The sequence below is a fragment of the Myotis yumanensis genome, unplaced genomic scaffold, assembly GCF_028538775.1.
Source record: "Myotis yumanensis isolate MYYU_CA2020_CCGP unplaced genomic scaffold, mMyoYum1.0.hap1 SCAF_5, whole genome shotgun sequence".
Lineage (NCBI taxonomy): Eukaryota > Metazoa > Chordata > Mammalia > Chiroptera > Vespertilionidae > Myotis > Myotis yumanensis.
The window spans coordinates 94820567-94892655 of NW_027223756.1; the positions used below are offsets into that span (position 1 = coordinate 94820567).

The 72089-nt window shown below is 43.3% G+C and overlaps 1 protein-coding gene across 2 annotated transcripts; it reads right to left on the reverse strand.

Annotated features, from left to right (window-relative positions):
- Positions 1-341: 341 nt before the first annotated feature.
- Positions 342-30333, reverse strand: ENTPD4 (ectonucleoside triphosphate diphosphohydrolase 4). 2 transcript variants are annotated; one of them, XM_070416598.1, is made up of 14 exons: positions 30187-30333; positions 26718-26839; positions 24736-24834; positions 22770-22967; positions 22057-22262; positions 18465-18615; positions 17828-17931; positions 9597-9656; positions 9191-9321; positions 7416-7582; positions 5510-5834; positions 3846-3931; positions 2198-2359; positions 342-1013 (listed from the first exon to the last, which is right to left on the reverse strand). In XM_070416598.1, exons 3-14 carry the CDS (start codon positions 24741-24743, stop codon positions 785-787), a joined length of 1827 nt encoding a protein of 608 aa, XP_070272699.1. In that variant the 5' UTR covers positions 24744-24834; positions 26718-26839; positions 30187-30333; the 3' UTR covers positions 342-784. The 2 variants fall into 2 exon arrangements, with proteins under 2 accessions (XP_070272699.1, XP_070272698.1); XM_070416597.1 differs by having other exon boundaries at positions 9167-9321.
- Positions 30334-72089: the final 41756 nt, after the last annotated feature.

The following is a 72089-nucleotide window of genomic DNA, read 5'->3' on the forward strand; positions in this document are numbered from 1 at the left end:
GGGATTTTTCTAAATAAAATAAAATGAAACAGTAAATTTTGAAGTGTGTGTTTCCAAAAGAGCACTGTATTCCTCATTCTCTTTCCTTAGCATTTTCTCACATGCGCGCGCGCGTGCGCGCGCGCGCGTGCACACACACACACACACACACAGCACTCTTAGTAATTATTTCACATTTTTCAGGTCTTTTCACTATAAATTTTAAAAATAGTTATCTCCTGGGAACTAGTTTTCTCAATTTTGGATATTATATTTCTCTATTTTAGATTTTGATTTTTTGAACCTGCAAAGAAAACATAGTGACAGACCTAAACAATAAATAAAAACTAAACATCACCCTCTTTAGGTTAGAGCTTTCAAGATAGAGGGAAAAGCATTTTAATTTCATTCAGTAGGTTCTGGGTTCTGTAAAAGTCTCACTCTTCAGTTCCATCTTCACCATAGAAAACACCTTTGCCATTTCCCTCCACTATCAAAGTGCATCTGTTTAAAATTAAACATACCTTAAAGAAAAACCAAAAATCTCCATAATTTTTGGCAGATGTCCTATGTAGCAAGTATGAAGTGATTTTCCCTTCTCCCTACTCCTCAGTTTAAAGCTGTGTACCAAACAGTGGCAAATGCATCTTCCAGGACAGCAGAGTTTACACACAATGGATTTTGTTTTTGTTTCAAGGACCAAAAAGGGAAGGGAAAAATAAAACAAAGATAAAGAGAAGAAACCCTGAGGCAAAAATGGCTTTTCCTTTAGAAGGTCTTCCTGGGCGCTCACTCCTGTTCCTGTTCACAAGGTTCCCGCAATCTTCTGGGCCGGAAGGCCCTCCTCCAGCCAGAGGGTGGCGGCTGCCCCACTGCGCAGCATCCGCCTGTGAATGCGCCGGAGCCGCAGCAGGTAGAGGAGGATGGAGAGCAGGACCACCAGGAAGCAGCCGGAGAACAGGTAGTGATTGTAGACAAAGGAGAAGCCCCGCCAGTGAGCGTGACTGGCCCGAAAAGCCTCCTGCTGGATATCTCTGCCCACATGGAAACAAAAACCATCAACCATGAGAGGTCACAGCGGACTAATCGGGCAATAATGTGACATAACAGTGCACAGGACATGGGTTAGAGGGGCATAGGTCAGGACACAGCTCTGCAGACAAAAACTAACCTTGAGACTCAGTTTTCTTCCTTCTAAAATGTAAGATAATATGGCCTAATAGAGGGCACTTGCAAGTATTAATGAGATAACATGTGAAAGTGCACTCATCATCCTAATTTGGTTATAACAAAAATCAGAGACATATAGAACTGTGAGGGTTTCACTATACACGGAAGGCAATGTGGAGTCAAACCATGTTTCTGATCAGTAACGCCCACTACTCACAACTTTTGCAGTTAGCCCCGCTACAAGTATTGCTTGCAGATGCTCAAGGAAATGAAGTGGTGGTGGGGGGAGGAGGGGGAAGGGGTCTGAAAAAGGTAAGACCTCATTTATCAGTGAACCAGGGATCTTCTGTGGAGGTCAACTGAGAGCCTGGTCTGTGAACCTGAATGGGGAAAAGCACACATCTTTCTTTACCCAACTCCACCTAATGTAGTGTCCACTGGACATGAATGTAGCCAGCAAACTACTGTAGTAGCAGCAGGACCTGTGACTTTGTTCCTAGTAAAACTCACAGGTCTCTAGTTCACACTGTGGTGCTCTGCAGATGCCTTAAAATACGACACTAGGACACTACACTGAAATTACAGAAGGTACCATTTCTGTTGCCAGACCTTGTAATTTTATGTTAATAAAGAACACAGATTACTATATTACAAACTTACTTTCTATAATATTTTGATAAATATATTTCAATACAATGGTTTCCTCTGTAACCTATATATTAATGTTATGCATTAAAAACATTATTTTGAGAAGGGCTCCAAGGCCATAAATGTTAAGAACCCTAGAACTGACCCTTCTGTGCAGGGGTTAGGGAGCTGACACTTGAGAATAATCAAACCCTGTGCTGCATATGAAGGGATGGGGAGGGGCAAGGGAAGAAGGACTGGGGGTGAGGGCAGAGCAAAGTCAAATTCATTGAGTCTGCAATTCTGCTCACGGTCAGTGCTAACAAGAATGCCCAGACATTCACAAACCACAGGTGCCATGATGCTCTCAAACGAGAGAAGCATCTTGTGTTTGATTCTTGCTCCCAATTCACACCCATACCTTAAGGGTAAAAAGCGGGTCCTGTAGAGGATTGCTCCGAGGGTCCACTGCACCTCCTTGTCATACACCTGCAAGGCTGTCTTTAGGGTTTTATAGTTGACAGGAAAGGAGAAGCCCCTGTGAAACACCTCGAACATCCAGGCAGACTTGAAGCACTGGTACCTGCCAACACCAAGCACACACCGACATGGGACTGACTCACTTGTCAAAATGAACTGTCACGACAGTCTTCCCCTTTGGGACCAACGTGGCTGTGACGACTTCATGAGGCCAGTGCTCTGTGCAGCCACACCAGCCGCTTGCATTTCAAGGTGACTGACGTGGTCTATGCCCCTTATCCCACAACACAAAACAGTTTACCTGGCAAATCAACCAGCTCATGAAACCTGGCTCAGGAGAATTTAGTACATTGCGTGACACAATTTTTCCTCTGGCATTCCAGATCTTATTCAATAAATAAATGCTGAGCAAGTTCCAACTTCTTAGACCTCATTTTCGTTATTATAAAATGAGAAGAGAGGAGGGTCCTTTTCTCTGTTATTCTATGATTCTAACTGTTTATCAGAGGCTTACTTTTTGCAAAGCAGTGGGCTAAGCAAGTTATTAAGACACTAGAGGCCTGGTGCACATTGAAAGGAAACTAATTAGAAGGTGGCAGGCAGGGCGGGACTGGGCGAGATGGGCCAGACACGCCCTGGAGCCAACCTCCCTGGCTCCCTCCCGGGCCAGCCACACCTGGCCGTGGTTCAAAGGGTGTCTATGGAGTGAGCGGGGTCCCTCTGGCAGGTAAGGTCCCTCGGCTGAAACCAGCTTTCAGACATCCCCCGAGGGGTCCCAGAGTGTGAGAGGGCACTCCGCAAAGTTGCTGTCGTACAGGGTGTGGAACGAAAACAAGTGTGCAGTAAACCAAATTTGGGGCCAACAGTACCCAAGTAACAACATAACCCACAGCCAAAGGTGAAATCGCATGGCCCTGTGAGGAATCGGGCTCCCTCCTCTCTGGCTCTGGGGTGCATCACCAGAGAACCGCGGCTGCCAAGTCACCGCAGCTCAGCAGCTCCTGCGTTAAGCGCCTGCCCCTGGTAGTCAGTGAGCGTCATACCTACCAGCCAGTCGGCTGGTCGCTTAGCCTTTTATATATATAGTATAGATAATAACTATAATAAGTAATAATATAATATATAGTATAGATAATAACTATATATCTATATATAGTATAGATAATAACTATAATAAGTAATAAGATAATAAATATACTTAAATAACTTATAATGAAAGGATTTTTTTTAAAGCAAAAAATAACTATCAACAAAGCAGAAAAGGTAAACACCACTGGAGAGGCAGTCTGGCTGAAAGACTCAAAAGGGACAGCGCCCACCCTGACTAATCTGGGCAGGACTTCAACAGCCAAGGATAAAGAGAGGAATCCAGGTGGAAAGTGCAGTAAAAGTGAGCAAAAATACATTTGGAGCGATATATGTTTGGGCATAAGTATCTGTCATCATGTTTGAAAGGAGGCCAAGACAGAAGAGGAGAAACAGTGCTTGACAAAGATAAACAGGTGGCTGGGCCTGGGTGCAGCGAGCTAGGGGCCCTACTGAATATGCTGTTTCTAAAAACACTCTGGGCTTGGCTGTCCATGACTTACTTTAGCCTGTGGAGGTCAGCGTGAGAGGCATACAGTCCTCGGTCAAAGCGTTCTCGTAAGATCGACCACTTTGTTGCACAATAATCCTGAAAGAAATTTTACCCAAAATAAATCATCAGAAAGGGTTTATTAAAAATTTGTTTAACTGAAAAAAGTATTTACCAAATTCTTATTCATAACAAGCATATCCTTCCAATTAGAACAGAAGCCTCACTTATATGTGTGTACCAAGAAGACAAGGCACACAGACATGCAATGAATACTACTCATTAGCAGAGTGCTTGTTCTTGGTCTTAAAATTCTGCCAAAGTTACTATTAAAGAGACAGTCTCTCCCACGAAATTCTGGGAAGACAAAAATGATTACAAAAGACTGAGTCTTTCAGAGAAGGGAAAGAAATGCCACCTTTCCCTGAAGCTATCTGTAATCATATTAATAGCTTACATGTATTGAGCACTGTGTAAGTACCTTTTCTGGATGTAAATCTTAAAATGACTCTTCAACGTGGCTACTATTCTAATCTCTATTTGAAGGATGAAGAAACTGAGGCTCAGAGAAGCTGAGCAACTTGCAACAGGGCACACGGAGAACAGCACTCAGCCTGGAGTGAGAGGGTAAGGACAGGCATCTCAGGCACAGGAACCACCTTGATGAAGATGAAATGGGAAGTAGCACTCGTGAGGGAAACCAACAGCTGTCTGCTGTGATCACAGTATAAAGAGCTAGGTGGGGAGATGACGCTATAGGGTGGGGATGACATGCTAAGGGATCTGAAATGTATCCTGGAAGGAAAAGGAAGTGCTGCAGGTCTTAACAGGGCAGGTGATGGCACGGCGTTTTAACAGGACACTCTGGGAGTGGCTGGAAGATGAATGATGAAGACGAGATGCAAAAAGGCCAACTGGGAGGCTCCCACAATAGGGCAGGTGACAGAACAGTAGGACAGAGGAGGAGGACAACAGTAGGACAGAACGCAGGGAGGGCTCTGAGAAATATCTATGACATCAAGTATCAGGGGTATCCAGCGAGGGATGAACAAGTGACGGGCGAGTCTATAACTCCTGGGTTTTCTGGGAGGGGACTGGATGGTTAGTGATGCCATTAACTGAGACCATAACAGGAACAGAGTGGGCAGAAAATGGTGCATGTATTTGGAGTCGTGACATCTAGCAGACACGGGGTGGGGGTCAGAACTGCAGCCTCTTCTTGCGAGACAGCAGCAAATCATGAGCATGGATGACACCATCCAAGAACTTGAGGGTGAGAAGGCCAAGAGTGCAAGTCTGGGGTCACCAGGGTTTAAGGGGTTGTGAAGGGGGAACCCATGAAAGAGCCTAAGAAAGTGTCAGAAAGGCAGGGAGAACAAGAGAATAGAAGTAGGAAGGCTGCAAGGAATACTGTCAGATGATAATTCCACTATGCACACTAGTGTGAAGGGCTGTAATCTGGGAGCCACTGAGAGCAGACTAGTTCATGGAGTGGGGGCAGAAGTGAGTTTCTTGCTCCTGCTGTGACTATTTCTCTCACCAATTCCCAATGATATCCTCCACCTTTCCTTTCTCTCGACCTGGGCCTGGGCCTCCAATCATAAAGGGAGGACGTGACCTGCCACTGTCTACACCAGTCTCTCAAAGCACATAGAAAATGCTTTCCTTGAAGGTTACCTTTGCAGCTTTAGTAAACGCAACCGCGTTGTAGTCTCCTCCCATTCGTAACACATCTTCAGTGCAATAATAGAATTCAGAAAAGCCATAGAACTCGCTGTTCCGGAAGTGGATGGGGGGCTGGTAGACACCATTGAGGGAAGTCTGTGTCTCGTTCGTTTTGTTCATGAAAGGCTGGAGAGTCTCTCGGCACAGGTCGAAGTCTCCCGTTCCCCGCAGGTACATGGTCTGCCCATTTTGCTGGATTTCATCTTTAATGTCTAGGGGCAAGCAGGGGTCCAGGTATGGAGTGTCAGGAGCTAGACCTGTCTGCTTCCCCAGGAGCCTACAGGACAAAGAGAAACTTTGTCATGAGACCAACAGAAAACTGTGCCCAAAGAAGTGGCTCGGAGCCAGTGCCTCTCAAAATGTGTTTGGTGGAACACAGAGGGTTCTAGGATAATTAGGTGAGGGGAAGACACACACGAGCCCCACTTGGAGATTATGAGACATGCTTCCATATGGCAGACACCTTCAGAGTCCAATGAAACAACCACCTGGTCATGTGACCCAATGCCTTCCGTTCCTTGCACACAGCCTGGAGTCCCCACCCCTGAGTGCTCATGGTTCGTAAGCTCTGCCCACTCCTATGTTCACAGCTCCATTTTTGCCACTAGCACTTGCGATTTTTTATTATATAAAGATGAAATATGACTGAAAAAAAGGTAGCAAGTGAAAATGTATCCTGTGAAAACTAGGTTAGCCCTAACCGGTTTTGCTCAATGGATACAGCGTCGGCCTATGGACTGAAAGGTCCCAGGTTCGATTCTGGTCAAGGGCATGTACCTTGGTTGCGGGCACATCCCCAGTGGGGGGCGTGCAGGAGGCAGCTGGTCGATGTTTCTCTCTCATCAATGTTTCTAACTCTCTATCCCTCTCCCTTCTTCTCTGTAAAAAATCAATAAAATATATATAAAAAAACAACAAAAAACAAAAAAAACTAGGTTAGATGTCTTAGAAAAATATGATAAAGGCAAGTTGCCAGAAAACTGCTGTCAAATTAGGTGTTAGTAAGATTTAAGAATAATTTAGAAAAAGCAATAAAAATCTAGACAGATTTGGTATCAAATTCTTCAAAAATGTCTTTAAGTTCCTGGTATTCTTTAAAGAAAGTTAAAATAATATCGAGCTGAGTGAGGGTAGTGTACACCTGAGAAATGATGGACATTGCCTTAAAACAACACTGATATTTTACTTGACTCCCCATTTCAGATATTTTTATCCATCCAAATGGCTTTTCTGTTCTATGGATTAATTTCAAATAAGTAATTGTTATATAGTTAAACTTTTAAAATAAATTTAAACTGATAGAGTGTTGCTTTTATTTGTTTTACATATTTTCTATACCAGAATTCTTCAGAAACTCGTTTTAAAAAGTTTCACTGATGTGTTTAAAACCACTAACTTTGACTTCTAGAATATTTCTTTCTCTTGCATAACCTCCTTCACTATGGTCTTATCCACTAAATAACTGCACAGGCTGGTTTTCCAGAACATAATTCAATTTAATCACCAGTGACAACTCTATCACACTTCCTGCAGGCTCCAGGACATCTGCCATGGGGCTAGTGTTGAGTTTCCCAAGGGCCTGCAATCTAGAATGCATTACCCAGGCTCAAAACTACTAATATGCTAAGAGTGAAATTCTCCTCCATCAGGGGAGTGGGTCTGAGGGACAGCCAGCCTCCTTTGGAGCCTGGTGGGATGTCAGGCTGAAGGCAGGACCCTGGTATCCTTTCACTTCCTCTCTCACTCAGCTGACAGGCTTCTGCTAATGGAGGTCTCCCTGCTTTGCCTCATATGTTTTCTAGGAGGAGAAACCTGCATTTGAACATGCCTGCTGAGCAATGAAAGGTGCTTGCTTTACCTGTTCTTTTGAAACGTGTTGGCAAATATCTTGTCTTCATATCTCTGTCGAGCAGCATTGCCACCAAACCCAAGAAATGTGGCCACATAGACTCGGTACACATGCTCAGTCTGGTGAACATCACATCCCAGGTTAAATTCAGCCAGCAAGTTCTTAGCTACTTCTTCCTGACGACGTAAAGGTAACAAATGTTAATATTTTAAGCAATACAAAAACAATCACCTTCTTTAAAAAGAAGGACCTAAAAATTCTCATTTAAATGGAGCAAAAATTTCTGCTTCTGTATTTCCTTTTAAGCGTCCCTCCTAATTCAATATGATAATTCTGACTTGAGATTTCAGATGCAATGCCCATTTGTGGAATTATTACAACTTTTTGAAAAAGTAAGTTAGTAACATAGTTCATTTCTGCTAAATCTGTTTAAGGAATCCTATGCTTTGGAAGTAATCCTAAACATTGAAAAGTCTCTGTACACAAATGTCCTTTGCAATTCTGGGAAAGAAAAAGCTGGATGTCATCTAAATGTATGACTCCTAGGAGGGTTTATAATTTATGCTAATCAAGTTCATGGAGGAAGATACTTATGCGCTATTAAAAAAGGGGCACAAAACTGCATAAACAGTAAGATTATAACCATATTTTCAAAAACTATAAATAGGGAAAAAAGAATGAAAAGAAGTAAAGCCACAATTTCTTCATGACTCATCCATAGGACATTTTTAATACTGATTTGTATTTTTCCAAGCTTGCTTTACATATTTTTTAAATTTATTCTGAAGGGAATGACATGACTTTTTACCGAATGTAAGTTTCCAGAAGCATGTCTAGATAGGAAGTAGGAAACACTGATTGTAATACTTGAATTTACAAAGCACTCTTCTAAGGAGTTTAATAAATATATCATTTATTGGGCGAACACCAGATGCCCAGCAATGTGTTAGATATATGCACTATGTCATTTAAACCTGATGATAACTCTATGTTAGAGGCACTTGCATTCATATTCATAGACGGAAACCAACTTAGAGAAGTTAAGTTACTTGCATAAGGTCACACAACTAGTGAGGACAGGATGGCGATGCAGCCTAGGCTTCTTGTCCAGCACCAGTCTTTTTTAACTGACACTACGCTGCGTGAAAGTGGAGGGGACCCAGCTTTGTTATTAATTTACAGCAGAATGGAAACAGGGTGATAAAGACATGTAGCAACTCAGGAATGTATCTGGAAACCCTTCTGCTGCTCTCCCCACAAGGCCACCGGCCCTTGGAAAACTGCAGTGACAGAGAGCACTGAAGGGATGGAGAAAAGACAGTAAACCGAAGTTTAGGAACATAGAAGCAGTGAATACAAACCTCAGTCCTTTCTGGAAAAGTCGAAAGCTATCTGCACCATTAAAAAAGTATTTTCCCTAATTATGTCAAGAAATCTGACGCTATTTTAAGTTTTTCTAATCCCTGATGAGAAAAGAACTGAAAATAATATACAAAATTCAAGCATGTGATTGGCATGCATATCAAAGAAAAACTCCATGTAAGTTCAGAAAACAAACCAGCTGACTTCAATGACCAAACACAAACGGCTTAGGGGAGGTTTGCCTTGGCTTCCTCCCGTCTCCTTTCTCCTGGGTTGAGCAGAGGTACCTCAGCAAGCACAGTAAAGGCGTGTTCAGACTCAGAAAATAAAACAAAAATGGATGGAGACATGTTAAATGAAACCAAATCAAAAAGAAGGAAATTTGTACAGATAATAACCTGCTGTGAGGAGGCAAAGCTTACAGTTTTGGGGACTTCGTATGCTATCTGAGTGGACACGCCTCCCATGTCGAGAATACCGGCAGTTCTTTTCCGGAGAATGGCTTCACTGCTCTCACTTCCAGGAACGTTAACCTCCACGACTGCCTCATCATCTGGAAGCATGAGAAACACCCATGAGAACAGAGCAGATCCAGAGAACTGGGATCTTCACAGAGGCACCTTGTTTTCACGGCATGTTTCAAACATTTCTAGGCAAACCCAGCCTCCTCTCCCCAACTAAAATCAAGCTGTGCGAAACGGCAACTCCTCTCATTCCACCTACACACACTTAACTGTGTCACAAAACTTAGCTCCTTTTTATCCTTTCACTACATAGAAAAAGCCACAATTTCCAGTTACACACATTAGTTGGAAACATGATACTTACCATCTTCAATATGCTCAAATCGTCCGAGGACAAAATTAATGCCGATCCAAGCATACACACCTGTAGACATTGTACAGGGTAAAGATAAGAATAGTTTTTAAATACTTTGTATAACTCTGATCAATGCTGTCTGTGCAAACATCTCATTTATTTTACTCCCCGACAACCTATGAAAACATCATCTGAAATAACACATTTCTACTATGTATTTTATCTTTTCCTAGTGGCTTTATAAGAAATCCCTAGTTTAAAATTTATAGTTTCATATCATTTACATAGGTTGAAAATATAACTCCCTAAAGCAGTGGTTCTCAACCTTCTGGCCCTTTAAATACAGTTCCTCATGTTGTGACCCAACCATAAAATTATTTTCGTTGCTACTTCATAACTGTAATGTTGCTACTGTTATGAATTGTAATGTAAATATCTGATATGCAGTATGGTCTTAGGCGACCCCTGTGAAAGGGACATTCGCCCGCCAAAGGGGTCGCGACCCACAGGTTGAAAACCACTGCCCTAGAGGCTAAGTTTCCTTAGAAATTTATAGGTTGTTTTCTAATACTGGAGTTTTTATTTTTTATGAAGTTAAACCTATCAGTTGCAAGGTTTACAAACAAGTTAACTTTGACTCTTCCGTTTCCTTTATCCCTTACTTTCACTCATTTGCAACACCTGATTCTCTTTTTACAACATTTCCTATATCCAATATCTTTACCCATTTTCATTACCATCTTAAGCTGTTACAGAGATCCCATCTTCCTACCCCTATTCTTCCTCTCCAACCCACTCTATTCTCTGCTACCGAACTGATCTACAGAACAAAGTCCACATTTCACAGCTGGACACTTCAAGACCTGTCCAATATTTTTAATTGAATAAATTGGACATGTAACATTCTGTAAGTATGATGTACAGTGTGTTACTTTGATACATTTATATACTGTAATATATTGCCCTAACAGTGAAACTTATATTACATAATCATAGTATAATTTTATTATCTTCATTATGCAGTTGAATTTAAACCTGGTATTAAGTTGACCTGCGCAATTCAAACCCTCAATGTTAAAGGATCAACTGTACTGTGCATTAGATCTCTATGGCTCATTTACTAAACACCAACAATCTTACCCTCAACCCCCATCCTCTGGTAACAACCATTTTACTCTTTTACAGGTTTGACTTTTTCAGATTCCAAAAATAAGTAATATTATACAGCACTTGTCTTCCCATGTCTGACTTATCTAGCTTGACATAATGTGCTCAAGGTCCATCCATGTTGTTGCAAATGACAGGATATCCTTCTCATGGCAGAATATTTTTTATCCATTGATTGCTGATGGGCATTTGGGTTGTTTCTGTATCTTGGCTATCGTGAACAATGCTGTGATAAACATAACAGTGCATATATCTTGTCAAAGTCCTTTTTCATTTCTTTTGGGAATAAAATATCTAGAAGTGGAATTGCTGGATTGTATGGTAGACCCATTGTTAATTTTTTGAGAAACCTCCATATTGTTTTCCATAGTGATTAGAACAATTTACATTCCCACTAACAATGTACAGTATAAGGGTTTCCTTTTCAACACATCCTCACCAGCACTTGTTCTCTCATCTTGTTGACAGCCATTCCACAGTGGGTGTGAGGTGATATCTCATTGTGGGTTTTTTAAATTTTTATTTTATTTTTTCCATCACCATTTTCATTGTGCTTGTAATTTGCATTTCCCTGATGACTAATAACATTGAGCATCTTTTTATGCTCCTGTTGGCCACTTTGATGTCATCTTTGAAAATGTGTTTCATTCTTCTGACCATTTTTTCAACTGTATTGTGTATTTTTTTGTTGTTGTTAAGTTGTATGAGTTCATTGTATATTCTGGATATTAACCTTTATCTGATATACTGCTTGCAAAAATTTATTTCCATTCTGTGGGTTTTCATTCTAATTGTTTCTTTTGCTGTGAAGAAACTTTTGAGTTTGATGTAGTCCCATTTGTTGATTTTTGCTTTTTATGTTTGTGCTTTTAGTGTCATGTCCAAAAAATCACTGCCATCATGAATATTGATGAGCTTCTTCCCTAAGTTTTCCTCTAGACATTTTGTGGTATTAGGTCTTACATTTAAGTCTTTGATCCATTTTGAGTTAAATTTTGTGAGTGGTGTAGACAGGGGTACAACTTCACTTTTCTGCATGTGTTTCTCCAGTTTTCCCAGCACCACTTGTTAAAGAGACTATCCTCCCTGCACTGGGTGTTATTTCCCTTATTAGCTGACTGTCTAAAGCAGGGATTTACTTTTGGGCTGTTTCCCTGGTTGATGTGTCTATTGTGACTGTACCATATTTTTATTACTATGGCTTTGTAGTAGTTTGAAATACAGAAGTGTAATACCTCCAGCTCTGTTCTTTTATTCTCAGGATTGCTTTGGCTATTCAGGGTCTTTTATAGTTCCATACACATTTAAGAACTGTCCTATTTCTGTGAAGGATGCCTTTGGTATTTTCATGGGGACTATGGTGAATCTGTAGATGGCTTAGGGTAGTACGGACATTTTAAAAATATAAATTATTCTGATCCACGAACAAACACATACTGTCTTTCCATTTTTTTTTTTTTATTTCTTTCAGCAAAGTCTTATAGTTTTCATTGTACAGGTCTTTCACTTTCTTGGTTAAATGTATTCCTGAGTATTTTTGCTTTTGATGCTATTATTTCTTTTTCAGATGCTTCATCATTAAAGGAATACAACTGATTTCCGTGTATTGTGTATCTTGCCACTTTACAGAAAATGTTGACTCAATGATTAGTCAATTTCTTGAATGATTCTCTGGGATTTTCTATATATATCATCAGCAAATAGTGACAATTATACCTTTTCCTTTATAATTTGGATGCTTTTTATTACTTTGTCTTACCTAATTGCTCTGGCTAGGCTTCCAGTACTATCTATATTAATAAAATATGCTAATATGCTACTTAGACCAGACAGCTATATGACCTGGACGACCTTCTGGACGAGGGCAGCTGCCTCAGCTGCAAGGGCTGAGCCCCTTGCACAAATTTCATCCATCGGGCCTCTAGTATTGTATAAGAGTGATAAGAGCGGGCATCCTTACCTTGTTCTTGATCTTAGAGGAAATACATTAATTTTTCCCCATTGACTATAATGCCAGCTATGGGTTTGTCATATATGGCCTTTATTATATTGAGGTATACCCAATCTATTAAGGGTTTTTCATAAACAAATGCTGTAATTTACCAAATGCTTTTCCTGTGTCTACTGAGATAATCATGCTATTTTCATCTTCCATTTTATTAAAGTATTAAGTACTTATTGATTTGCATATGTTGAATCCTTGTTGTCTCGGGAATAAATCCCAGCTGGTCATGGGGCATAATGTGCTCTTGATACTGGTTTGCTAATATTTTGTTGAGAATTTTTGCATCTATATTCATCAGGATATTGGTCTACAGTTTTCTTTTCTTGTATCCTTATCTGGTTTTGTCAAGGTAATGCTTCATAGAGTGAGCTTTGGAGTGTTCTCTTGTCCTTGATATTTTGGGAGGAGTTTGATGAGGGTTGGTGTTAACTCTTTAAATGTTTGGTAGAATTCTCAGCCATTTGACCCTGGGGTTTTCTGTGTTGGGAGTTGATTACTGATTCAATCTCTTTACTCGTTATTGGTTGTTCATATTGTTTATTTCATACTGATTCAGTTTTGGTAGGTTATGTTTCCAGAAGTATATCCATTTCTTCTAGTACATTTGTTGGTATGTAATTGTTCATAATAGTTTCTTTTGATTCTATGCATTTCTGTAGTACCAGTTTTGTAATCTTTTTTATTCTCTGGTGCCTATTTCATTTATTTCTGCTCTGATATTTATTATTTCCTTCATTCTACTAACTTTGGGCTTGATTTTTCTAGTTCCTTGAAGTGTAAAGTTAGGTTGTTTATTTGAGGTCTTTCAAATTTCTTAATATATGTGTTTACTGCTATAAACTTTCCCTTCAGAACTGTTTTTGCTATATCCCAGGATATCTGATATGTTGTATTCCCATTTTTATTTGTTTCAAGACAGTTATTTCCCTTTTGATTTCTTTGATCCATTATTGTTTGGAATGTTGTTTCGTTTCCATCTATTTGTAGATTTTTCTCACTTTCCTCTTGTTGACTTTTAACTTTATACCACTGTGGTCAGAAAAGATAGTTGGTATGGCTTCAATCTTCTTAAAATTTGCTAAAATTCCGATAATCTATTCTAGAGAATGTTCCATGTGCACTTGAGAAGAATATGTAGTCAGTTGTTGTTTGCTTGGATTGTTCTGTAGATGTCTGTTAGGTAAATTGGTTCTAATATGTGGTTCAATTCCAACATTTTCTTGATTTTCTGTCAGAACAGTCTGTGATTGCTGATAGTGTGGTATTGAAGTCCACTGTATTACTGTATTATTACCTATTTTTTCCTTAAGATCTGCTAATATTTGCTTAATATATTTTGGTGCTCAGGCGCTGGGAGCATAAATAGGATGTCCCAAAAAATATATACACACATTTTGAATAACTATAAAGGCAGTGTTTATTAAAATACATTTCATTTTCAAAACTGAGCTATTGGCTGTTGAAGTGTGCATACATTTTTGGCGGACACCCAGTATATTTATGTCATAGCTTCTTTTTTTTTTTTTTAATATATTTTATTGATTTTTTAGAGAGGAGGGGAAAGGGATAGAGAGTTAGAAACATCGATGAGAGAGAGACATCGATCAGCTGCCTCTTGCACGCCCCCTCCTGGGGATGTGCCCGCAACCAAGGTACATGGCCCTTGACAGGAATCGAACCTGGGACCCTTGAGCCCGCAGGGAGATGCTCTATCCGCTGAGCCAAACTGGTTAGGGCTGTCATAGCTTCTTGATGTATTGATCCGTTTATCATTATATAATGACCTTCTTTGTCTCTTCTTACCTTTTGTCTTGAAGTCTATTTTGTCCAATGTAAATATGGCTACACCTGCCTTTTTAAAGTTTCTATTTGCTAGGAACACTGTCTTCCTTTAACTTTGAACCTGTGTGTCTTTAGAGCTGAAGCAAGTCTAAAGTTTCAGCTCTATAGGTAGCATATAGTTGGGTCTTCTTTATTTTTTAATACATCTAATCACTCTGTGCTTTTTGGTTGGTGAGTTCAAACTACTTTCATTTAAGATGATTACTGATTGGTAAGGATTTACTATTGCCATTTTATCTTTTGCCTTCTGGTTATTTTGTCTTCCTGTTATTTCTTTATCCTTCTGTTTCTGTTCACCTTTGTAAGTTAGTAGTTTTCATGGTGATTTGCTCATTCTCCCATTTGTTTGTTGTTGTTTTTGTATCTCTGCTCTAGATTTTTGCTTTGTGGTTACTATAAGGTTTACATAAAACAGCTCATAAATAAAAGTATTTTTGGCTGATAACAAATTTATCTTCATTTGCCTATAAGGGTTCCATCTTTTTACCCTTCCCCTTTTATATTTTTCAAGCCACCAGTTATCTTTTTATGCTGTGATTTTGTTACTAAGTTGTAGTAGTTATTTTTAATGCTTTCCTATAATGGTTATGCTATAATTGTTTGACATACTATTCTAAAAAGTTAGTTTCTAATATTGTCTATCACCTTAATCAGAGTTTTGTGTACTTTTGTCTTTTCATTTCAGCTTGAAGAGCTTTCAATATTTTTCCTAAGGCCGATCTAGTGGCTGGTGAACTCTCTCAGCTTTTGTTTGTCTGGGAAAGCCTTAGTTTCTCCTTCATATCTGAAGGAGAACTTTGCCAGATAGAATAATCTTGACAGGCAATTTTTATCTCTCAGGACTTTGAAATTGTCATCCACTCTTTGTTGGCCTATAGTTTCTGCTGGGAAATCTGCTGATAGCTCAATGGGGGTTCCTTTGTAGGTTACTGTCCCACCCCCCCCCCCCCCCCCCCCGCCCCGGATGTCTTTATAATTCTTTATCATTGATTTCTGACAGTTTCAATATAATGCATCTTGGAGGTCTTTTTGTGTTGAGATAATAAGTGTTTTACTAGATTTGTACATTCAGTTCATTCCCCAGGTTTGGGAAGTTCTCAGTTATTATTTATTTAAATACACTCTGCTCCTTTCTGCCTTTCCTCTGATATACCCATTAATCTTATATTGGCTCTTCTAATGGAATCTATAGTTCTTGTAGGATTTCCTCACTTTTGAAAAATCCTTGGTTCTCTCTCCTCTTCCACCTGAAACATCTTTATATTCCTATCCTTGAGCTCATTTATTCTCTCTTCCATCTGATACGCTTTTCCCTCCAATACTTTATCTCATTTACTGAGTTCTTCAGCTCCAGAATTTCTTTTTTAGAATTTCAGTCTCTTTTGTAAAGTACTCCTGTTCATTAATTTTATTCCTGAGTTCATTTCATTGCCTTTCTGAGTATTCCTGTAGCTTGCTGAATTTCTTCATAACAGCTTTTTTGAATTCTTTATCAATTAGATCACAATAGTCCATGTCTTTGTGTTCAGTTACTAGAAAATTATCATTTTCTTTTTGTGATATTATATTACAGTGATTATGGTGTTTGATGAAAGTGCCTCTGCTGAGCATTTCAAGTAGTGAATACCTTTCTTATCTAGGTAAAGCTTGGTTTATTTTGAGTCTAACAATTCAACAAGTTCCTAAGTAGAGTACTTTCTTTTATTTTCCAGAAGGTGGCACTATAGCACAGGTTTTTGGTTTCTCTTACCAGAGCTCGGTAGGTTGGCTGCATGTTCATTAAAAAAAAAGTTGATGGAAGGGGATTGAGGGATAAGAGTGGCCACTGAGTTAGGGGAAGTGTGTGCTTAGCACTTGATGGTTTGGGTGTGTCCACAGAACAGAGAGGGGTATCCTCGAGTGAGGGGTGTCCCAGCTATCCATGGGTGTTCTCTTTGCCTTTTCCCTTCCCCCAGTCATTGTGATGTCTTCTCAGAGACAGCAGGTTCCTCCAGCTGCAGCACACACAGCCAGATAGACCCTTACTCACCATCTTCATCCTCCACCTCCTCTACCAGAAAGGTTGTCCTGGCCTGCTGCACCCCCTTGCCACTACTCGCCTGGCTCCACAGCCTCCTCTAGGATTCAATCCACCCACTTTCTGGTAGACAGATGAATAGATCTTTCAGGTGCCCTCAGGTGCTATGCAGAGGTGCTGTGTGTGTGTGTGTGTGTGTTTGTGTTGTTTTAAATGTCTAATTATAAATTAAAGGGGAGAGAAAGAAGGAATGATTCACGCTGCCATGATGATGATGTCACCAAGACCTGTCCAACTTTTCCTATTATTAACACCTTCAAAAGGGCCAGAATGCAGTCAAACTAAAATATTTTTGTTCCTCCATCTATAGTGCAGCTTTTTCGACCTGTGTTGACTCAAACAATTTCTTCTGCCTGGAATGTGCCCTCTCAGAGCCCTACCTATGCCATGCTCTGGCATGCTATAACTACCTCATTAGTTCAAATGCCATTTTCTCCATGATGCCCTTAGCTAGAAATAAAAAGTCTTCCTCTTTCAAATTCCCATGATCTTTTTCCCTTACCTTCCTTAAGGTATCTAAAACTGTAACTCATTTAGCAGTTAACTGTGTACCTCTCTTGCTTGTAAACATAACAACGGCAATGTCCATTTTTCACCCAATTCTGTATTCTCTACAGTGTCTTTCATAGAGGAGGCATTTGCTAAAATGATAGATGACTTTAAAATAAATGTTTTTTATTTCCATTTCTAATAAGCTATTAATCAAATAATGTCACTGACTTGTCATTTATTTACAAATAAATCATTTCTTTGAAAACGAACTAATATTTTCTCAGTGTATCAAAGTCAAGAATAATTTTCCCTTCCTAGAGAGAAAATCAATAAAAGGCTTCAATAGCTCAGTAATTATCGTAATTCCAGAAAGCTGTATATCTTAGGCAAGGAGCACAAAACTTTTCTATCAAAAGGAGTTTAAAATTCATTTCCTACATGTGGGAAGATAAATTATTTTTGCAATGGCTTAATGTTTGGATAATAAAGGTCAGCTATGTAAGAAACGAATTTAAACATTTAAAAATTATAATATTTCAAAGCTATGGTTTTCCAAATTTTAAGATATTAGGAGTAACTTAATAAAGTATACACAGTGGGAAATGGAGGATTTAAAGCAAGTTTCCTAAATTTCAAAGTGAAGACCAATATACCAACCTTCCTGTTTCCCTGAAATTACTTCTGCATGAGAGTCAGAAAACAGAAAGTCAAAATGCACAGGGATATCAGTCAGAAGGTCTTCCAAGATGGCTTTTTGCTGGCTGTAAGACAATCCAAAATTGTACATATCAAAACATGACATACTGAATTTTTGTTTTTAAAAAGGATCCCCCCGATCCCCCCTATACACACACTATTGCTCTGGTATATCCTATATAGTTTAAAACCAAAGCAATTCATTGAAAAGATTGTTTATTTTAGGAATGAATTTTCAAGTGGAACAATGAATGAATTTTCACATGTGTATATTATGTGATTCTTAAATATAAAACTACAAATCCTTAAACTAATAATATAGAAAATCAATTTTTTAAATGACAACTTTATAGTTTACTATTACAGTCATAAATAAATATATTAAAAGATAGTGAGTTCTAGCTAGGAAATAGTTCTGGCACTATTCTATATTTCAAAAAAGAAATTTAAATGTCTTCCTTTTGGTGATGATAATGGAAGAGGAGGAAAAGGAAGAGGAAAAGCAACAGGAGGGAAATGAGGAGGAAAATATACCATCATCACCACCACCACCACCACCACCACCACCACCACCACCACAGGCTTGGACTGCTCTCACCTTTCAGGAAGGACCCTCATGCCAGCTGTGCAAAGAATGTAGAGAGGGGTTTCTTTGTGTTTTGCCCGTGGCACATGCTCTGCAGCAAAGTTGAGGAGCGGAGAAATGTAATCACTGGCTTTCTCTGGAGAGGTAGCAAATTCTGAAATGCCTACAGAAAAAGGACACCTCTGTTAACAAGCAGATATTTCAGCTAGTAAGTTATACTTCTTCAATGTGGTTAATTTGAGAGAAATTCAAGCTATACACCATACTTTCCTTGTTTTTTCCTATCCCTCTGGCAACACCTTTCAGTTTCTCTTCCTCAAATGATGGTACCAAACGTTCAGTCCCACATCCTCTTATTCTTACTCATCAAAAATTACAGACCTAACTGAGCATATGTGTCAAACACTTGGAGTTGATTGCACAGGAGCTCATCGCTGCCCTTGGGAAAGAGCCCCCACTTCCCTCACTCTCATGGTTGGCATCACCAACAGATTTCTCCTATCAGATCTCTTCTCCAATCTGCAGGTCAGTGTGTGGTTACTGCCCAATGAACAAGGCTCACCACCCGCTCACAACTCAAATCTGGACTCAACAATAAACCTGCTCTTACTGCCTGTTACCCGCCTCAGTGACCACTATCACTAGCCATCCAGTGGCCCAAGCTGATATCCTAAATAAAATATCTCTCCCTCATCCCAACATGTATTGTGGGTTTCATGCATTGCCTCTCCTTGGTTCCTCTCACATTTTTTCACTTCTCTTCATCTTTTCTGAATACCCCCACCCTCTGCCAGCCTACATATCCTACTGCCCAGTCTTGAAATTCCCCGACATTCCCTATGCAAAAGGGGTCTCTTTCTGGCTTAAAATCCTTTGGGCTCCTCAATGCCCTCCAGATAAAGCTTAACTCTAGAATGGCATCATAACCTGCTCTGCATACTCACCCATCCTGTCTCTTCCCACATTCCTTCCATTTGGCTTCAACTATATTGAATAAAATTTCTACATCATACTCTGGCTTTATGGCCACTGTACCCCCACCAGGAATAGCCTTCTCTTTGCCTCCCTACCCACTTCCCATTTCTTTTCATCTGGCTAACTCCTCCTCATCCAGAGCTACTTCCTCTATGGAAGTCTTCACCAGCAGATCCCTGAAGATGAGCTCTCTTTACAGTCTATGCTTACCTTTACCTCTAGTCGAAGCATTCATTAACTTATCAAAATTACCTACTTATTAACTTGCTTGTCTCATTTCAACTGGAAGTTTCTCAAGGGCACAAACTGTGTCTTGTTCAAATTTATATTCTTAGCACTAACAGTGTCTAGAAAATAGTAGGTGCTCAGCAAATATTTGCTGAATGAATACATAAGTAGTGAATATTCCTGTCACTGAACCTACAATACTAAAGATGAGGGGAATTTTAGAAGTCCAAAAATTCCTTACTTCACAGACTAGGAATTTGTAGACCCAGACAGATAAGTGTTGCTGTAATGCTGTAAATGAGAGACCATGCTTCCAGATACAGAAGAGCTATAAAAAGGTTCTTGATGGTCTACTTCAAGCTATAACAAGTGCTATATAGTTTGTTTTTTAAAATCCTGGTGAATTTTTCAATTGATCAATATTACTTTAATCCTGAAAATGTTTCTAGATTAGGAATACACAAAAATTTCAGGGGTGCAAAATAGAAAAGTAAAAATTAAAAGTCATCCACTAAGACTTAGAGAAAAAATGATCTTTGTTAACAAAAATGTACTCTGATTCAAAATAATGCTTGCAACAAGAACTCAAATTAAGTTCCCTCTCTTTTTTATTTCTTTTTTAAAAAAATATATATTTTATTGATTTTTTTACAGAGAGGAAGGGAGAGGGATAGTTAGAAACATCGATGAGAGAGAAACATCGATCAGCTGCCTCCTGCACACTCCCCACTGGGGATGTGCCCGCAACCAAGGTACATGCCCTTGACAGGAATCGAACCCGGGACCCTTGAGTCCGCAGGCCGATGTTCTATCCACTGAGCCAAACCGGTTAGGGCTAAGTTCCCTCTCTTTATCATGAAAAATGAAGTAGAGATTTTGAATTTTCTGAGCACTATGCTGGTGCCAATGCCTAAACATCAAGGGACAATAACTTGTGCTGAGGGTTGCCTACAGAAGGAAGTGGGGCCTGCATTATTCAATGGAGAATGAGTAGGACTCAAGGGTTCTACAGTATATGTAATTACCATTTTATGAGGACAGATATTCTATTATGTTACAATTGAAGGTCCCTTCCTGGCCAGGTAGCTCAGCTGGTTAGAACCTCGTCCCGGTACACCAAGGTTGCAGGTCCAATCTCTGGTCAGGATACATATAAGAAGCAACCAATGAATGCATAAATACTAGTAAGTGGAACAATAAACCAATGTCTGTCTGTCTGTCTGTCTCTCTCTCTCAAATCAATAAATAAAAAGTTAAAAACAAAGCTGAAGCTCCTTTTCACTTGTTTTTGAAATAGGAGATGATTATGATAATTATTTTTGTCAACATTCAATATATTTTAAAAATAAATTCCTTGGGTTGTTTGGGTTTAATATTTTACGACTAACATAATTGACAAGATGAAATTAAAGTAGTGAATCTCTAGTGTCTTTGGTTCACTGTTTTAAATCAGTGATTATCAACTATCAAGACATAAAATGCCTATTTCAAGGTCCTGACACCTTCCATTCCTAATGTTACTGAAGAAGTGTGCTGCCTGTGCAAATTATATAGATAACAACAACAAAAAAGGTTGAGAATTACTTATGTAAATTATCTAACAGAGAGGGCACATCTCAATTTTTCTATTACTCACTGACTTAGAAATTGTATATCTTTAAAAACCGGACATATTCCTGGCCGGTATCCTCAGTGGTTAGAGCGTTGGCCATGAACTGAAGGGTCTCTCTCGAATTTGATTGCTGGGCAAGGGCATGTACCTGGGTTACAGGTTTGATTCCTGGCCTTGGTTGGGGTGTGTGCAGCAACCAATTGATGTGTCTCTCAGTGTTTCCCCCACTCCCCACTCCCTTCTCTTAAAAAAACCCCCACAAAATAATGGAAAAATTATCCTCGGGTGAGGAATTATAAAAACAAAAACTGGACATAATGAAATCCAGCTCTTCTAAGTTTTATGGTCATCCTTATTAAATAATCTAGATAATTAGAAATACACTGGGGCAGCAATTTTTAAAATGACAAACATATACTAATGTATTATTTTGAGTACATATTTTTATGAGTTATCTGAAATTGCCTTGTCATTAAGGAGCGAGACCAATGGCTACCGAATAGGAAAAAAGAAATCCTTCCACAATTAATGTCAATTAGCAAACATTTGAGTAGACACCATGAATAAGGTAAATGCTGCAGAAGACGTAAGAAAGACATGGTGTTTGGATATTTTATTAAGGTGTTAGTCGCCTTATGCAAGAAGGATAGAAAAAAATGAAGGAAGTGAAAAAAGTAAAACAAGGAGAACAACTGGGTCCTGCTATGAGAGAAAAGAAAAAATGTGAAACATCACAGAGAATGAAAGGACAGAACCTGGATATCAGTCAGATATTTATCACTTACATACCTGGTTTTATTTTCATAACCACTGGCTTTCGGTTTTTATCCCTCATTTGTCTGATATCCAACAGGTCATGAGGATTGCCATTATGCCTGGGCCAGCAATAGACAAATATTCGAGACCCACTGCTACCACAGTCCACCACGATACCATAGTTCACATTGGGGTTATTGGTATCTGTAGCTTCAATGTCAGTAACTCGTGCCAAGTACCTAGTTTAGAACAACAAACATATACTTTTGAGACAGAGAGTATCATTCTAAACCTAAAGGAGCAAGTGCAATAAACAAACACCAAGTCGGTGATTTCTAAGTGCGGTGACACCAATATAACATTTTTACAACTGACAAATGATCAAAGGAAAACAAAACAAGTGACAGTGAAAGAGATAATCTAAATCAGATACACTCATTATTCCTTTAAAGAAGTTCAAACAAGCTCTGAAAAGTAAAATTACTTCCCAACTATCAATATTAACTGAAAAATCAGCTTAAAAGATATCACAGAAGCTTATGTTAAATCCTCTTATGAGGAGGATTTGGTGGTTAATGATTAAACAGTTTCAGACAGTTTAATTTTTCATGCCATGCTGTATTCAGTGCAGCATCTGTTTCCTACAGCTACAGGCTCCTTAAATGCCACCTAATCCCAAAGTCTTGAAGCCATGAAATGAAGGTATGGCATCCCATCTAGAAAATAAATGGTTTGTATTCTCTTACCTTTGAAACTTTTTGTCTCTGGATAGTCGCCCATATTTATTTCGGATTATGACAACAGAAAAGTATAAAAGTGAAACAGCAGCAGCCAGAATACTAATAACAACAATTTGGCGTAAATTGGTATTCAAAATTCGAGGACATCCCACTGGAGAGATGCTAAAATGCCAGGAAGCAGGAAAAAGACAGGAGATGCCAAGTCTGAAATTCCAAAAAAACCAAAACAAAACAGATTTTAAAGCAACCTGCTCCAAAGAGGACTCCCTTCACCTAAACTGATCCAAAACAAGACATTCAGTTTGAGCTGCCCTGACTTCCCTGCTGATAGGCATCTGTATACCAGCACCTTCCATATTACTACTTTGCTACATAACTCATTACAGTCATGTGCTGCATAAAGATTTTCCAGTCAATGACAGACTGCATATATGACAGTGGTCCCATAAGATGATTAATGGAGCTGAAAGATTCCCATCACCTAATGACGACATAGTGCAATAACACATTACTCATGTTTGTGGTGATGCTGGTGTAAACAAACCTACTGTGCTGCCAATCGTATAAAAGTGAAGCACATACATTTGTGCACAGTACATAATACTTGATAATGATAAGAAATGACTGTTACTGGTTTATGTATTTACATACTATATTTTTTATCGTTACTTTAGAGAGTACTTCCTACTTATAAAAAAGGTTTGCTGTAAAACAGTATCTCATGTTATGCAGACAGCAGCCTCATATATCTCCTGCTTATCGCATCTCTTGAATGCATCATCTTATCTTGTGCTTGATTTAATCTTGTGTTGTTTTGTACAGTGACATACAGGCTTGTAGTCTAGGAGCAACAGGATAGGTATATAGTAGGACATACCATGTAGGCTTGTGTAAGTGCACTCTGTGATTGCACAATGATGAAATTGCCTAACGATGCATTTCTCAGATAGTATCCTTGTCACTAAGCGGTTAATGACTGTATTATAAAATTATATGAATGAGAATTAATATGGATGGTTATGACACTTGTGTTTTCCCCCCTTTCTTGAGAGAATTATGCAGATTATCTGTACCCTGCTTTGTTCCAAAAAACTAGAGACAGCTTACAAGAATAAGTTCAATAACATAAATAAATCTAAAACGCAATCAGGTTTAAGGATGATGAAACCAAAAGACAATTTAGTACATAGGAATGCATGTAATAAGGTAGGTCTTAAACAGTGGCTGAGCATCCTCATGGCCAATAATGTTGCCAATTAGATTACAAAAATATAAATATCTTAAAAGGAGTAAGATTTTCCTAACACTGAATTCCAAGGCAAATCTCTTCCTGAAGATTAAGAGAGAAAATGATATCTTTAAAAACATCCCCATAACAAAGTCAATAAATGAGCTATGTATGTCCTGTGTTTTTGGAAATATTCCTGAAACATTTTTGCAAATAAACACTTCTCAGTTTATGTCAGGAATGAAAGGCTTCATTAGGCTTAAAAAAAAAACTTTCTAACTTTAGGATAAATTTTATTGTTTTCCAATTAATTTCTACACTCTCCCCTCTAAAGAGTGCTTCATGGACTCACAGAAGAGTAAGGTATCCTACTAACCCAATGGAAATTTCCATTTGTAATTTCTAGCCTGCATGAAGGTTCTTGGGCCAGTGCATGGAGTTTATCATCCCCTCCGAGGCTCAGAGACAGTTATCCTGTGCTTAATACAACCCGTTGCAGATTCCAGCATAACATGCCCTTTATGATAAACTACATTAACTCCTGCAGAATCCACCTGGCATTATCACTTTCTTTCTGTGACAGGTGCCCATGGGGCCCTGAAAGAACAACGGTATAAAACAGAAGTGCAGCACAACTTTGAATACTTTTCACTTAGGATTTATATCCTCCTCCCCCTCAAAATCTGTTTCTGTGGCACCATAAATCTCGGGCTTCCACTGCAGTGATTAGGCACCATCACTCACCTGCCCATGCTGACAGGTTAGAGGTCAGATAATGTTCTGGGAGTTAGTCTTCAACCACTATTACAGCAACAACGAGGTCCTCCCAGAATGAGAACCCTCCTGTTTCAGGAAGTAAGAAAAATCACCAAGATAGCATAATCCAAGAAACATCAATGTTCATTCTCAACTGTATGTTTAAATCCCACCACACATAATCTGGTACATGATCTGTGCACTGAAGCTGTTAAGAAGGGTTTATTCTGAGCGTGTAGCTTCTGCATTAGCACTAATCTAGTTCCTGTCTATCTTTCTAGTCTTATCCCCTGACAGATAGACGGATATGTACCCTATGCTCCAGCCATCTTAAACACAAGCTGCAAGTCACTGAAATGTCCTGCATTCCTCTGCATTTGTAGAATGACGTTTTGGGGCCCAATGTAATCCTAGTGACACAAGTCAAGCATGATTCCTCTGTGAGGACTTCCCCAATCCTCATATCCCCAGAGTATTTGCTCATCACAGCAGTGGGCTGCAGTATTAGACTTGTGGCTGGCTGACTTTCTCATCTCAGGGCAAGCCCCTTGGCAGTGACAGCCACTTATTCTTCTGTTTCTCCAGTGACCAGTGCCTATCACACAAGTGAAGAACAACCATTGCTTGTGTCACGGATGGCTGGGAATGGGAGATGCAAAGATGAGTCAGACATGGATCCAGTCCTTAAATTTCTAATGCAGGAGAGGGACCCCTTCCCCCCCCACCCCCCGCACCCCCCATACACAGTGTTAGTAAGGCCTACCTGACAAAGTTAAAAATCACTTTAATTAGTTCAGGTTTTAATAGGTGTCCACATTGTACCATAGACCCAAAACTTAGGACAAACAATATTAATGGTTTAAAATTTTACACAAAAAAAGGAAAAATATGTCAATTACCTAGGTGTTTAAATGAATTTTACTGTTTTTGTAAAATAGCTACCTTTTAGCATTTGACTATAGTGAAATTACTACAATATACCTTTATTAGAATTCCAGTGGCTCAAAGATCTCAATATTTTAAACATCCATTAAAATGTAATATTACATAATCTTGGAATGGGTAAGGCTTTTCTACAATATCAATGTCTTAAACCATGAATGAAAGAAAATATATCTACACATGAGTTTAAGACTTCTGTATGTTTAAAAATAAAAAATCCATTCCCAAACACATAAGGCTTGGGAAAATTACTTATACCATACATGACAAAAGGTAAACATCCCTTACATATAAAAAGTTCATAACATAAATACATAAGAGAAATACAGGAACAAGTGAACAAGGATAATTGGAAATTAATGAACTAAGAAATACAAATGGTTGATAAAAATAACTTCATTAGTATTTAGATAAATATAAATAAATAAAAACCAAAACTTTACCACTATCAGATTGACAGAAATTAACATCTAAGGATACTTTATAACAAAGGGGAGCGAGAAACGTCATGAATGCTGCTGGGGAGGACTAAGAAGGTACTAACCTTCTGAGGGCATACTGGTTAACAGATATGGCAATTTTTAGTATGCTTACCCTCTGCACAACCCATCACACATCCAGAAATTCATACTTAGAAAACAACAGGGTAAAACTATGTACCCATCATAGTATTGTGCATAATAGCAAAACATTGTTTCTAAACTAATGTGTATTACAGGGGGTGGGTTAAGTTAAACATGGTCCATTTATGAAACAGAATACAATGTGGCTATTAAAGGTGATCGTGCAGATCCATATTTATTGTCATGGAAAAGATGTCCATGATATTTCAGTGAAAAAAACACACCATGCATAAGAGAGGGCAAAATGGAAGGAGAAAAACCAAAATGTTAACAGTGGTTAGTTAATTCTGAGTAGTGAGAAATGGATCATCTTTATTTTTTTCCTTAGGCTTAACTATAGTTTTAAAAGGGCACATATTAATTTTATCATTAAAAAAACACAACAGAACTATTTAAACAAGCTACCTTTGACTGATATCTTCCGTTTCCAGCATCAAATCCTCTTCTTGGTAGATCAAGAAAGCCTAGCTTAAAAACTCTTCATGACACAGGAATTCTGATCTAAACATTTTTTTGTGATAGTTGAACTAAAGAAAAAAAAAAAAAAAAATGCTTTAGTTAACAGCCTAAAGTCAAGGTCCTTGGGGGAAGGAAGGCCTTGAATGATTCAATGATGCGTACCATAAAGGGCACTCGGGAATAACAAACCTGACTCGAGTTTCAAGGAGTTTGCAGACTGGTTACAGAGATAATACTAGCACCCAGGAAATAATTAAGAGTACAACAGAAGGCAAAGTTAAATTATTCAGACTAACAGAGTTCAGAGAAGACCACAAGGAAGGCTGGTAAACAGGAACCACTTCCTGAGTCAGAGGCCAACTTTGGATGGGGGAGAATAAAGAATACATTTTTAGAATGATCATAGCAAATTTAGTAAATGTTATTTAATCTAGTGTTTGTCTTAGGACTTATTTTCGAGATGTGAGGATTTTTAAAAAAAGGATAAATAGGTATTTTTCTATGTTACAAAACTTGTGTTTAAAGACAAAAAGAAAATAGGACAGCTTATAAGTTGCTGATGTAATTACTATTATTTAGGACAAAAGTATGGCTGAATATTACCTAGCAATCAACAATATGGTAAGCTGATCTTAACATGTAAACTCCCATTGTTTTTGCAGCTAAGAATCTTGGCACCAAAGTTTAGGGAGGCAAAGTCTTACTAATTCTCTATGTAATAAAAGCCTAATATACTAAGTGTCTGGTCAACCAGTTGGCCATTGAATCAATCAAAACGTAATATGCTAATGATATGCTAAGGCCCCTCAACCACAAGGTATGATGTGCACTGACCACCAGAGGGCAGTCGACTGGTTGACCAGTCGCTATGATGCGCACTGACCACCAGGGGGGCAGATGCTCTGACCAGTAGGTTAGCTTGCTGCTGGGGTCCGGCTGATCGGGACTGAGTGAGACGGGCCGGACACGCCCTGGAGCCCTCTTATGGTCCCTCCCCGACTGGCCAACCTCCTGTGTTCCTCTCCAGGCCCGATCATGCATCGGTGGGGTCCCTCGGCCTGGCCTGCGCCCTCTCACAATCAGGGACCCCTCGGGTGATGCTGGAGAGCCGGTTTCGGCCCAATCCCACAGGCTAGGCAGAGGGACCCCACTGGTGCACGAATTTGTGCACCAGTCCTCTAGTATTACATAAAAATGCCTAAATTATATTAGACCTATCATCAGAGAAACCCATCTCTCTCACTGAAAAAAAAACAAAAAAACCACAACAAAACAACAGTGAAAACCATATACATCAATTGTAAAGTGAAATGGTTCCTGTGGTGAAAAATGAAAATGACAGGAAGGGTGCTTAAAAAGGAATAATGTGAATATTAGAGGTTACAAGGAAGAATTTTTGTGAGAGTGAAAGGAAGGTGAAGTGAAGGATACTCAGTTGTGGGGAAAATACATCAAAACAACTTGATTCATTCTTTGTTTTAAGAAGAATGCATGGAGTTGCATTAGCATCTACATTTTCTTTAGCATTGATTTTTAAATTTAAAATTTTGTCCCCATGTTAAGAGATCTTTTTCTGGTCACACTTTTTTTCTGAATCACCTCCGTTGTTTCCCAAATCTGCAAGTCTGACTTTCCTAAGTTTCAGTTCCACATCCTGAGCTCACCGATGGCTGTTATCATAAACTCATTTAGTCTGAGTCTGTGGTCACAATCTTTTGACACAAATTAATAGCACCTTCCAAGTTCTTCAAGTCTAAGAGAGGCATCACCACTGACCAGGGGTATCACCTGGTTCTTAACTTTGATTCTCACTTATCTGTGTGCTATCAATTCTTCCTCAAAAAATCCACACATCAAACATGACCACAGAACACATCACAGGCCTCTAGGCAGGTCGCTCACCTTCTACCTGCACCCTGAGCGCCCCCTTCAGAAATAGCTCTCTGTAAAACACTACCTTCAAAACATAATCAGCTCAAGAACTTTCGGGAGCCCATGGGGTCAACAGCAACTTTCCACCAACGGATCCCATCTTATTTCAACAACCTGTTCTTCCTCGGCCACAGATAACATCTTTCTGCCCTAGTGAGGTGGGTCTCTCTCATTCTTGCCCTGGCCTTTTAATGTCACTTCCTCCTACTACAACCTGCTGTCAACACCATACTTCCTTCAAGGCACAGGTCAATATTTTTCTTTGCAAAGATTTAATCTGTTGCACTTTCTCTTGTTTTCCCACATTCTGAAACTTTGTTCATTTTTTTAAAAACATGCTGGAATAAATATATAGGAAATACACATATAATGTAATATAAATAAATATATAACTCCCCAGATGAACTTTCTTTTTGTTTCTTCTTTCTAGACTGTACACAAGGATTGAGACCATGCATTCCTATTAAGGCTAGAAAACGGTACACCATACATTCAGTAAGCAACAAACACAGGTGGTAAATTAATGTTAAGGTAAACACAGACATAACCGAACTACTTAGACAAATTAGTATTTCGTTTTTTAACTCTGCTCATGTGTCAAGCAATTAACAAACGTGATACAAAGACAAGATGACATCAAATATAACACAAAGAATAGGAGTCTTTTCCGTCTCTTCCAGGCTGGAGAATTAGGTGTTATCATTACACGAGGAAGGGCACAGTCAAAACTGCAAAGTGAAATTAAACTAGGGACTTGCGTCACTAACTTAGAATTCTTTAATAAGCTCCGGTTTATCTTTTAGCGCGGAAGGTGCTGAAGGGTAAAGCATGTTTTTCCTTTCCTGATAGTGATAAAGGTTCTCTGAAAACGCTCCGCACCAGTGTGCATCTAACCGGGTTCTGGAGAATAAGAGAACTGTTCCTTTAAAAGGTGTCCACGCATCACTTAGGTCTGAGAAGCAGTGCTCTCATCAAGACTTTATCGCGCAATTAGTTCCATCTTTTTCCAAGGGGAGAGCTAAAGCATGAAATTTAATAAGAGCAAAAACGATACTGAACGTGACTGTAAATGTAATGACAAGGCGCCAGGCGAGAACCCCTGGGTCTTCGGCGCAGCGTCCCTTCTCCCGGGCCGGGTCCCCCCGCAGTGGGCCCGGATCCGCCCCCGCTACGTGGAAGAGGGAAGACCCAGCGCGGTCACCGGAGCCGCGCGACAGCGCGACGGCCAGGCTTCTCCTCCAGGGGCCGGGGGTCAGCACCTGCCGCCCTGGGTCACGGGCACTGACGGCCCGGGCGCCCGGATGTGGCCGGGCGGCGGGGGCGGCTTGGACCCAGAGAAGACCGACCGCAGGAGCCGGGAGGCCCGCGGGCAGAGGGGTCGTCCGGGGTCCAGGGCCCTCGTCGCCCCGCCGAACCGCACGGTCCAACTGTCTCGGCCCCGGCCGGCCGCCCTCCCACCGTCCGCGCCGCGAAGGCCGCTCACCCGTGCTGCAGCGCCTGACTCGGCGGCCGGGACTCCCAGGGGCGGGGAGCCGTGAGCGAAGCGCATCACGGCCACCACCGAGAGGCGGCAGCGGGCACGCGCTCCCGGCTTCCCGGGAGCCACACCGCCGGCCGGCCTCGCCCGCGGTGCGTCACGCCGCGCCGGGAGCGCGCGCGCCGGGGGGCGGGGTCTGCGCCGGGCGGACTGGCGTCACGTGCAGAGCTGTCTTGCGTCAGCGTGAGGGCGTGGCTCTGCGCAGTGAGTGCCGGAAGTGAGAGTGGTGTCCCGGAAGTGGCCGGCACCTTGGCTTCGTTACCACCAGTCGAAGTGTGTCTGGTTGTCAGGGAGATACGTGGTGCTTGTGACACTGCAGGTTATCTTTCCGTTGTGCTTCTAAGGATTATGGGAAATCACACTTGAAACCCTAGCAAAAACTAAGCATTTCTGCTCAACTCTTGACATTTTTACAACTTTACCAGTAGCTATCCCTATTTTACAGATGGGGAAACTAAGATGCAAACTCATTCAGTGAATTTCTTAATGTCCACGTCATTAGTCAGAGTTAGGATTTCATTCTTGCCAAAAGTTGCTCATATAATCGCTTATTCCGGGGGAGACAGACAGCCCCAACACACGCAAAGGAGGACAGCACCGGCTCCTGAGGTTGACCCATGACCTGACACTTAGCTCAAGGCCCCTCTTGACAAAACCTGCCTGGAAGTCACAGAGCTGGAAGAGATCGTGGCTTCTAACCTCCCCGTCTTTTGTTACAGGTGAATGAACTGCTTTCCAGAAAAAGGAGGTGACTAGACAGCCTAGCCACCTACATTTTTTTTTTTTAAATAAGAGTCCTAGAAACATCTACTCCATTACTTTCGTCAAGTCAAACAAGCTTGGACAGAACCAGTAGTTACACATTTTAAGCATCAGATTGGGTCGTCATCTTGTGTTAATGTTTCATCCCTGGATATAGATACTCTTCATGGAAGAAGACCAGCAGTGACCAGGAACCTTGTGCTTTAGAACCAAATACTGTCTTTTTTACCATCGCTCCTCATTACAATCATAAAACCACAGAATGTTCCAGCCAAAGGAGCCGCAGGAACTGTCTAGTCCAAACAATCTCCTTTTACTGTTAAGGAACTTGCTCAGGATCCCCTGGAGGCAAAGGGGGAAGCAGAACCAGTGGTTCTGACTCTTACTTCAGGGTCCTTCTATGGCAATCTGTTACTATTTTAAAAAAAAAAAAAAGACCTGTTTGGATAACTTACACATTAGAAACCTCTGTGACATGTGCCTAAGGCTCTGAGAAGCTGAAGTAATTGGCCACTGACACGATCCCTCAAAATTACGTGCCCTTTAAAGTCCTTACCATTTGAGATACTGGTTTAGATTATGACCGTCTCTATTAAGGAGGCCTCCACAAAAATGCCAGACTAATACTATTGCACCATCCCTATTTCCTGATAATTCATATGTAATAATTGTTTACTAAGAGCTAGGAAAGAAAGAATAAAAAAGTATGAAAACATGTTGCATGGTGAATTAGTTTTCTAGGTCTGCTGTAACAAACTACCCCAAAATGGGTATCTAGATGACAGAAATGTATTCTTTCACAGTTCTGGATGCTAGAAGTCTGAAGTCAAGGTGTTGGCAGGGCCATGCTTTCTTGGAAGGCTCTAGGGGAGGATGTTTAGATTCTGGTAGTTGGTGGCAATCGTTGGTGTTCCTCAGTGTGTAGATGCATCACTCCAGTCTCTGCCTCTCTTGTCACATGGTGTTCACCTGTGTGTGTCTATGTCCAAATTTCCCTCTTCTTACAAGGACACCAGTCATGTTGAATTTAGGGCTCACTCTAAACCAGTATAATCTCTTCTTAATGTAATTGCATCTACAAAGACCCTATTTCTAAATAAGGTCACATTTACAGGTTCTGGGTGGACATGAACTTTGGGGGTGGGGCGGGGGGACGACACTGTTCAACCCAGTATGTGAGAGGACCATCTCAGTCTGGGTCATCAAGGAAGGCTATGTTGAGGAGGTCATATTTGAGGTCACACCTTCAAGATGAATAGAAATTAACTAGAAGAAGGATGTATCTTGGGCCTATATGGAGTATTGCTTCAGGCAGTGGAAGCAGCAGAGGCTCAGAAGGAATAGAACTGTCAGAGTGATCCACCAATTTATTCTCACTTATTAACAAGAGAGACAAAAATTAAGCTAATAAGAGATACCACTTAGTACTTTATGCCAGGCACAATTCTAAGAGCATCAGAAAACATTTCAAATAGAATGATAATGAAATACATAAAAGTTCATGAAATGATAGAATGCAGCTACAGCAGTACTTACCAAGAAATTTATAGATTTATAGTGTATTTTAGTAAAGAAAAAAGTTTGAAATCAATTATCTAAGTTTCCATCTTAATAAGTTAGGATGAGAAAAGCAAATTAAACCTAAAGTGAGTAGAAGAAAGGAAAATAATTTTAAAAAGTAAGACAAAATTAACAAGCCACAAGCTAGTTCTTGGAAAATATTAATAAAATAGATAAACTCCTAATGAGATTGATCAGGAAAAAACACACATAAATAACAAATATAAAGAATAAAAGAGAGAAAAGGAAAAAAAATGGCGGAGGCTTAGACGGACGTGTTGGTCCTTCGTCCCGGAGCAGATAGGGGCGAGCAGCTGAAACGGGTAACAACCAGCCCGATCAAGCTGGGGAGGTTCAGCTGAGAGACAGTCTGCAGCCAGGAAAGACAGAGAACTCCTGAAAAATGCGGATGGTTAGAGATTGAGGCTGAAACTTCCCCCTGGGCGCCAGCGCAGCGGCGAGACCGCGCCATCTTGGGAGGCGGTTATCGGCATCCAGAGATCGGCTACTAACCCAGCGGCTACTAACCCGGAGGCGGCGACTTGCGGGCGGCGCGACTGCGGGAGCCCAGAGGAGGCCTGCGCCCCTCCACGGAGGGGCGGACACTCCTGGGCGGCCAGCAGAGGCACAGCGACCACGCCATCTTGGGAAACAGAGCTGCTTGAGACTAGGATCCTGGCCTCAGCACCACCCAGTCTGATCTCAGACGCATACCAGGACCCTGCAGCCACTGGGGACAGAGACCTGTGACCACAGCTACAGACCTGCAGACACGGAAAGTTCGGAGATCCCTGCTGCAGATCCGTGAGTAGCGGAGCCCATCCCCCCTTCCCCCAGGATCGCGGGCAGTGCCAGAGTAACTAACTGATAGACCTACCCCTTGCCGGGGCCTCAGCGCTGCAGAAACTTTGGCCTGAAAGTGCGCGAGCACCTTAGAACTGATCCTATGCGCACTTCGGGCTTCAGAGCCCTGGGCTGGGAGCAAAAACGCGCACAGCACCAGGAACTAATCCTGTGCGCACTGCTGGCATCAGAGCCCTGGGCTGGGAGCAAAAACGCGCACAGCACCAGGAACTAATCCTGCGTGCACTGCTGGCATCAGAGCCCTGGGCTGGGAGCAAAAACGCGCACAGCACCAGGAACTAATCCTGCGCGCACTGCTGGCATCAGAGCCCTGGGCTGGGAGCAAAAACGCGCACAGCACCAGGAACTAATCCTGCGCGCACTGCTGGCATCAGAGCCCTGGGCTGGGAGCAATCGCGCGAACGGGAGTTTGTCCGCCTAGCACAGGCCCAGAAACCCCGTTTCTCAGGGCAGGAGGCAGCACCAAGCACCAGTGACTTGACTGTGTTTCTTATCACCTGCGCCTGAGATCCTGATTTCCTGTGCATTCATACTAAGAGCCAGTGAATCCAATTCCTGGTGCAAGGGCACACAGGGACCCTGATTCTCAAGGTGAGGTTGCGCGAAGCAACAGAGACTCTGATACTGAACTCTTGGGGAACTCTGACTCCTGGCGCAAGCTAGGGGGCTCTGCTCTGGTGCTAAACACGCGTCAGGGGGGCCTCTATTTCAGCACAGTGCAGGCAGGGTCCCTAATTCTAAGGGCACACGCGAGGCCACATTGAGTGTTGGCAACACTGACACAGAGCGAGCCTGGTTCCCACCAACCAACAACAACCACACATCTTAGTGTCAGAGCTCTTCAGTGACACTAGGGTGATGGGAGGCTCCCACTGCGCACGGCCCAGGCCCACGCAACTCAACCTTTGAACCATCAGGAGATAATCAGAATGAAGAGACGACACAATACCCAGAGGAAAGACAATGAAGAATCACCAAGAAAGGAAATTAATGAAGCTGAAGCGTGCAACATGACAGAAAAAGAATTCAGAATGATGGTTGTACAATTCATTCACCGGATGGATGAGAAAATCAACAACCTATGCAAGAATCAGGAAGAAATGAAAAGTGATATAGCTACAATCAAAAACACCATGGAAAGTTTCAACAGCAGACTAGAAGAAGCAGAAGACCGAATTAGTGAGTTAGAAGATAAGGCAGAGAAACAAGCTCAATCTGAACAGCAACTGGAGAAAAGAATTAAAAAACAGGAGGAGAGCCTAAGGGAGCTTCAGGACAACATGAAACGAAGTAACATACGCATAATAGGGCTGCAAGAAGGACAAGAAGAGCAGCAAGGATTAGAAAATCTATTTGAAGAAATAATGACAGAAAACTTCCCAGATATGGGGAAGAAAAAAGTTACACAAATACAGAGAGTCCCAGGCAAGATGAACCCCAAAAGACCGACACCAAGACACGTCATAATAACGATGGCAAATGTACAAGACAAAGAGAGAATCTTAAAGGCTGCAAGAGAGAAACAGAGAGTTACCTACAAAGGGTCCCCCATCAGATTATCAAACGATTTCTCAACAGAAACACATCAGGCCAGAAAAGAATGGACGGAAATCTACAAAGTGATGCAAAGCAAAGGACTGAATCCAAGAATACTCTATCCAGCAAGGCTATCATTCAAAATTGAAGGGGAAATAAGAAGCTTCACAGACAAAAAAAGGCTAAGGGAGTTCATCACCACCAAGCCAGCAATGCAAGAAATGCTAAAGGGACTGGTGTAAAAAGAAGAAATAAAAAGCCCAGAAAGAAAGCAGCCACAAAAAAATAGAAATGGCTACAAACAAGTACCTTTCAATAATAACTTTAAATGTAAATGGACTAAATGGTCCAATCAAAAGATATCGAGTGGCTGAATGGATAAAAAAACATGACCCATACATTTGCTGTCTACAAGAGACCCACCTCATTAGAAGGGACTCACACAGACTGAAAGTGAAGGGATGGAAAAATATCTTTCAGGCAAATGGAAATGAAAAAAAAGCTGGGGTAGCAATACTTATATCCGACAAAATAGACCTCAAAGTGAAGGCCATAACCAGAGATAAGGAAGGCCACTTCATAATACTAAAGGGATCAATACAACAAGAGGATATAACCCTGATAAACATATATGCACCCAATGCAGGAGCACCCACATACATAAGAAAACTCCTGGAAGGTATCAGGGGAGAGATCGACAACAATACAATCATAGTAGGGGACTTTAATACACCACTAACATCACTGGATAAATCCGCTAGACAAAAACTCAGCAAAGAAACAGCAATCCTAAATGACTCACTAGATCAGATGGACTTAATTGACATCTTCAGAACACTTCACCCCACAGCTGCGGAATATACATTCCTCTCAGGTGCTCATGGGACATATTCAAAAATAGACCACATATTGGGTCACAAGCAAAGTCTCCACAAATTCAAGAAGATTGAAATCATAAAAAGCATCTTCTCAGACCACGATGGCATAATGTTAGAAATAAACCACAATAAAAACAACCCAAAATACTCAAACACTTGGAAGCTGAATAGCATGTTATTAAATATTGATTGGGTTACCGATGACATCAAAGAAGAAATTAAAAACATCCTGGACACTAATGACAATGAAAACACAACAATCCAAAACCTCTGGGACACAATGAAAGCAGTCCTGAGAGGGAAGTTTATAGCTCTACAGGCCTACCTCAAAAAACAAGAAAAAATGGTAGTTAATCATCTAACTCTACAACTCAAAGAATTAGAAAGAGAGCAACAAGAAAAGCCCAGAGTGAGCAGAAGGAAGGAGATAATAAAGATTAGAGCAGAAATCAATGAAATAGAGACCAAAAAAACAATACAGAAAATCAATGAAACCAAGAGCTGGTTCTTTGAAAGGATAAACAAGATTGACAAACCCCTAGCCAGGCTCACCAAGAAGCAAAGAGAGAGGTCCCAAATAAACCAAATCAGAAATGATAGAGGCGAAATAACAACAGACCCCAAAGAAATACAAATGATTGTTAAACAATACTACGGACAACTCTACTCCAACAAACTAGACAACCTGGAGGAAATGGACAAATTCCTAGAAAAATACAACATTCCAAAACTCAATCAGGAAGAATCTAAAAATCTCAATAGGCCAATAACGATGGAAGAAATTGAAGCAGTCATCAAAAAGCTTCCAGCAAACAAAAGCCCAGGACCAGACGGCTTCTCAGGGGAGTTTTACCAAACTTTTAAGGAAGAACTGAAACCTATCCTCCTCAGATTACTACAAAAAGTCCAAGAGGATGGAACACTTCCAAACACATTTTATGAAGCTAGCATCACCCTAATACCAAAACCAGGTAAAGACAACACAATGAAAGAGAATTACAGGCCAATATCCCTCATGAACATAGATGCCAAAATCCTCAACAAAATCTTAGCAAATCGGATCCAGCAGTACATCAGAAGGATCATACACCATGACCAAGTAGGATTTATCCCAGGGATGCAAGGATGGTACAACATCCGTAAATCAATAAACGTGATACATCACATAAACAAATTGAAAGAAAAAAACCACATGGTCATATCAATTGATGCAGAAAAAGCATTTGACAAAATCCAACACCCATTTTTGATAAAAACTCTCAGCAAGGTGGGAATAGAAGGATCATACCTCAACATAATAAAAGCCATATATGACAGGCCCACAGCCAACATCATACTCAATGGACAAAAACTAACACCATTTCCCCTAAGAACAGGAACAAGACAGGGATGTCCACTCTCTCCACTCCTGTTCAACATAGTCCTGGAAGTATTAGCCATTGCAATTAGACAAGAAGAAGAAATAAAAGGCATCCAAATTGGAAAAGAGGAAGTAAAACTGTCCTTATTTGCAGATGACATGATATTATACATACAGAACCCTAGAGACTCCATCAAAAAACTACTAGACTTAATACATGAATTTGGCAATGTAGCAGGATACAAAATTAACCCCAAGAAATCCGAGGCATTTCTATATACCAATAGTGAACTTTCAGAAAGAGAGATTATAAAAACAATCCCATTTACCATCGCACCCCAAAAATTAAGATACCTAGGAATAAACTTAACTAAAGAGGTAAAAGACCTCTACTCAGAAAACTATAGGACGTTGAAAAAAGAGATAGAGGAAGACATAAACAGATGGAAGAACATACCATGTTCTTGGATTGGTAGAATCAACATCATTAAAATGTCCATATTACCCAAAGCAATCTATACATTCAACGCACTTCCCATTAAAATACCAATGGCCTTCTTTAAGGATCTAGAACGAACTCTCCAAAAATTCATCTGGAATAAAAAAAGACCCCGAATAGCTGCAGCGATCCTGAGAAAAAACAAAGTAGGTGGGATCTCAATGCCAGATATCAAGCTGTATTACAAAGCCACTGTTCTCAAAACTGCCTGGTACTGGCACAAGAACAGACATATAGATCAGTGGAATAGAATAGAGAGTCCAGAAATTAGCCCGAACCAATATGCTCAATTAATTTTTGACAAAGGAGGCATGAACATACAATGGAGCCAAGATAGTCTCTTCAATAAATGGTGTTGGGAAAATTGGACAGATATATGCAAGAAAATGAAACTAGACCACCAACTTACACCATACACAAGAATAAACTCAAAATGGATAAAGGACTTAAATGTACGACAGGAAACCATAAAAATTCTAGAAGAATACAAAGGCAGCAAAATCTCAGACATATGCCAAAACAATTTCTTCACTGATACAGCTCCTAGGGCAGTTGAAACTAAAGAGAAACTGAACAAATGGGACTGCATCAAAATAAAAAGCTTCTGCACAGCAAAAGAAACCATCAACAAAACAACCAGAAAACCCACCTCGTGGGAAAACATATTTGCCAACGTCATATCTGATAAGGGCTTAATCTCCAAAATTTATAGGGAACTCATACAACTTAACAAAAAGAAGATAAACAATCCAATCAAAAAATGGGCAAAGGATCTAAATAGACACCTTTCAAAAGAGGACATTCAGAAAGCCAAGAGACATATGAAAACATGCTCAAAGTCACTAATCATCCGAGAGATGCAAATCAAAACAACAATGAGGTACCATCTCACACCTGTCAGAATGGCCATCATCAACAAATCAACAAACGACAAGTGCTGGAGAGGATGTGGAGAAAAAGGAACACTTGTGCACTGCTGGTGGGAATGCAGACTGGTGCAGCCACTATGGAAGGCAGTATGGAGGTTCCTCAAAAAATTGGAAATGGAACTCCCATTTGACCCTGTGATCCCACTTCTAGGAATATATCCCAAGAAACCAGAAACACCAATCAGAAAGGATATATGCACCCCGATGTTCATAGCAGCACAATTCACCATAGCTAAGATCTGGAAACAGCCTAAGTGCCCATCAGTAGATGAATGGATTAGAAAGCTGTGGTACATCTACACGATGGAATACTATGCTGCTGTAAAAAAGAAGGAATTCTTACCATTTGCAACAGCATGGATGGAACTGGAGAGCATTATGCTAAGTGAAATAAGCCAGTCAATGAAGGAAAAATACCACATGATCTCACTCATTCATGGATAATAAAGACCATTACAAACTTTTGAACAATAATAGATACAGAGGCAGAGCTGCCTCAAACTGATTGTCAAACTGCAGTGGGAAGGCCAGGGAGGGTTGGGGGGGAGGAGGGAGGGGATTAAGAGATCAACCGAAGGACTTGTATGCATCCATATAACCATAACTAATGGACATAAGACACTGGGGGGTAAGGGAGGGCAGGGGTCTGTCAAGGGCGGGGGGGAAAAAAGGACACTTAAGTAATACACTTTGTAATACTTTTAGCGAAAAAAAAAAAAAAAAAAAGAATAAAAGAGAAACATCATTACAGATCCTACAAAATTGAACAAATAAGAAAGCATTATGAACAACTTTAAGCTGATAATTTCAATAATGTAGATATAAAATGGAAAAATTATTTGAAAAACATAATATCTCAAAGTTGACATGATAAGAAATAGAAAACCTGAGTAGACCTGTGTTTTCAAAGGTCCCCTGCCACCAAATTCCAGGCACAGATGGTTTCACTAGTAAATGTTATCAATTACATAAAAAGGAAATCATCCCTATCTTACAGAAATTATTTCAGAAAAATAGAGAAAAGGACACTTTCTAGCTCATAATGTAAGGTCAGAATAATCCTGACACCAAGAAATAAAAAAGAAAGAAAATTATAAGTCAATAGCCTTTAGAAACACAGATGCAAAAATTCTAACAAAATATTGGCAAATAAAATCCAGTAATATCTACAAAATGTAAGATAACTTATCCAAGTGGGATTTTTGCAAGGAATACAAGATTGGATCAACACTGTAAAATCAATCTTTGTCATTTATTACATAAACAGAATAAAGGAAACAATTCATATAATTCATATGACCTCAATCAATGCAGAAAAAAAAGTTTCACAAAATTCAACATTCATGATTTAAACAAAGAAGCTCTAATCAACTATAAAGGGAATGATCTTCCTCAGTTTGAGAGGGTTTCTATAAAAGAACAAGTTGAAAGTACCTTGTTACATGTCTGTTATTTTTAAAGCATTAAATAAAAGTTTGAAAAAGAATGTGACAACTAAACTGCAGAAGACATCTAGCAACCACAAGGCAACAATAATGCAGATAAGAAGCCAATACTAAATATGATGAAATGGGAAGATAGAGTTTCATATAGCATCATCTACTATGGCATCATCGAACCACTGAACTAATACCAATTACTAGATCTACCTCTTGACTTTTTTTTTTATAAGAGGCAAATAAAGCTCTTGTTTAAATTACTTTTGGCTGGGTATTCCATTACTTGATATTAGGTCTTTAAAAATATTTGTTGACTGGTTGAAAACAAGAAGGGACACCAAGAGGTCCTATTTCCCAGCTGTCTCTAGTTAATTTAGATTTCATTTACATTTTATAGATGAGACAACTGAGGTCTGAGAGGCAAAGTGACTTGCTCAAGCTCCTAAAACTGGAACAGAGACAGGGTGATGGAATGTGAAGAGTACCACACTGGGAGGTAGAAACTTGAATTCTGGTCCCTGCTACACTACCAACTGACTGTGTAAGCTTAGAAAAGTTAGGGTACCTCCTTGGTCCTCACCATCTATATATAATTTTTGAAAGGAAACGAGGAGCCCCCCCAAACAAAACAAAACAAAACAAAAAACAAACACAATGTGCTTTTCTGTGGTTGTGTCTTTTATTATGATTAAAGTGTAACATTTGGCCCTGGCTTGTTTGGTTCAGTGGTTAGAACATCGGCCTGAGGACTGAAGGGTTGCAGGTTCGATTGCCAGTCAAGGGCACATACCTGGGTTGCAGGTTCCCCAGCCCTTTTAGGGGCACATTCAGGAGGCAACTAATTGATGTGTCTCTCTCACGTTGATGTATCTCTCTCTCTCTCTCTCTCTCTCTCTCTCCCTCTTCCCTCCTTTCCGCTCTCTCTAAAAATCAATGGAAAAAGTATCCTTAGGTGAGGATTAAAAAAATAAATTAAAATGTAACATTTGCTTCTGAAAGAAAAGAAGGGGAGTGGGGAGGTGGCTAGGTTGGCCTTTAAGGTCCTTTTGATGTCTAAAATCATGATTTCTAAGAGACAAGAGAGAAGATTAGGAACAGCTCTTCCCATTCCACCTTCATTCTTTCCCTCTTTTCCTCCCCCCTTCCTCTTCCTTCTTCTTCTCCTTAGAAAATCAAATATAAAATAAAGGAGCCTTTTCTTTTCTTTTCTCTTCTTTTCTTTTCTTTTCTTTTCTTTTCTTTTCTTTTCTTTTCTTTTTTAATTGAACTCCAGGTTCCTTAAAACTGTGCATGTGGGAACCTTGATGAATAGATTAGGGCAGGTAAACAACCATGAGTATTTAAAATCCAAACAGGATTTTTTAATAGCCTCATCTGAGAAAATGTATATTGATTTTGAGAGAGAGAGAGATGGATAAGAAGAAGAAGAGGAAGAAGGAGGAGGAGGAGGAGGAGGAGGAGGAGGAGGAGGAGGAGGAGAGAGGAAATGAGAGGAGAGGAGAGGAGAGGAGAGGAGAAGGAAAAAGAAAGAGAGAGAGAAACATTGATGTGAAAGAGAAACATCAATTGGTTGCCTGCCATACACACACCAACCAGGTGTACAGGACAAAGCTCCAACCAACTGAGCCACCTGGCCAAGGCCAAACAGGACTTCTTTTTAATTATCTTTCAAAAAACCCCTCCAATCTGGCAATTGCTTGAAATTTTGCTCGCTTTGCTCTCCAAATGTGTGTGTGTGTGTGTTTTTTAAAGTATATTTTTACTAGAGGCCCAGTGCACAAAATTCGTGCACTGGAGGGGGGGGGGTCCCTCAGCCTGGCCTGTGCCCTCTCTCAGTTCAAGACCCCTCAAGGGATGTCCACCTGCCAGCTTAGGCCCAATCCCCATAGGGCCTAAGCTGGCAGGGGGACATTCCTCTCGCAGGCTGGGACCCCTCGCTCCTTACCGCCCACCTGCTCAAGGCTCCCGCCACCACTGCGGCACTTGCCAGCTGTGAGCCCAGCTTCTGGCTGAGTGGTGCTACCCCTGTGGGAGCGCACTGACCACCAGGGGGCAGCTCCTGTGTTGAGCATCTGTTCCCTGATGGTCAGTGCCCATCATAGTGACTGGTCGTTCTGATCATTCTGCCTTAATGGTCACTTAGGTTTCTATTATATAGATTGATTTCAGAGAGGGAGATAGAAACATCAAGGATGAAAGAGAATCATCAATTGGCTGTCTCCTGCATGCCCCTCACTGAGGATTGAGCCTGCAACCAGGGCATGTGCCCTGACTAGGAATTAAACCATGATGTCCTGTTCCATAGGTTGATACTCAACTATTAAACCTCACCGGCTAAACTGCTCTCCAATGTTTAACCCACCATTCTAGGGAGCCTAATTTGGCTACACTGTCTCTCCTGGCAATGTGTGAGTGTTGGGGAGGGGGGGTAACTTTGAGGTACTAGATGTTATCTAGTTGATTGAAAATTAGAAGGGACATTAGTTGTCACAAAAACAAAGGAATCAAGTAACCCTTGGAAATGATGAGTCCTTTTTTTTTTTTTTTTTTTTTATAATTTTTATTTCTTAAAGTATTACAAAGAGTATTACATATGTCTCCTTTTTTCCCCCCCTTGACATTCCCCCGGCCCCTACCCCCGGCCCCCCCCCCCGCCCCGTGTCTTGTGTCCATTGGTTAATCTTATATGCATGCATATAAGTCCTTCAGTTGGTCTCTTAATCCCCCCCCCCAACCCTCCCTAGGCTTCCCACTGTAGTTTAACATTCTGTTCAATGTTACTCTGCTTCTGTATCTACCCCTGTTCATCAGTCCATACTGGTCCCCTTTATTTGTCCCAACCTCAGTGGAGTAGTCTCAACCTCACCAGGGCCGTCTGAGCCTCACCAGGGCCGTTTCAACCTCACCGGGGCCGTTTCGACCTCACCGGGGTCGTCCCTACCACACGGGGGCTGTTTCAACCTGACCGGGGTTGTCCCTACCACACCGGGGCCGTTTCAACCTGACCGAGTTGTCCCTACCACACCGGGGCCGTTACGACCTGACCAGGCTCGTCCCTACCTCACGGGGGCCATTTCAACCTCACCGGGGTCGTCCCTACCACACGGGGGCCGTTTCGACCTGACTGGGGTCGTCCCTACCTCACGGGGGCCGTTTCAACCTCACCGGGGTCATCCCTACCTCACCGGGGCCGTTTCAACCTCACCGGGGTTGTCCCTACCACACCGGGGCCGTTTTGACCTGACCAGGGTCGTCCCTACCTCACGGGGGCCGTTTCAACCTCACCGGGGTTGTCCCTACAACACCGGGGCTGTTTCAACCTGACCGGGGTTGTCCCTACCACACCGGGGCCATTTCGACCTGACCAGGGTCGTCCCTACCTAACGGGGGCTGTTTCAACCTCACTGGGGTCGTTGCTACCACACCGGGGCCGTTTCAACCTCACCGGGGTCGTCCCTACCTCACGGGGGCCGTTTCAACCTCACCGGGGTTGTCCCTACCACACCGGGGCCGTTTCGACCTGACTGGGGTCGTCCCTACCTCACGGGAGCCGTTTCAACCTCACCGGGGTCGTCCCTACCTCACGGGGGCCGTTTCAACCTCACCGGGGTTGTCCCTACCACACCGGGGCCGTTTCGACCTGACTGGGGTCGTCCCTACCTCACTGGGGCTGTTTCAACCTCACCGGGGTCGTCCCTACCACATCGGGGCCGTTTCGACCTGACCAGGGTCGTCCCTACCTCACGGTGGCCGTTTCAACCTCACGGGGGTCGTCCCTACCACACCGGGGCCGTTTCGACCTGACTGGGGTCGTCCCTACCTCACGGGGGCCGTTTCAACCTCACCGGGGTCGTCCCTACCACACCGGGGCCGTTTCGACCTGACCAGGGTCGTCCCTACCTCACGGGGGCTGTTTCAACCTCACTGGGGTCGTCCCTACCACACCGGGGCTGTTTCAACCTGACCGGGGTTGTCCCTACCACACCGGGGCCGTTTCGACCTGACCGGGGTCGTCCCTACCTCACGGGGGCCGTTTCAACCTCACCGGGGTCGTCCCTACCTCACGGGGGCCGTTTCAACCTCACCGGGGTTGTCCCTACCACATCGGGGCCGTTTCGACCTGACCAGGGTCGTCCCTACCTCACGGGGGCCGTTTCAACCTCACGGGGGTCGTCCCTACCACACCGGGGCCGTTTCGACCTGACTGGGGTCGTCCCTACCTCACGGGGGCCGTCTCAACCTCACCGGGGTCGTCCCTACCACACCGGGGCCGTTTCGACCTGACCGGGGTCGTCCCTACCTCACGGGGGCCGTTTCAACCTCACCGGGGTTGTCCCTACCACACCGGGGCCGTTTCGACCTGACTGGGGTTGTCCCTACCTCACGGGGGCCGTTTCAACCTCACCGGGGTCGTCCCTACCTCACGGGGGCCGTTTCAACCTGACCGGGGTTGTCCCTACCACACCGGGGCCGTTTCGACCTGACTGGGGTCGTCCCTACCTCACGGGGGCTGTTTCAACCTCACCGGGGTCGTCCCTACCACACCGGGGCCGTTTCGACCTGACCGGGGTTGTCCCTACCACACCGGGGCCGTTTCGACCTGACCGGGGTTGTCCCTACCACACCGGGGCCGTTTCGACCTGACCGGGGTCGTCCCTACCACACCGGGACCGTTTCAACCTCACCGGGGCCATCCCGACCTCACCGGGGAAACAGGAAGTTTGGCCCTCTGTCCCCTGCTGGCGGCTCCCCACTAGACAAAATCTCCAGGCGTTCCTGGTGGTTGAACATCCAGCACTCCTGCCCTCCACCAAGTGCACAGACTGCCTGTCTGCTGTCCCCCAGCGCCTCACCAGAGACTGGGACCAGTGGGCATGTTTGTGCGCTTGCTGGTACAGCAGTTCCACAGTGCCGGCCGAGTCAGGCCCAGCCCTGGCCGGCCCCAGACCCGACTCTGCCCTCCGATTGCGTCCCTCCCAGATGCAAGGAGCTGAAATCTGCAGCCTGCTGGGATGGGCTCTGTACTTGGTGCCTCTGCACATCCTACTCAGTCTCAATGCGCTTCTTTCTATGCGAGGAGTTGAAATCTGCAGTTTGTTGGGTTGGGCTCTGTACTTGGTGTCACATCCTACTCAGTCTCAATGTTCTTTCTCTCCTTCCAGTTGTAGAGCTTCCACTGGGCCAACTTTCCCATGGTTCTGTATGATAGGTGTTTGTCTGATATTTGGTAGTTTCGATGTTGTTGTGTGAGGTAGCACGCACAGGTCTCTTCCTTATGCCGCCATCCTGGTTCTCCTGGGTCTGCTTCTTGAGTGTGTCTCTCATGGCTGCGAGCAGTTGAAGTCTGCAATTTGTTGGGATAGGCTGCAAAAGCGCAGGTGGGTCTTTTTGTGCACCTGGCACAGCTTGGATGGGGATGTAAATTGATTAGGGCTGAGACTCAGGGAGTAGCCATGGTGGAGCAAATAGCACTGGCTGAGTCTCCGCGGCCCCTTGACTCTCTGCCAGGGCTTTGTGTCCCCCAGTGCCGGCGAGCAGCTGTGCAACAGAGTCTCCCTCGCTTTCTGATGGCTGCAAGGCCGTGCTGCCTCTCCCCGTAGGGTCTGGTGCTTCATGATCCCGCCTGAACCAGCTCAGTGGATTTGAAAGTTTGCAGAAGCAAAGGCGTTTCTACTTGTGAGTCTGGCACAGCCCAGATGGGAATGTAAATTGCGTAGGGCGGGGTCACAGGGAGTCGCAGGGGCGGAGACTCAGCGGCCCCTTGCCTATCCAGGACTCCAGGACTTTGCGTCCCCCAGTGCCGGCGAGCAGCCGAGCGCCAGAGCCTCCCTCGCTTTCTGACTCCTGGAAGGCCGTGCCGTCTCTCGCCTTGGGGCCTGGGGCCTCAGAGACCCGCCCGAACCAGCTCAGTGGATTTGAGAGTTTGTAAAAGCACAGTCATTCCCTCTTGTGCCTCTGGCACAGCCCTGAGGGTAGGGCGGGGTCACAGGGAGTCGCCAGCGTGGAGGAAATAGCGATGGCTGCGTCTCTGCGCCCCTCGCCTCCCTGGGACACCAGGACTTCTTGTCCCTCGGTGCCGGCGAGCAGCCGCATGTCAGAGCTTCCCTCGCTCTCCGACCACTGCAAGGCCATGGCCGCCTCTCCCTGTGGGATCTGGGGCCTCAGAGACCCGCCCCGAGCAAGCCCAGAGGATTCGAGGGTTCGTAAAAAACCGAGAATCCATTTGCAGCCTGCGTGGCGTGTGACTGCGTACCTCTGGTTTTGGTGCCTCCGTAGCTCCCACTCAGTCTCACTGCGCTTCTTTCTTTTCCTCCAGTTGTAGATCTCCCACTGGGCCAACTTCCCCATGGTTCTGAGTGGCGGTTGTTTACTTCATAGTTGATAGTTTCAATGATGCTGTGAGAGAGCAGCACACACAGGTCCGCTCCCTACGCCGCCATCTTGGTTCTCCGGAAATGATGAGTCCTATTATTCTCCCCTAGTCCTGTTTGATTTCCAAATGCATTCATGCACAGACTAGTTTTTGAGCGACTTAGCTAGTAATCATATATATTTAAACAGCTTTTATCTTCAAAGAGATCATATTTTTTTACAGACATGATGTCAGTTGTGAGCTCAGCATTCCTAAGGCAGGGAATGGGCCAAGATAATTCTTATTTTATGGTCTTTTGTTATGGAGAGCAAGCACTTAAGATGCAGAAAGAGCAAGTGACTTGTTCAAAGCAGCATCAGAATTCAGGTGGTTTTTTCACCTTTTTCTCATCATAGCAGTGCGACCAACTATACCCTAAGGGGCTCATATGGGATATGGATCATTAATCACATGTAGGGAGAGAAATGGACATACCCTTCTGATTTTGGTAACACTACCTTAAAGTTCCAAAAGAATATGCTCATCTCACACTCAGTCCATTTGGATCATAAAGCATGACCCTGGCCTGGTTAAGCAGAGAAATTTCACCCCCTGGCCACTGAGATTGGCACATGAATCATGCTGTTCTGATCAGATGTAAGTCACATTTTTCAATAGCAGCTTCAACTTCACAAAAGATATTTTGTTTTTTATTTCATTTCTTAAGTCATTCAGACTTGGACAGGAAGTAGTGGGCTACTTATTGGACCCCTTGAATCTCAACACTTCTGTGTTCCTTCCTTACCTCATCTAGCATAACATTCTCCTTCTCAGCCTCCTTCATTAGTTTCTCATCACCTCTAGGTTAGAGTTGAAATTCCTGGCAAATCAGCTGGATATCAGTGGGGTGATTAGATGTCATTGACAGGTTGGCCTCACACCCACCTCCAAGGCCATGACCGAGACCCCTCCAGCTTCCTAATCTCCTGTCCTAACACTTCCCCATATATTCCTTGTGTTCTAACATGCACCACTCCTTGCTTGCTCCCAAATCGTTCCTTATTTTTATGCCTCTGTGTCTTTACACGTTTCCTATGACTTAAATAATTTCCTCTTTCTTAACTGCCTATAAAAAAACAAGTCCTACTAGTCTTTCAATTTGCCCTTCTGCAGCTGTGTTATCCTCAAGTTGTCCTTAACCTCCCCAGACGAAAGAGTCTCTCTCCTTTATCGCTCACCACCATTGTTTGCTTTAACTACTGTTGGTCTTTGCTGCTGTCTTATTCTAAGTGTTTTGCTTGCCTGGAGCAAATATGAGTTCAACAAACACATTTTGTGTGCCCATGACCTGTTCCTCCCAGGCCCTGCAGAACTAAGGAGACTCTAGCTCCCCTGCCTTCCCCTTTTGCCACAATGCTTTTGCCCTATCTCCAAATTCATTCCTGTTTGAACTCATGCTGTGTTTTCTAGAATAGGTGCTTGCCAGAAGCCGGTCCATCCTTGCTGCTTGACACAGTTGCTGCAGGAAAGAAACATCTGCACAGCGTATGTTTCAAGGGACCTGGCATATATAGCATATTGTTCTTAATATGTTTGCTCTCCTTAGCGCCATGTGTTTTAAGCAAGGTCACCTCTCCGAGAAAGGTTGTTTCCCCAGGTGGGGATTTTTCCCTGAGGTTCGGGAGGGGATACAACCCCTTAACTAAGTGCCAGGCGGGTAGTTAATCACTTTAACTACAAACAATCACCCTTAAGCTACATAATCTTTACTCCCTGGAATGGAGATAAGAAACGCCCTAACCTTTGCAATAGAAATTGACAGGATTAAAATCGACTGGTATAAATACAGATGTAACAAGACAATAAACATCAGATCCTCATCAGATCCTCATCAGATCCTAACCAGAGCTTGGCTGGAGTTCCTAACCAGAACTTTGGCTGGAGATCCTGGCTAGAGGTCCTGACTAGGCTGCTGATCAACTGAAGGCTGTCTTCATGTCATTCCTTCTTCGCCGACTCCGTCCACACCTTTGGGGACCCCTGGACCTGCTGGGGCTGCACCCCAGCAGGTGCTCAATGTCTGCTTGAACTGAATTGAAATGTGATCTTGTTCAGGTAGGGCTAACAGGCCTACTTGAATCTTCAGATCTGTCTGAATCTTTGGATTTCATATTTTCTTATCCAACTCATTACTCTTCTTAGCTTTGACTAATACTTAGTTGCATACATGTCTTTCTCCCATTACCTCTCCCATAGGACTGTAATCTCTTTGAAGACAGGGACTGTGCCTTCTACTTCCTATCTTCCGCAGTGCTTAGTACCGTGCTGGTCCATAGGAGGTGCTCAAAACATGTTTGCTAAGTGATTATAGAGTGAACACATGAATGAATGAATATTATTTTCCTTCTTGATCAGAGGAGACATTTTATGAAGATAGAGCTTGGCAAGGGAGGTCACTTCTGTACTTACCACCCTTCAAAGGCACAGAAGAGAGGGCACAGAATGAGAGAGAAAGCAAAGATGATCCAGAGATAAGCTCTCTCTCTCCTCAAAGTGTTCTGATCTTCTTGCCTCATGTGCCTAGAGGGAAATTTCTTAGAGTTTGGGGGTTTTGATGATGTTTCCACTTAGATGATGCAGACTGAATCCTACTTTTACATTTTCTTGCCATTTCAGTTGGAATTGGGGACAAGGAGTCAAATGTGAATTTCCAATCCAGCATCCTTCTCTGTGATGCCTTCTGTGACCTCCACTTAAAATTGTAAGCTGTTGCTTTGACCCCACACTCTTTGTGCCCATTCCTGCTTTATTTTTTCTCTGTAGCACATACCACTTTAATTTACTGTTCATTTCCCTATATCAATAAGGAAACAGAAATCATATAGGTTATTTGAACAGGAAAAATTTAATATCAAGAATTGTGAATTTACTATAAAAAGTTATTATTAAAAAATTAAGTATAAAGAATCCTGTATAATAAAACCCTAATATGCAAATCGACCAAACAGCAGAATGACTGGTCACTATGACATACACTGATCACAGGAGGGCAGACGCTCAACAAAGGAGCTGCCCCCCTGGTGGTCAGTGTGCTCCCACAGGGGAAGTGCCGCTCAGCCAGAAGCCAGGCACACAGCTGGTGAGTACAGTGGTGGTGGCAGGACCCTTTCCTGCCTCTGCTGCAGGCGGGCAGTAAGGAGCGAGGGGTCCAGGACTGTGAGAGCTCTGGACTGTGAGAGGGGTGTCTGACTGCCAGCTTAGGCCTGATGGGGTTAGGGCCTAAGCCGGCAGGCAGACATTCCCTGAGGAGTCCCGGACTGTGAGAGGGCACCTGCCAGGCTGAGGGCCTCTCCCCCTCCGAGTACACAAATTTCATGCACCGGGCATCTAGTTTAATATAAACTGGGAGGTGGTTCACTAGTAAGAGAGGTAAAACATACAAACAAAAAAGAGGTTTCACAAAGGTGTCCAGAAGAAGTGGGTGCAGAAAAGCAGCTACTACCTCTGTTACAGAAGAGCAAAGAAATACCAAGCACACTTCCTAGAGAAAAAGAGGGACCCTGTTTATTAACACTAGTGGACTCCGGGAATAATTTCCAAATCAGAGTGAAGTAACACAAGAGGCTTCACTTTTTATAACCTTCTGGGGTCATTGTCTTGCAGATATGGTTCCACCCCCTTTCTGGGCTTACAGGAAGGCCCCCAGGTGTTGGTGATCTGTCCTGGGGCCAGCGATAACGACCTCCCCCCCTCCCTAGGGCAGTGCATTGTTCAGTTTTTATGGCCTGACACGCCTTGCAAGACCAGTTTCCTCCTCACCTTTAGTCTGGGGGAGATTGAACAGGAAAGAACTGAGGACATGAGAAACATCCCCCAACTGTAGAGGGCCCCTGGGAAGGCACATGGGCATTTATTTAATAATTGTCAGCTGAATCCAAGACGACAGGCAGAGCCACGTCCTGGATACACATCTTACCAAAAAGGCAGAAGTGTTCTCAGCTTGACTTGCATCTTTGCCCAGGTGCCTGGGAGTGGGTTTTATCATGTAAAGCCAGCCAAGCAGGAATGAATAGGACTTGGCCCGCCCAGAACTGACATGGCTTCCTGGTATTGGGGATATAAAATAAACACACGGTTTTGGTGCTGGGTCCCTGTCCCTGTCTCTGTCTCTCCATCAGAAGAGGGCAGCGGTCCCACCTGGTCCCAGCTTTTTTCTTCCATCTTTGTGTTCTGTCTCACTCTTTCATATTCTGAATCCCCAGCCGCCCCTGCTCAAAGAACCAGGCCACTGTCTTTCCGCACTGGACGCAGAATAGAGAGACCCCGCCATACCCAACCCCTTCTGTCCCTATCCCAGGCTGAGGTTCAGAGTTCCCCCAGGAGGGTATGGCTTCTTAGAACCAGCTACAGAGTATGCAGATTCAGCAAAAAATGAAAAGGAAAGGTTCCTTGCTAGGAAATTACTAAGAATTTCGAAAGTGTGAGAGCAGAACATGAAACCAGTTGCAAGGCTAAGGGCCAGGCCCGGTGCGATGACACATAGCTCCGCGCAGCTCTGTGGCTGCATCAGGAATGCACAGCCTGCTGCCGGCAGACATCTGCTGGAGGGCACAGGCCGGCCTTGGTCTGTGGAAGCTCTGCTGTGGCCCCGGAGTGTGGCCTGGGAGTGCAGGAATGGCCGGTGGAGTGCAGAGAGCGTGGCTTAAGGACAGGGCCAGAGCCTTGAGAGTTTACTGTGTTATCAAAACCACAGCTTTACACACTATCCCAGTTTGTTGTTACAAAGATATGTTCTTCAAGTTAGAATGATGAAACGTTTTATTTACTCGTGTGTTATCTGGATTCGTAATCTTAAACGTCTCTAAACATATTCACATGCTCCCTCCTCCCCTTCCCCCCCCCCCCCTTACACACACACACACACACACACACACACACACACACACGCCCTGGGCCCTACAAATGTTTGCGAGCAATCCTGGAAGGGAGAAAACATAACAGGAGAAACAGCCTCCTGGGAAAGGTGGCATAAGATTGGATTGAGGAAGCAAAGAGAACAATTCGTGTGAGGAGGAGAAAAGACTCTTTTTTTTAAAAAAAATTGTGGTAAAACCCACACAGCATAAAAATTACCATCTAATCATTTTTGAGAGAACAGTTCAGTAGTGTTAAGTATCTTCGCATTGTTTTGCAACGAATTTCCAGAACTTTTTCATCTTGCAAAACTAAAACTCTGTCCCCATTAAACAACTCCCCATTCCTTCCTCTCCCGCCCACTGGCAACCACCCTCCTACTTTCAGTCCCCATGAATTTGACTGCTGTATGCACCTCATATACATGGAGTCACACAGCACTTACCTTTTGTGACTGAGTACTTCACCGAGCATAATGTCCTCAAGGTCCATCCATGTGTGGACGAAAGGGGCCACGTGCTGACCTGACAGGCTCAGGGAAGGCCTGCGTGGCAGCCTAGCAGACTCAGAGACCTAAAGTAACCACAAAGGATGGTCTGAAATTAAACTTTAACTAAAAGCAGTTATGGTGGGCAGTTACGTCCTAAGCCGATATCTTCACTGACAAGGTCCACTTTACCGTAACTGAGCCTATCTGTCTTTTTGCATCTAAGATAACATATCCTTGAAATGTCTGGGTAACTTGTGACTTCCCTTTTTATGGAGCCCCTGGGGCACAGCCAGGTCTGCTGGGCCCAGGACAGATGCTGCAGATTCCTTCATCATCATGTTAATTGTTCCTGCACCCACCTAAGTATGTGTTCATCATTTTACTTTTTATCCAATCCCACTTTGCTTTATCCCTCCTCCTTAATCTATCACCAATGAATTTTATGTAACCCACCTATGTTCCTCCTTTGATTGAAATGTATAAATACAGATGTAACCCCGCCATTCTCCGGAGCACTATCTCAATTCGTTGAGGTTCTGCTTCCCGGCATATGTCGACAGTTTGGCTCAAATAAACTCACAAAAATTCTTTACAGGTTTCAATGGTTTTTTTACGTTAACACATGTTTAGCAGGTATCAGCGTTTCCTTCCTTTGGGAGGCTGAAGGACATTCCAGTGTCTGGGGGGACCACATTCTGTGTGCCCATTCATTTGTTGACTTTCCCTATTAGCACATTTTTGCTATTGTGAATAATGCCACAATGAACATGAGTGTACAAATACCTCTTTTGAGACCCTGCTTTCAGTTCTTTTGGATAAATACCCAGAAGTGGGATTGCTGAATCAGAGTAATTTCATTTTTAATTTTTTTGATAAATCTTCATACTGTTTTTCATAGTGACTGCACCATTTTTCATTTCCACCAATAGTGCACAAGGGTCCCCTCACATGTTCTCCACATCTTCACCAACACTTGTCATTTTCTGTGTGTTTTTTAATAGTAGCCATCTTGATGGCTGTGAGATAGTATTTCAGAGAGGAAGGAAGAGGGAGAGAGAGAGATAAAAAAATCAGCGATGAGAGAGAATCATTGATCGGCTGCCTCCTACATGCCTCCTACTGGGGATCAAGCCCACAACCAAGGCATGTGCCCTGACCAGGAATCGAACCGTGCCTTCCTGGTCCCTAGGTGGATGCTCAACCACTGAGCCACACCGACTGGGCTCATTGTGCTTTTGAAGACTCCTCTTCCTGTGAGATAGGAGGGAAGGAGAGAAATATGAGGGAAGAAGCAGGGCTATTTTGAAGTGAATAAGAAGGACAGTGAAGTAGCTCATAGCTGATCTCAGTGGTTGTGCAGGCCTCCAGATGTCCTTCATACCTGCACCATCATAGAAGTGTCCTGGGACTATAAGCTGATGTCCAGGTGCTGTGCCTGCTTAGAATTCATCACAGTTGGCCGAGAGCCCAGCACAGCTCCCAGAGCTGCAGTCTTCAGAAGGCACTTTAGAAACTGACCAGCCCTGACTTCCCTTGCTCACACAGGCAACCCGAGCCAGGCCCAGTGTGTGTGGCTGGCCCGACACAGACAGCAGCATAAAACGATGAGTCACGTAGCATCTGCTTTCACAGTTAACCTCTCAGCAGCGGAGGAGACAGGTAGAGACAGGTGCTGCTGTCCCTCAGGGCCATGCCTGGTGCAGTGAAAGTTTCCCAAACACACAGAGGTGTCAGGTCAGGCTCCAATGTGGCTTCCCAGAGCTGGCCCTACCTGGGAAGGACCTGTGTGTACAGCTGGATTCCTGCTCCCCTGCTGGGACCAGGCTGGCCTCCTGACCTGCCAAGAAGTTGTTTGTTGTGTTTCTAAACAGGATATTCAGACCCTGCGTTCTCAGCAAGGAGCCTGCTCCCACTCCTGCTCTGCTTCGGGACTTTCGTCCGGAGGTTTATGTTTCTTTCTGCCTATCCATTAATCTAAAGATTATTAACTGAAAAGGTAGTTTAAGAAGATTAAGTAGAGCCTGATCGGCATGGCTCAGTGGTTGATCATCAACCTATGAACCAGGAGGTCACGGTTCGATTCCTGGTCAGGGAACATATCCAGGTTGCGGGCTTGATCCCCAGTGCAGGATGTGCAAGAAGCAAATGATCAATGATCCTCTCTCATCATTGATATTTTCATTTCTCTCTCCCTTCCTCTCTGAAATCAATAAAAAAATACATTTAAAAAGGTTAAATAGAATATTTACCATGCCCTAGCATAACACCTGCTTCATATTTTGCTACATCTCCTTCCACATGTACACATCATTTGATGTTTTCAATCACTATGTACCTCAGTTTACAAGGGTGGAGAGTATATGTACTTTGGCTCCCCTTAATTACTTGGCACTTGTACAATTCCTGATACATTGCATGTGGTCAACAAAGGATTATTGAATAAATACTATTTTATAATATGCTGTTTCCATTTTGCATAATAAGAATATGTTTCCATATTATGAATAATTGTAATTTCTAATGCTTCTGTATTGGCACAGAGTCATAATTTATTAAAGATTTCTTAATATGCCAAAGCCGGTTTGGCTCAGTGGATAGAGCGTCGGCCTGCGGACTGAGGGGTCCCGGGTTCGATTCCGGTCAAGGGCATGTACCTGGGTTGCGGGCACGTCCCCAGTAGGGGATGTGCAGGAGGCAGCTGATCGATGTTTCTCTCTCATCGATGTTTCTAACTCTCTATCTCTCTCCCTTCCTCTCTGTGAAAAAATCAATAAAATATATTTAAAAAAAAAAAAAAAAAGATTTCTTAATATTGGAATTCTGACTGTTTCCTTTGTTGTTGCTTTTACTATCCTATCTAATAAAAGACAAAAAGTGTAATTGACCATAACTTCGCTACGCTTCCCATTGGCTAATCAGCAAGATATGAAAATTAACCGCCAACAAAGATGGCGGCTGGCAGCCATGCAGCTGAAGCGAGCAGGAGGCTTGCTTGCTCCAGTGATGGAGGAAGCCAAGGTTCCCCGCCTGCCGCGGCCCAGCTCTGAGCTCCGAAAGCAACAAAGTTTCAATTATAGAAGCTAAACAAACCCCAGATACCTGCTTTCAGCCGGCTGTGGCCACAGAGCTGGAGCAAGCAAGAGCCAGCTCTCAGCTCCAGTGACAGCAACAAAGTTTCAATTATAGAAGATAAATAAATCCCAGAATAAAAAAAAAGAAAAAAAGGAGAGGCTGGGAGCTTCAGTCGCCGGCCAGCCTGAAAACAGCCCTCAGCCCCTCACCCAGACTGGCCAGGCACCCCAGTGGGGACCCCCACCCTAAAGGGAGTGTGACCAGCCTGAAAACAGCCATCAGCCCCTCACCCAGGCTGGCCAGGCACCTCAGTGGGGACCCCCACCCTGAAGGGGGTGTGACCAGCTGCAAACAGCCATTAACCCCTCACCCAGGCTGGCCAGGCACCCCAAATGGGACCCCCACCCTGATCTGGGACACCCTTCAGGGCAAACTAGCCCACCCCCACCAGTGCACCAGGCCTCTATCCTATATAGTAAAAGGGTAATATGAAAACTGGCCCTAACAGCAGAAAGACTGGGAATGACTGGTCACTATGACACACACTGACCACCAGGGGGCAGATGCTCAATGCAGGAGTTGCCCCCTGGTGGTCAGTGCACTCCCACATTGGGGAGCTCTGCAAACAAACCCCAGATACCTGCTTTCAGCCGGCCGTGGCCAGAGAGCTGGAGCAAGCAAGAGCCAGCTCTCAGCACAAATTTTTGTGCACCAGGCCTCTAGTAATAGATAATCTTACAAACATTTCTACCCACATTTTATTTATCGTCTTTGGAATTAGTTTCAAATTTTAAAAAAATCCCAAGAATGGAATTGCTGTGCTTGGAGTTTGGACAACTTTATGATGCAGTGAGTATCTCTTTAGGAGCCAGTATTCCCTGGTAGAGAAGATCCCTGTGTGCCCTCTCTACAGTACACACCCATAATCTATTACTAGGTGTGTCCCAGCCAGTGATGAGAGGCACTGAAGCTGTGTCCAGGAGCCCCTAATTCAGAATTCTTAGAGGGGTCTGAAGACATTCACTAGAGGCCCACTAGGTGGGACAGAGTAGATCTTTTGGCTTCTGAGTAATAAAATAGATTATTAACGGAAACAATGCCTTCCCAGGTCCTCAAACAACATCCAAAGAACATGGCCCCTATCAGAGCAGAGTCTCTGAGGGGCAGCATGGCTCCCGTAGTTCTCCCTTTGATGCTGAATGTGACTTTGACATCTCAAAACCTACTGCCTGTATTCGCTGTTATTTCTCCTCTAACAAGTTACCATGACTTTAGTGGCTTAAAACATTGCAGATGACCTTACAGTTCTGCAGAAGTCGGATGTGGGTACCACTGGGCTAACACCAGGGTGTCACAGGGCTGCATTCTTTCTGGAGACTCCAGGGGAGAATCTGCTTCCTTGCCTTGTCCTGCTTCCAGAGGCGGCCCACATTCCTTGTTCACACATGACCCCCTTTCCCCACCTTCAAGCCAGCAACGTCACAGAACCATTAGCAATGACAACATCACATCTCTCTTTGACCCTTCTCTCGTTCTCGTTATCATTCTCTCTCTTTCTCTCCACAGCCTGGAAAGGTTCTCTGCTTGTAAAGGGCTAATGTGATTAGGTTGGGCCTGCCTGGATAATCCAAGATAATCTCCCCATCTCAGAGTCATTAAACTTGATCACATCTATAAAGTCTCTTTGGCCACAGGAGGAAATGTATTCACAGGTCCTGGGGATTAAGATGTGGACATTTTTGGAGGGAGGGATTATTCTGCCCACCATGAGCACTAAAATGGAGATATGGTTTAAATTCAAAATATAGGCATTCACAAAACATACAACATTGTTTACTTGTATACTGAACGACTAAATTGGGTGACTCAAGGGTAAAAGGAAGTATGAGCTCAGAGAACTCTTCATCACCCAGTCGCATTCGGAGAACATCCTCTGGGATGCCATGTAGATCCTCCATTGCCTCTGACACCAAGGCCAAGCCCGTGCCTCTGGACCACTGAAAGCACCGTCTCCCTGCTTTTCCAGGTGCAGGCTCTGCATCACTGCCTGCCCTGCTGGAAGGTGGGGCTGGGGCTGAGGTGTGACACGCCAGGCAAAGAGAGGGTGCAGGAGAAAAGGAGGGAGGCCCTGAGGGTGGCCTCGCACCTCGAGAGGCTGCTGAGGATGCCCCAGTTTCCTAGGTTCTGTTTACAAGGGCCCCTTTGGTAAGAACAGCATTTTCTTTCTTGGTGGTCCTTCACCTTCCCAGGCTGCTGGATTTTTGCTACCTGAATCTTAGTTTTAGGAAAAGTTCTCCCTGCAGAAGCTCTCTGATGAATGATCCTGACAACAGGTGGTGTGTGTGTGTGTGTGTGTGTGTGTGTGTGTGTGTGTGTATGTGACACCAATGGAAATAGAAAGGAGAATATAGAGGGCATTTAAATTTCTTTATGGAAAGTCTGGAAGGTGAAGGTGTGGGCTGAGAGAGGTCACTCAGTTCAGGGATACGGATCTTGGGCAACATGGGCAACAAATACTTTTTTGGGGGGAGGATGCTATGATGGGTTCTGGGCCTGGGATTCAGGACCCACCTATTACAGCTGACTCTGAATCTTAGCTCTTCACATATCATGAAGGCTTGTTGGCACCCTTTACAACCCTACAAGAAGGCTTCAGACTCGCCACTAGGTGGCAGCATAGCTGTGGCTCTCCGTCGCAGTGCAACAAGTGCCAGGCACTTGGTGGTTTGAGGTTTGAGACACCTCTATGGAGCTGGGCTTACCACATACCCCCACAGAGTCACTCACAGAGTTTCACCTGTTAAGACACAGCCACTCCTATCCTTGGTTTTGCTGAATTCAAAGATAGCAGCTCCCAGACTAAACTAGGCATTTTTTGATCTGTTTGCTGGGTCCAATAATAGTTAAAAAAATAATCCTTTTGTTCCTGGGGTTCTGGAAAGAAAAAGTGTATTTTCCACAGTGAAAAATGAATTTTTTTGTGATTGTATTTTATTTTTTTACTAGTGGCCTGGTACATGGATTTGTGCACATTGAAAGGAAATGAATTAGAAGAAAGATTTGTGCAGTAATTATGTTACTGCAAAAAATTACATGTCAAAATAGTATATCTATAATAATAAAAGTATAATATGCTAATTAGACTGGACAGCCAAACGACCTTCCAGATGTCATTCCGGACGAAGCCACGGCAGCAGGGGCCGAGGCAGAGGTGGTTAGGGGTGATCAGGCAGGCAGGCAGAGGTGGTTAGGGGTGATGAGGCAGGAAGGCGAGCAGTTAGGGGTGATCAGGCAGGCAGGCGAGTGGTTAGGGGCAATCAGGCAGGCAGGCAAGTGAGTGGTTAGGAGCCAGCGGTCCCGGATTGCAAGATGGTGCAAGCCTGGCTGAGGGAACACTCTTCCCCCGACTCGTGCATGAATTCATGCACCAAGCCTTTAGTTTTTTATAGGCAACATGGAGCCAGAATGACTCGGGTTTGAGTTTTGCCTCTCATTTTCTGGGCAAACCTTTCTGGGCCTTCGTTTCCTTCTGAAATAAATCTAATCATCTTTGTCTGATGGGGTTGGTGAGGAGTAAACTGTGATAATGATGCACCATGTCTAGCATGGTGCCTGGCCCTTAGAAGGCACTTTCTGTCTCACATCTTCCCCAGGTGGAGCGGGGCTGGTCCTACTCACCCCTATACCCTGTCAGCATCATAGTGCCTGACGTGTAGATGTTTGGAACAAATGAACAAACTAGCTCATGAATAGAGCTTATTCACCTTGATTCAAGTGACTAATCTCCTATTATTGAACTTCCAAGTTGTGTGGCGGATTCAGAAAATTATATTATAAAACTCCTGCCTGCAGTTCCTAAAATCTGATTGGAGGAGACAATCAGAATCAAAGCATAATTAACACTGAACGCAGAAGCTCAGAAATGAACGTGACTAAAAAAGTATGGAACAGACTGTTTATAATGAAGTTTATAGGCCCTTCAACAGGGCTCAGTTTCTCAAAATCTGACAAAGACGGGGTTAGCCTACATCTGCACTGTTTGCTGACAGTAGGCTAGTGTCAGATCCTGGGCCTTTGGAGGGGGAAGAAGGGACATTGTGTCCAAAGGCAGATTGGGGTGGGAACCCAGTGGGCATCAGAAAAGCATCAGGCTCCTAGGAATGGGATGGAGGTGTCTGGGGGCAGAAAAAGGGGAGGGGGAGGATATTGAAGGCAACATTTAGCCATCACACCATTTGGCGGATGATTACTTCCTCTTTCTGAGTGTGAATAAAGTCATAGAATTTCAATCTGGAAGCTACCTTAAAAATGTTCTGGCTTGCTCTCACAACCTGTCCATACTATCGCTGACTAGTGGCATTCAGATCACGGCTTAAACAGCCTTGGGGACAGGGAACCCAGCCTGGAAGAGAGCCCACTTCTTCAGTAGGCAGTCCTAATTGCCATTCTTAGTTCAACCCTCTCCTCTAGCTTCTACACATGGGTGCTGATTCTGCGCTGGAGCCCCATAGACTATGTTTCCTCCCTCTTCCAGGGGTCAGATCTACAAATTGCCAAGAGTGGCTATCACATACCCGATATTCTGTGTGAGAATCTGTGAAGTTTGGCACCAAGATCTCCTGAGCTTTGGCCCCAAACCTTGTGAGACTTCAGGTTGAGTTAGTGAGAGGTCCTTTTGCAGGTGGCTGCCCCCGCTACCCCATGACACAGCGCTAGATGGCGCTGTGGCCAAGGGCCCGTGCTGGTGCGCTAGGTCCTCAGGACTAATACAAAGATTGCCCACTTCCCCTAGGAAGTTATCAGTGCCAACCCCATGGCTCCTCATACCAGTTTTCCTCAGTGACCACCGGACGTCTAAAGCCCAGCCTGTGCAGTAATGCGCCATCACCCTGACCGTCATCCCCGTCCTGCTCTGTATGTAACTGATGAGAACATAGGACCTCTGCCTGTCCAGTACCCTGACTTCCTCCTCTTTTTTAAAAAAAATATATTTTTATTGATTTCAGAAAGGAAGGGAGAGGGAGATAGAGATAGAAACATCACTGATGAAAGAGAACCACTGATCGGCTGCCTCCTGCACGACCCCTACTGGGGATCGAGCCCACCACCCAGGCATGTGCCCTGACTGGGAATCAAACCGTGCCCTCCTGGTTCACAGGTGGACGTCCGCTCAAGCACTCAGCCACACCGCAGGGCACATGTGCCTCTGAAGACTCCTCTTCCTTTGAGATAGGAGGGAAGGAGGGGAGTATCGGGGAAGAAGCAGAGCTATTTTGAAGTGAATACTAGGAAGAAGGACAGTGAAGTAGCTCAGGCTGTCTTCCTCCTCAGCATCGCAATTTTCCTGTGAAGAGCAATTCCCTTACTTGCCAACATGTGGCTCTGGTGGGTTCTGCCCACCAGGCCTGCCACATAGAGATGCCCCCATACTAACCACAGTGGAGGGTTCAGGTTGGGTTTCACGGGTGTGATGAGGGAAGAGGCAGGTGCTAAAGACCATGTCCACCTGAAGCCCGTGCCCACCTGGAGCTGTGGGCACCTGTGTGTGCTGTGTGGGGAGAGGCTGTCTGAGAACGTAGCCAACACAGGAGGGCACAGCAGAGAGACTGAAAGACAGCACCCTAGACATGGTTTGTGTCCCTGATGCATCCTGGACTGAAGCCAGGAGCTCCACTGGATTTCCAGGTATCTGAGCAATTAAATTTTCTTTTCTTTCTTTCTTTTTTTAAAAATGTGTTTTTATTTATTTTAGAGAGAGAGGGGAAAGGAAGGGAGGGAGGGAGGAAGTGAGAGATAAAGAGAAAGAGTGAGAGAGAGAGAGAGAGAGAGAGAGAGAAACATCTATTGGCTGCCTCCTACACACCCCTTATTGGGGGTTGAGCCCACAACACAGGCATGTGCCCTGACCAGAAATCCAACAAGGGACCTCGTGGTTCATGGGACAACACTCAACCAACTGAGCCACATCAGCCAGGGCAAATTCTCTTTTCTTTTGCTTCCTCTATTTTGAATTGGATCTCTGACATTTGAAACGGAAAAGTCCTCAAATAAGTTCTAACCTGACTCACCCTCGCACCCCTGCGGGGACATTTCACTGGGCCCTCTTGGAACCCATGTAGAGGGACCAGCCCATTCTCCTGTATTCTCACCTCTTCCCAGAATGAGCCTCCTACATAGTTAAGTGAAATCTGGCGCTCCCTTCAGGACATTGGTTCCCCGGCGGGGCTCTCGGAACACAGTCCATCTTCCCCCCTCAGATCTTTTCCCATCACCTTCGGGTACCGCTGGGCCATGAAGTGGGTAGGAGCTCTCCTTGCTCTCTATTGCCATTTAAAAACCACTCTCTTCCTTCTACTTCAAACTCTCCAGCTTCTTTCAAGCTTGGTCTCCAGCTACCCTCACCACTGTACCTTACAACCTGCTGGTCATCGCCACACACTCACTGAGGACTTTCTCTCTGGTCCTCTCCCAGCCACCATTCTCAGCAAGTTCAACACATGATTCTTCCAACGCAGGTCTCCATCACCGCAGCCATCCTAGACCTTCTTATCACTATGGTGTTAGCACAACACATCTGAAATCCCACATTCCCTCTTTCTGTCATCTTTTATCCTTACTCTAGCACCCCCAGGGCAAAACTTTTGACCTTGAGACTGCCAATTCATGTGATCCTCCTATGATCCAACTTTAGAGTCACTCCCCTGAAATACCCTACATTCCTCTGTCAGTCTTTTCTATCATTGTACTTACCACACCATCATTTTATACTGTTGACATATTTATCCTCGGAACTTAGAGGTGGATACAGAAGTTCCTGAAGTTCCAGCTTGTACTTATTCTTCGCCTCTCTGTCTCTGTTCCCAACTGCTGGCCCTGCTGACCTACAGTGACCCCAGACCCACCCCTGACACTTGAGTGTGAACTACAGAAGCGGTAGCTATGCAGAACTGACACCCATCCATGGACTCCTACACTAGCCCTTTGTGCTGCTCCTGCAGCAGCTGGAGATGGCTAGCGTCCAGAATGCCTGCAAATGCCCACTCATTCCCCAGTGCCAGGGCTGGCTAGTGGCTTTTCTCTGATCTGTTAGCTCCAAATTTGGACTTTTACTTCTCCAGCCCCTCCCACGATTGTGTAAGGCCTAGGTACTATATTAAGCTTCTTATTCCACAATGCTTAGCGCAATCCCAGTGACCCACTTTCTTTGAGCTTGCCCCAGAGAGGACTAATATTGCTGGAGAAAAAAGCACAACCTCCTCACTGGTTACACTGTAATGCATGACACACACATCATCTGATTTGGTCTGTCCAGAATCCTTCTCCTCTTCATGTAATAACATCACACTTTTGCTGGATGAAGTATCCATTCCCCACTGAACTGTCTTGGTGAGACTTTCAATCCAATTGTTCTTTGCTTCAATCTGGCCAATCAGACGCTCTCTCCTTGGAATTTTTGAACATGGAGGAATGGGACTCATTCATGCCAAAGGTTGCATTCTAGAACTGCCACCCATGAGCGCCTGCTTGAGCTCCCTGGTGCTACGCTGGTCTCTGGTTCTCTGCTCCTTCAGTTTTTCCTGGGACCATGTAAACTCTCTCTATTCTTCCAACAGATCTGTTGCTCACTTAGGCAGAGCCAATGTCTGAGGCTTGCACAAACCTCAAATGGGCGCTCGACTCTGCCCAACAATCCTGCTCCGTTGCCCTAGTCAATATGGACTCTCGCCTTCCAAGGCTGTTACTTGTATCTTTCCTCTCTCCTCAAACCTGCATGCCGCCCCACCCAACTCAGCGTCAACTTCAGTAAGAATATGGAAGCACTTGACATCTTCCTATCAACAAGTCTACAAACCTACTGGCAGCTGAACTCATATCTTCTTTTTTTTCCAGTAACAGTGCTTTCTCTGTCTCCCTGCTCCAACCCTGCCGCTGCCACCCCCTTGCTCTGCATCCCATCTCCATGTGCTGTCTCAAAGATTATGCATCTGCATTTAATTCCCCTCTCTCCTGATCATCTATGGCCTCCAGTAGCTACCATCCTATTCTTTGCTCCCCATTCACAGCAAACACTTCTGGAACTGGTTGTTTCTACTTCCCATCCTCTCTTCAACCCACTCCCACCAGGCTCCTACTCCCAATACTCCAACTAAAGTTGCTCTTATGTGGTGGTCACAAATGACTTCCATTTTGCCAAAGTCTGTGGTTACTTCTCTGTTCTCAGCACCCAACACAATCAACCTCTCCCTCATTTTCTAAGTTTCTTGTCTGTTTCTGTGACCCCAAACTCTGATTGTCTTCTGCCTCATTAATTGCTCTAGACCAGTGGTTCTCAACCTTCCTAATGCCTCGACCCTTTAATATAGTTCCTCGTGTTGTGGTGACCCTCAACCATAAAATTATTTTCATTGCTACTTCATAACTATAATTTTGCTACTGTTATGATCGTAATGTAGATATCTGATATGCAGGATGTATTTAGGCGACCCCTGTGAAAGGGTCGTTCGACCCCCAAAGGGGTCGCGACCCACAGGTTGAGAACCGCTGCTCTAGACTCTAGAGTCCAGAGATTATAGCCAACTCTCCACCATTTCCCTCCTTTATTTCTTTCATACTATAAATATTGTGCTTACTTTTTTCATGTATTAGGTCATTTTCAGTCTCTTCCTATAACTCACACTAGAATGTGAAGTTTTTTGGGATAGGAATCTAGTTTTTATTGTCTACACTGATCAACTGGCACATAGTAGGTGTTCAATAAATGTCTTTTGAAAGATAAACATGACATTTTCTCCTGGTCTTTTTTTTTTTAAAGATATTTTTATTGATTTCAGAGAGGAAGGGAGAGGGAGAGAGAGATAGAAACATCAATGATGAGAGAGAATCATTGATCGGCTGCCTCCTGCACGCCCCACACTGGAGATCGAGTCTGCAATCCAGGCATGTGTGCCGACTGGAAATAGAACCATGACCTCTTGGTTCATAGGTCGATGCTCAACCACTGAGACACACCTGCCAGGCTCCCCTGGCCTTTTGTCACCCAGGTTACCTTCCTGTTGGTATACTCAAGTTGGTCAGTATCCCTCTAAAAATATGGCCCTGTATGGAGGCCCAGATGAGCATAATTACTTTGGACCCTGACAGAGAGTCTCTGCTTGTCCTAATTCTAATTGGACTCCTCCCTATTCTCTTCTCAACTAGGCCCTGATTTTTTGGCTTCCGTGTTCATCTCTGCTTAGTCTACTTTTAGGCGGAATTCTGTTGGATCAGTTTAGGAAAAATCCCTCACTCTATATTTCTTATCCCTTAATATCTTACCACCCTGGCCCACCTTCAGCAAAACTGCTTTGGGATAGTTTAGCAGGAATCCCCGTTACCCCAGATGCTTCCTCTTAGTAATTTTTCAACCACTGACCCTGCTCCTTGATTATAAATTTCCATGTGTCCTTTTTGTGTTCAGAGTTGGGTCCCTTTCCTCTCCCTACAACAACACCCCATTATAGTAGTCTCCCTTGAATAAAGTCTGCTTCATCTGTAACAGGTATCATGAATAAAGTCTGTAACAGGTACCATGAAAACATTTAAAAAAATATATATTTTATGGAGTTTACAGAGAGGAAGGGAGAGGGAGATAAAAACATCGATGAGAGAGAAACAATCACCAGCTGCTTCCTGCACGCCCCCTACTGGGTATCAAGCCCACAACCAAGGTTCATGCCCTTGACCAGAATCGAACCTGGGACCCTTTAGTTCATGGGCCAATGCTCTATCTACTGAGCCAAACTGGTTAGGGCTACCATGAAAATTTTTAACACTAAAGTTCTATTAATACAGCCTAAATTCTCTGCAGCTTTTTGGAAGCCACATTCAAGGCTGTCTTGCTGAAGTACATGTCGATGGTGCCCCCTGGGGCTGTGAAACTTGGTGGCTCCCTATGTTACATTGTTCACCAGCACTGAGTGGAGGGGAGTTAACTGTATTTTCAAACATTTTTTAGTAAAATTCGCTATTAAGTCAGTTGTCCTCCTTTCTGTGTATAGTTTCTTTTCTTCCCTTTAATTGTTGTTGTTGTTGTTAGAAAGGAAATTTTCATAATGCTTCCCAATAGGAAGAGTTTTGGTCCGTCCTGTAGGTCTATTGAATTTGGAACATTGCTTTTGCCATTCAGTGTATTAGTTACATGCTACCTGAAATTTTTGTAATCCTGCCTTATCCATCTTCATGAAAATGAAGGACAGGACGGAGGCAGGGACGGAGAGTTGTGACACCAACAGAGACCTTCCCTCAAGCTGATAATGAATGAGAGATCGATCCTCTTTAGGCTTCCCTTAGCATATTATTGTCTTGTGCACTGCTAGCTCTCAAATACTCAAAGAACAAGGGTGTTTCAGAATTAAAAACAACCAAATTGAGCCACTTGTGGAAGGAGCCCTGGACCCGACACACCAGGTTTCAGTTCTTACCTTTGACCCTTCCTAGATCTATGACCTTGTACTCGCCACTCACATCCTCTGTAGAATGAGCATATACACGACTGGGAATCTGGCTGCAGGGTGCTGGAGGAGTGAATCTCTTGAGGTTCATGAGAGCTAGAGCTCTATAATTCTGTGACCCCCCCAAGATAGGGTCCCCCTCATGCATGTAGTGGCCTTTCAGCATTGGCTTTGGTATCATGTATCAGAGTGAAGCATTGGGGGGAATATCCCAATTACCATCAATAAGATATAAACTTTGATACATACACAATGGCCACTGTGAAGTAATTAAAAATCAAGTTTTAGAAGGATTCTTAAAGATAGGGAAAAATAACTGAAAAATATTGTTTTTGTTTATAAAATAATCCCAGAAAAATGTGGAAGGAAGTCTATGAAAGTGTCCAAAGTGGTTATTTTGGGGTGGTGAGATTATTAAATGTTTCCTATTCATTTTACTTAGCTTTATGTTTTTATAAGTATATATTACTCATAAGAAAAATAACCTGGAAAACATTTTGGGATGCCTAATACATGTACAAAAAGCTTTATAAGTGTTCATACCCTTTTAACTACATGAATTCCACTTTTTGGAATTTAATCTAAGGAAGTAATTCAAATTACAGAATATGCTGCATACCAAGATGTTAATGTGATGCAGTTTATCATACTGTAAAGTTGGAAGCAGTCCAACAGGCAGGAAAGATGAGGTGAAAGCACATCATCTCATTACAACCTCAGGTGGACTTTTAAAATGGTGTATATAAACTCTGTAATCGCAACAGCTTATGAATCTATGTCAAATGAGAAAGCGGAATAAAATTATATTCTGAATACAACTAGATTATTTTTTAAAAAAGCAAAAAATAATGCACTAAAAATAACTTGGCATACAGAAGAGTGATTGTTTTGGGTAGTAAGACCCAGGGTAATTGTAAATGATATTTTGATTTTTCTATGTTTTTCAAATATAAGCATTTATTATTTATAAATAGAAAAATGTACAATTATTTAAAAATAAAAACGACGTGCTCTAAGAGAGGGAGACAGATGAGTTGAGCTTATCTCTTTCTGGTCTCCACCCCTGGGGTAGGTGGAGACCAGACTGATAAGTTACTGCCCTTATTCAAGGACCTGAAGGCCCCACCCAGGTCAGGGGCTCCCAGCCTGTCACTCACTGTCAGATGGAAAGCATTCCCTCCCAGATGTAGGCAGCCCAGGCCCCAAAAGTTCAGCCCAGGATGCGGGTCTCTCCCGTGCTGCCTGAAATCCCCAGAGAGAAGGGAGGGGGCCTTCTCCCCACTCATTGTCCTTCAGGCTACCCCAACCAGAGAAAATCCCTTGTTCTAGTATTGGTGAGAATGTGGAGAAAAGGGAACCCTCATACACTGTTGGTGAGATTGTAAACCATGAAAAACAGAATCAAGATTCCTCAAAAAATAAAAAATAGAACCACTGTACAATCCAGCAATTCCACTTCTGGGTATTTACCCCAAAAAACCAAAAACACAAACTCAAAAAGATACATGTACTCCTATGTTCATTGCCGCATTATTTATAATAGCCAAGATATGAAAGCAATGTAAGTGTCCATTAATAGATGAATGGATAAAGAAGATGTGGTACATATACACATGAAATATTACTCAGCAATAAAAAAGAATAAAATCTTGTCATTTGCAACAACATGGATGCAACAACAAAGTGAAATAAATCAGACATAGAAAGACAAATACTGTATGTTTTCACTTATATGTGGAATATAAAAAAACAAATAAACAAAACAAAACAGAAACAGACTCATAGATATAGGAAGCATACTGGTGGTTGCCACAGTGGGGAGGGGTTGGGGAGTGGGCAAAATAGGTGAAGGGGATTAAGAGGTAGAAACTTCCAGCTATAAATGTAAATGTCATGGGGATGTACTGTGCAACATAGAGAGTATAGTCAATAATATTGTAATAACTTTGAATGGTGACAGGTGGTAACTAGACATCAAATCACTGTGATGTAAACCTGAAGCTAATGGACATTGTATACCAATTATACTTCAAGAAAAAGAAACAGAAAAATCCCCTTGTTCTATCATTGTCACCTTCTTCTATACCTCTATGAGGCACTTTTGATAACCTTGACCTTAAACAATAGACAGTCAGATATTTCTCCAGCAAAATGGGTTTATCCAGGAACAACAAAGAATTGCTATTCAGAATATGTGGTCTAACAGCAAACCATGAGTAAATCTAAAGAAACAAAGGTGAGGAAGCTCTTTTATGGACTTAGGAGGGGCTGCTGTAAAGGAAGAATGAATTGGAGCAAAATGAAAATTTGAAGTATAGTGACTTGTCATTGGCTAAACGATGGCAGTCTCCCATTGCCTGAGTTGTTTGGGCAAGGAGGAATCTTTTCTTTCTCCAGGAGATGGAAGAACCTCGCCTGTCAGCCAGGGCCACTCTGCTGGAAACTGTTTTCTGAGCTGACCTCGGTATTATTAGATATGTTTTGCCCCCAGAGATGAGAGTTCCTCAAAAATTCTCTGCAACCAACCACTCTGCCACTCCTCCCTCCATGTGAGAAGGGGATTCTGCTGCTATGGCTCCGACGGCCGCCCTTCGCTTCCACCAGCAGAGTGGCCCACCCAGCGGAATGCTTGGCCCATCTTATCTCCAGGGCCCAGCTGAACCTTGTGGGCCTCGTTCTCTGAGCATCTTCCCAGAGCTGGCAGCCAATCACAGGCTGACATGCTGGTGGAGCCAGCTGCCAGGGAACATCTGTTTCAGGAGGGAACTTACATTGAGTGTGGCCCCTGCCCTGCGCCCCTCTGTTCACAGGTGAACCCAGGCCAACAGGGACACTGAGCACTGTCAGAGGTGTCTAAAAGTGTCACCTGCTACTGAAGACCGGAGTGGAAGCAAGGAGGGGCTGCCCTGCCCATTTGGTGGATGGGGTGCGGCTCCCAGGCTAATTGCAGGTGTTTGAGCCAAAGGTCTTTTGAGCCCTGGCTGGTAGTTGATTTCCGGTTCAATCCCCAGTCAGGGGACATTCAAGAATAAACTAATGGATCCATAAATAAGTGGAACAACAAACCAATGTTTCTTTCTCTTCCTTTCTCTTTCTCTAAAATCAATCAATAAACTAAAAAACATTTTTTAAAAGGTCCTTTGAGCACTAGGACCTGGAGTTGCTTCATTTCCCCACTTCCCCTGCTTCTCTACCAGATCCACGGGAGCTCCCTCTAGTCCTTCGATTTCCCCAACCTCAGGAGCAGCAGGGAGAGACTGGCTGTCCTGGGCTTTCCCACGACTTTCCATTACATTGTCATTGTTCCTCTGCTCCCCCAGTCACCCTGTGCTAGTATCTATTGAGCATATTAGGCTTATTAAATCTGATGAGCTCCTCCAACCAGTGGAGTAGGTACTGTCATCCCCATCTTATAGGTGAAAAAATGGAGGCTTAGTTCAAGAAACTTATCCAAGGCGACCCAGCTGGTAAGCAGCTGCCTGGAGCCCCAACCACACCTGCTTCACAGTCTGAAACACCCAACATCTTCTCCTCACCCCAAATGCACCAGACCCGGGTTCCTTAGTCAGTCCTCCCAATTAGCAAGCGTCTTTTGAACACCACTGTGGGCTGGGGCACCTGGAGGGGCTCAAAAGGCAGGCCAGCCACAGCCTCTGCCCCTGAATTGCTGAGGAACTGGCTGCGGAGACACGACAAAGACACCCAGAAATTCACACTTAACACCTGTGCGACCTCTGCCAAGTCACTTCCCTTCTGTGGGCCTCAGTTTCCTTCCCTGTAGAATGAGGATGACAAGGGAAAAAAATCCTATTTATTCATGATCAATTGCACACCCCACCTAATGAGAAAATGGGGACACGGAGGCCCAGGGATTAGAATCACCCCAGAAAATAGCCAGAGAAAACAGGCAACACCAGAAAAACAAACCATGACATTTGACCCTTAGAAGAACACTGTTTTCTTCCTAAGAAGAGGACTAACACCCAAGAATGAGCCCAGTGGGGGCCCAGTGAGAGGGCCGGAGTCCTCTACTTCTCCATCCCTTTGCAGCTGACAAAACTCAGAGAGCTTCATCCTGGTGTGGGGTCCCCTTAGTTCTCGGGGCTCAAGGAAGAACAAGCTGGTTGCTTCTGACCCTTTCATTTCCAGGGCACTGCAGGGTGCCCTGACGGCAGAGCGATTTCAAAGCCATTTTCCTTAGAAACAAGGAGCCGTGTCTGAGTTTGCAGGAGTGACTGAAAGAGACACTGGAGGCTTGGAGATGAGGGACTGACCTGGTCTGGCAGGGGCCTTGCCTTCCAGGCACCTTGTCCTAAAGGAGGAAGTGTTTGCGTTGTTGTGTGGGAGACAACGAGGCAGGGAGATGAGGAGCGGCTTGTTTATTCGGTTGCCAAGTCCTTTTCTTGGTTGTGTTGCCTGTTGTTTCCATGCTGATACAGAAGGCACGTTTTGAAGCTGGGAGAAAATCATTGCCCCTCCCCACCGTGGCTCCTAACAATTGGTTGTGAGGCCACCTTGGGTTTGAAGAGCACAATACCATTTACACGACACTGCACAAGCATTGGCTCGACTTGTATGTAGTTGCTGTTTGTGTGTAATTAGAGCTGGGTGAGATCCTCTTCGCCATGTCCATTTCACAGGCGTGAACACTGAAATTACCATCAAAACAGGACTGACTTTGCTGAAACCATCCACTGTGATACCCTGGTGGGGGAAGGGTGGATTCTAATAATCCTCCCTAATTTGTTAAAACCCACATGCCCTCCTGCCTGGTGTGGCTCAGTGGCTGAGCCTTAGCTATGAACCAGGAGGTTATAGGTCAATTCCCAGTCAGGGCACATGCCCAGGTTTCGGGCTAGATCCCCAGTAGTGATCCTTTCTCATCATTGATGTTTCTATCTCTCTCTCCCTCTCTGAAATCAATGATGATATATTTAAAATAAGAGAAAGAGTACTTATACCTTTAAATTAAAAACAACAACAAAATTATATAGTTTATAATTATAGGTCATATAGCAATAAGGAGACAGAATAAGGAGACTTCCTGCTTTCTGAGGCCTAAACTTGGCTCTCAGTTTAGGAGAAAAATGAGCAGAGGATGGATGGACTGAACTGACCTTAACTATGATAATCATATGAACTTATATTTGTGAGACCCTTTTAACTTTTAGAAATTAAAAAAAATCACAGGCATCATTTCATCCCTGTGGCATGGGCTGGGCAGGGACACTGGGTTTAGCAGCTGCGCACTTCACACACAGTCAGTCAGTCAGTTAGTCCCAGGGACCACTCGGCCTAGAGGTGTGGTTGTTCCCCAGATGATGTAAGCCATTTGCTCAAGGTCACCCGGTTAATAAGTCAGCGCCAGGATTTCAAAGCAGGTCCATCTGTTCCCAGCCACCCACCCTACTGCCTTGGTGGCAGAGTGCGACTCAAACTCGGGTCTCTTCACTGCCAATCCAGCGCTGTCTTCAATCTCCACTCAGACGCAATTATTGCTCCATCTCTACAAGAAGGCAGCTGTAGATACGGTTAGATGAACAGTGTGGTTGGCTGAATAATATCCCCCCAAAAGATACCCATGTCCTAATCACTGGAACCTGTGTTACTTTATTGGTAACAGGGACTTGCAGGCGTGGTAAATGCAGGACCTTGAGCTGGGGAGATCAGCCGAAACTATCCAGGTGCACCTTAAATATTCCAGAGAGAGGCAACAAGTAGAGGAGGAAGTAGGAGATCTGAGGATGGAAGCAGGAGGGTGCAGTGGTGGCGAGAAGGGGTTGGGAGACAAAGGAATAAAGCTCGCCTCCAGGAGCTGGAAAAGGCAAGGAAACACACCGAAAGCCCCAGGCCTCCTCCTGGCAGACACCTTCATTTCTGTCCAGTGAAACCGATTTCAGACTTCTGGCCCCCGTAATTCCAGTAAGATAATAAATGTGTGTTGTTTTAAGCCACCAATTTGTGGTAATCAGTTACAGCAGCCACAGGAAACTGGTACAAGTACTGTTTACCTATTTAAGAGAACAAACTAAAGCATTTAAAATGTTATTCTTCAGCAATTCACTGTAAGCAGAAGCCACAGTTTCTTCACTTGGTTGGCTCTTGTATATTTGAATTGAAAATCATTTTAAGTGACCAATAATGCCAATACTAAAGTAGGCTAGTTGTGGCAAGACCTCATGTTATATTGGGGATATGGAACAGTTAGGTATTTTAAAGTAAATTTTAAAATCTCTATATCGGACTTCCACCAATTCAGACTGACCTCCCTTCAATGGATCTAAGAAGGAAGTGTACTTAGTACATAGGACACAAAGACTAATATACTTAGCCAAGTGGAAAGAATTTGCAGATTACCTGTGTTCACTTCTAGTCTAGTAAAGAGTTATTTGTTCAGCTATATATTTGTCATGGATGGAGAGGTCTACATAGAAATATGTATCTTTTGGGAACATAATGTAATATTTCAGCTTCATATGCATGATATAGTTTATAATTATAGGTCATATAGCAAGACAAACACATCAACCCTTCGTTTCAGGACCAGATGTGTAAATAGAAAGAAAATTCAGGCTTGCTTATTCTTCTCCGGAAGGAGTCAGCATGTGGATTTCAGCCTTGTGATATTTCTCGGATGTAGTTCTGCTTTTGTATAATTGTTATTCACAAAGATGATATGTATCTTACACATTATCTACCTGGAA

Coding starts and splice junctions, on each gene's coding strand:
- ENTPD4 (XM_070416597.1), bottom strand. Junction 3,932..5,509: donor CGTTTACTAAAGCTGCAAAG/GTAACCTTCAAG, acceptor AATTTCTTTCAG/GATTATTGTGCAACAAAGTG. Junction 2,360..3,845: donor GCTGACCTCCACAGGCTAAA/GTAAGTCATGGA, acceptor TGGTGTTGGCAG/GTACCAGTGCTTCAAGTCTG.